Below are 71411 nucleotides of genomic sequence, written 5' to 3' on the forward strand. Positions count from 1 at the left end.
CAAGTTGCAGTTTGGTTGATTTAATGCATTGGTGACTTTGGGCCTCGCGTGAGTGGACCAGCGCATCTTTACTAGGCATAGAACTCTTGTCAAGTTGCATGACAGTTGTATTGGTTATTCAAAAACTGTTTCCCAGTAAGTTCCTTTTAAACAGTAAGGGATTCCTTTCCATTTCAACGGTTAGCAATTTCACTGGCCCTAAAAGCATTCTGGATGTGCATGGTTCATGGGGGCAATGGGGTGTGTTGGGGTTGTGTGTTGGGGTTGTGTGAGGGTTGTGTGAGGGTTGTGTGAGGGTTGTGTGAGGGTTGTGTGAGGGGTTGTGTGAGGGGTTGTGTGAGGGGTTGTGTGAAGGGTTGTGTGAAGGGTTGTGTGAGGGGTTGTGTGAGGGGTTGTGTGAGGAGTTGTGTGAGGGGTTGTGTTAAGGTTATGTGAGGGGTTGTGTTGGGGGCTGTATTGGGGGGCTGTGTTGGGGGGTTGTGTGAGGGGTTGTGTGAGGGGTTGGTCTCTTACTCTGGGTCATCCTGGAAGTCTTGTGGTTCAGCCAGTTCATCATACTCTGCGGCCGCATCCTTGCCTGCCAAAACCAGCTCCTTTGAAGGAACCATAACCTGCAGACATAAATACACAAACGTGACACAACAACTCCATAAATTCACATATACCGGTCCGGTACATACAGACAGAAATGTACCATTAGTCACTGAGCAATATGAAATTTCAGCAAACACACACACACACACACACACACACACACTTCTGAGGCTGCTCACTGAAAAAAAAGGATCAAAAACTCAACCAAGCAGAAACCCTTCTCACTCCAGCAGAGCTGCTTCCCTGGTTGTATTGATGGAAGCGTAAACACTCCATGAAATAAACTACAGACTTATGGGCCCAGGGCAAACCTCTGCATTAGCCTTCACACACCATTAATGTGCTCCATCAATAAGCTGTGTGTGGAGGTCCAGGACAGTTAGATAAGAATCCCTCCCCATGCTTGCCTCCACCCATGTGTGTGTGTGTGTGTGTATGTGCGTGTGTGAGAGAGAGTGTGTGTGTGTGTGTGTGTGTGTGTGTGTGTGTGTGTGTTAGTGAAAGATAGAGGGGTGTATACAGCAGGGGGTCAGGAGTGTTCGGAGGGCTGGTTTCAGCTAGTTAGCATCAGGCTAATATTGGGCTAGTACATTTATTTCCCACAGGCTGCTTTCAATAATGTGCCTGTGTGACCAATCAGGGTAGGGTTTTGGTTACTGTGGTCTCGGTCATGTGCTGTTTGCAAGTCATTCGATTGTCTCGATTGATCCAAGATCTTAGCTGACAGCAGTCAATTTCATACTTCCTGGGCTGAAGACGCTAGCATAACATTGGCCACTGAAGTAGCTAGCATAACATTGTAGCTAGCATAATATTGGCCACTGAAGAAGCTAGCATAACATTGGCCACTGAAGTAGCTAGCATAACATTGGCCACCGAAGTAGCTAGCATAACATTGGCCATTGAAGTAGCTAGCATAGCATTGGCCACTGAAGTGAACAGTAGTGGTAGTCCACTGCTCTCTCCAGTTCATGGAACACCTCCATGGTGTGCGGTACCTTGGCAGTGCTGTTGACGTCGTCGGGGTCGCTCTCCTCACAGGCGATCAGTGTGACGTGGGTGACGTGCTCCACTGGGTTGGTGAGGGTCAGCAACACCTGACTCTCCTGAGAATCAAGGGACACATATCAGACCATCAATATACAGGCATACCACGGCTATGCAGAAAGCTATATCATATTCATAATACCTACAATATAACATTTACAATGTCTGTTAAGTATCTAAATGTCTGTCCATCAATTCTACAGTACAGTCCAAAATTACATATAAACACAGCAGAGTTCTGATGGAAAAATATTGGTTGCCTACTTTTTACAATAGATTAAGTCTCTATTAAAACTAAACATACAAATAAAACAAATATCACAAGCAAAAATCTTATCAGCGTGAAAAACACTTAAAGATAGAATACAACCACACACATAAACAAACTAGGACTATAACTGAACCACAACTCTGGTGGAATAATGAACTGAAGAAATACATTTCAGCTGAAGCAATCTCATCTAATTTCTCAGTCGTATATGCCAAACACAGACAAGATCTTTTAATAGAAAAGTTGCTTGCCTTCATGTGTCGAAGGTTGGGGATGGACATTATTCTCACTTCAGGGATGTAACTCCTGCAAGGAAGTGATTGAAAAATGAAATATCCGATGAAGAGGATGGCCTGCGGGCTCCTCTGGCGAGATAAGGAGTAAATATTTGCGCGGAATAATGTGAGAATAATGCAATACTCACACAGCCACCAGCTGGATTTTGAACTTTATAGAAGTTGGATTAAACTCCGGCTTGCTCAGGTTGTGCTCACATTTCTGTAGGGGGAGAGAGAGAGAGAGAGAGAGAGAGAGAGAGAGAGAGAGAGACAGAGAGAGAGACAGACAGACAGATAGAGAGAGAGAGAGAAATAGATAAGTAGGTTTAGGTTTAATAGATAAGCTAGTCTGTGTGATATGATCTATTTACTAGGAGCCAAATGGCAGAGAAATTCTGCCAATGCAGTCACCGTGGAAACAGAGTGAGAGGTTTTGGTGAGTGGGCGCAGTCCAACATCACAGAGACAAACAAAAACACACACCTGCATTTTAAATCTATTATTAAATCGCAAAAGCAAAATCCACTATAAAAGGTGCTAGTTATTTGTGTGATGTTGCTGTTAGAAAGTTTTAGTCTAACCTAACCACTACTGTTGGGCATCATTTCTATTATGCAGTGGCACTGTCGTGACCTAGTCTGATGATGCTCCTGTATCAGAGCGACATGACTTGTGTATGCACCACATCTGCACTGTACAACGGTGAGGATCTTAACCACATGAATGGCCACCCTCCATCTGTTTCCATGGGAACAGAACAGTCCTTTTTCATCGTCACTAGTGTGCTTTCAGCGCACGTCAAGACTGCAGCTGACTTTGGCACACTTTTGATTAGAGAACTGAAAATTGGAACTCAGTGTAACAGCACTGCCTCTCAGTGTTATCACCTAGATTAGCTCTTGCCAGTGAGAGAGAGGTAGAGGAGGGGGTTACTGACCCTGCAGCGCAGTGAGCGTTTGATCAGGAGGTGCTTGTGTTTGGGGTGCAGCTGAGATGCCCCCGCCGGCTGGAAGTCTGGCTGGAGAAGCCTCTGCCGCAGGGTGGTCACTGCAACACACACACACACACACACACACACACACACACACACACACACACACACACACACACACACAATGAATAAGAAGCCTTTAGTTTGCAAGAGCATGCGAAAATGGGGAAGAGAATATTGAATCACACACCCTCACACACGAGCAGAACTGCCTCAGACAAACTAACAAACAGCTCTGCCTGTCGCTGCTGCACTAGGACCCTGGGTATACCTGCACTCACACACACACACACACACACACACACACACACACACACACACACACACAACACACCACACACACACGCACACACACACATGCACACACACACACAGAAACACACTCACAGACAGACACACAGACAGACAGACACACAGACACACACACACACACAAAACCACAAAATCACTGCTCTCGCTCACTCACACAAACATCTTCCCTGTCATACATATTTCATTCACACCTTCACCAGAATGCATATTACATGGCCCCAGGACACGCCAAGCCCGTGACTAAGACTGTTAGTGGGGTCGAGAGAAGGGGAAGAGGGCATGGGGGTAGACCTTCGTGAATCTTTGCAGGGGGCACGGTGAGGGCAGGTACCTTTACCCCATCACACATGCAACCCACTGAACACGCATGCAAACCCGTAAAAACCACAAACGCACATCAATGCAGCGAAGGGAAGCGCTCACCCTTTCAACCCCACTCTCTCTCTTAAACGAGTACTCCACTTCTGAGCCTGTGTCAGTTTGTCACACTACAGGGGGGACTGAACTGGCCTATTAGGCTGGATGGGGAGGAGGCACGCTTTGGGAAACAGGAGGAGACTGGGTGATAAACCTTTTGGGCTTAGTTTACAAGCCACCAGTTTAAGTGAGCATCTCTCAGGGTAGACATAACACAACAGAATCTCCCACCTCCTCTCCTCCCCTCTCTTGCCCTCTCTCCCCCCCCCCCCCCCTCCCCTCCCCTCTCTCCCCCACCCCCTCCTCTCGGCATGCACAGCCCTTCATCACCATCAAGAAGATGGCCACACCCTGGAAAGACGCTTATAAAACAGACTCATAGCCAAAGATGTCTGAGATTAAATATTTCTCTTGTTTGTAATTTAGGACTCAATGCACCACACACTATGGAAGGAACGGGTAAGGGAGGCAAAGCCTGGCCTGGCTCTCCTGTAAGTGTGATGTTGTGAGATGTTTCTCCTGTGGGAGCCTACAGCTTGATTACACTTTGAGTGTCCGCAAGTATGTGAGGGTTCGTTAGGGTGACGTTAATGACATCATCAGAGGATGCAGTTCTATGCAGACATCCTACTCGTACCCTCTCATTTCTTGTGACCACGCTACAGAGCACCAACTATGCCAAGAGCAAAAACTACGCCACAACTGTCCACAACTGTCCACAACTGTCCACAACTGTCCACAACTGTCCACAACTGTCCACAACTGTCCACAACTGTCCACAACTGTCCACAACTGTCCACAACTGTCCACAACTGTCCACGCGCGTCAGCCAGCCAGTGACTATAACCCAGGCCTTACCCTCTGGGAGGTTGACGGGTCGGGTGTAGTAGTCCTCAGGCAGTGGCTCCACCTCGTCCAAGGCCTGTGCAGGCTCAATGGTGATCTCTTTTTGATCCTCCCCTTCTTTAAGGCTGAAAGAGACAGGAGATAAGCACATATTTACAGCACTAAAATGAAAACAGATGTGCATCAAAAGGTTAAGAGGAAAACCATCACATGTACATCATGTGTGACATGGAGATATATATAAAAAATCTTGTGTGCCCACCGCTAGTCAAAGCACCACTGACAAGTGCATCATAAAGATTTGTTTGTACTGAGCTAAAAAACATGATTTGCCATTTGAAACTGGTAGATCGGAATAGCACGTTTGTGAGTACGCTGTGTTGAAAGAGACCAGTGTGGATACTCACGACAGACCGTAGATACTGTAGTATAGTACATGTTAGTGAGTGCACTGTGTTTAAAGAGACCAGTATGGATACTCACGACAGGCCGTAGAGACTGGTGATGGGAGCGCCTGACCGGTGCCTTTGAAGCCTGGTGCCCAAGCCATACTTCTCCTTTAGATGCATCAACACACACACAGTTGTTAGGCGCTTACATATGTACACACGTGCACGCAAACGCACACGAGTTGGTGTATGACAGTTCTGGCCATATTCCACATTTATCCTCTTAACAAATGTTTGTTTTATCGGTCAGGGTATTATAAAAACGTTTACCATGGCTTATTTCTGCGTAGTTGGCAGGTATACGTTAACGTCATTCAACCACAAGCAGTAAAAAGTATAAATTTACTACTACATGTGCAATATAAAATGTATGCACTGGCCAAAAAGAACAAATCAACCACTGTAACCATAGCAACATGCAAAAGGGTAACTTTTATAACTTTCATGCAAAGAAAACACATTGCGACCGAGACATTTATGTGCATAATTGACCAATTTAGCGAATAATTTCCACAGATCAATTTAACATGGATTATGCAAACTGGAAGACAGTGCAGAGCAAGGATGACACAAAAGGACAAAGGTGTCCAAGCAGTAGCTAGGGACCACGCCTCTTAACATATGGAGATAGTCAATACCTTTCCCTATTCTCCAAATACCATTGGAACTGTGCCCTGACTTGATTTGCCAACCCTGTCTTGATTATCGTTAGCCTCTTTCAACAGGACTGGCATGATTCCTTGATAATGCCTGAAGGTTATATTTGCCTTTGACCAAGTGGCTGTTTGATTTGGTTAAACAAATGAATGTTTATGCGACCATCAAATCTTTGTCAAATACCACAAATATCTCAAAGCTTCACAAAAACCAGCGAGTGAATAGCTGTACTATTCACTCGGTCACTGCATGTTTGACTGAACTTAAACAGAACTTCACACTGGTATCAGAAGGCACGGCTGACCAAGCAGTAAAGCAATGGAACAAAAAACCCAAATGAGGCCTCTTATGTAAAATTACATTTTCAAGGGACCATAGTATAAGCTGGATAATCTATTCAAAAGGTGTGCGTTTAACTATTTTCACAAACTCAATGGAGGCAGCCAATATTCACCCATGTGCATTCAAGTTCTTTCACACACAACTTGTCATGATTTATCTATTACATCTGCGCTTGGTATAAACATATAACTACAACATAACAATTTAAAAGGACCAACAGCGCTACAATGAATATATGTCCTACGTGTCATTAAACACATGGTAAAAGCTACATCTGAAAACTGATCTTATCCCTCAAAATGTTTTCCCAGTAATTTTCCTGAACGTCTGAAATACTACTCTGTCACTTTCACCTGATGCATTGTCAACCAGTTCTGCTTTCCTCAAGCCACACATAAAGGGGCTGATTGTGCAAATGGAATGCCTTTAGCCCTACAGACACTCATGTGATCAGCAGTGCCACTTTATGTCGAGTTAGATACAGTGGGAAACTTAAAGAAGTAGTAGAGGGGAAGGAAGAGAGGAAAAAAGACCCATATTCACTGAAAGAGACAGAACATTCTGCAGATTAATAATAATAGTTGTGAAAAAGAACCACTCACCACCACGTGAATAGTGTGTTGCTGGGATGCAAAAACCAAAATATCAGCGTGCACAGCACAAGCAAAGAAAAAAAGAGGGAGGGGGGGGGGGGGGGGAGAAAGAGACAGAGCCATGTGAAACCAAAGCAATCAAGCAGAGAAAAAAAAAACAACATCGAAATGGCTGTTTGAGTTGAGCTGTGTGGAGCTGAATTGAGTTGAGTTACAGCAACATAAGAGATGCAACAGTACTGAAGGCAAGAAGCTGCAAGGAGAGGTCAGCCTCAGAGGTCAGCCCACACTGTTGCCCGGTCAGTGCAGGGTTGGAAATCAGCCTTTTTTGTTTACACCGGAGAGCTTATTTACTATTAATGATACACACAAAAGTATAGATAAAATGTTAATTTCAGACCCAGCACTTCAAACTTTGTGGTAGTAAGTAGTAAACGTTAAGATTAACAGCAGATAAAACAAAGAAGCACATTTTTAGTGAAATCGTTTTCCAGGGTGAGATTACACATGCAATGTTTAGTTATTGTATGTCTGTGAGGTGATAGCCCAGGTGATCAGAGAAAATAAACCGGTGCTTTAATTTCCACTCAGTACATCCCATGCAGGTGAGAATCTTAAGTGTGCGGGGTCTCGTTTCTGGACAAACAGGGCAGTGTTACCGAGAAGGCCTGGGGCATGAAAGGCCGCCTCCTGGCCAGCTTCTTCCGGTCCCTCTCCAGTTTCTCTCTCTGGGCCAGCTGCTGATAGTACTCGATCAGCTTGTTGATCTGAAACACACACACACACAATCACATCCCAATCACACCACAATCACAAGCACTGTGTCATAACAGTAGGTAGAAAGAGGGCATTCATTTGTGCACGCGTTCTCATTTCCTGAAAAAGACATAGCTGCTTAGTCACGCTGCCTGTTACTGCTTCAATGTAATGTAAACTGTACATATACTTCTTATTTGTGTGTTCATGAAACCTACCCTCTGAGTATGTGGGTTCTCTGGTTCTTGCCATCCACCACTGGCTACAGGGAGACACAGAGAGAAAGAGATCACTAAAAGCCAAATATGAAACTTTTTCACATTCAATCAAATGTAAGGAAAGTGGGTCAGAGAGCCGGAGAGATAATTGATACAAACAGCCACAAACACCATGGCTGGTCCTATTAGAGGTGCTGGTACTATACTCACCAACGGATTTGTCAGCCATGCCCACATCTCGGGAGGTCCAGCGACAGAACCCACATGCCAGATAGTAGGCCTTCTTCATGGTAGTCTTAGTGGGGTCATCGGGAAGGGGGGCAGGTATGTTGGTGGCCCGAGTGGACAGAGTATGCATGCAACATGGGCAGTCAAAGCAGTTGGCACACCTGGGGCACAGAAAGAAACACTGTCAATAATACTGCGCTGTACCGTACCACTGTCTGATATTTCATTTGAGATTATTGCCATGATCCTTTTTATTTGAAGGGATACCTGTTCTTTTTAAGTTTTGCCTCTGCTGACGGCATATTTTCCAGGCAGCTAGGGCAGTAGTGTGAATCCACCTAGGAACAAGACCATGATGCTTAACATGCTCACATTACACAGTATTTACTAACAAACAAATGTACTGCTGTTGTTATATAGAAGTCTATCAGACAAACACTACTAAATGTAGGATTCCGACTGTAAGAGTAGTTGGTAGGTTGGAAAGGCTGTCTAATGTTTCTGAATGTTAGGCTACCCTTGATAAGTTGCTAGCCAGCAGTCTGGCTCCTGTGTTTTTATTCGGGTGTGGTGGCTAGCTAGCTAGCTAGTCATCGAGCTTACATACTACTCACATACTTCGTTATGCTTTTGCAACTTATATTGTGTAACGTCAAAATAAGAAACAGGTCTAAATATGAGATGTAATGGTATTAGAATGACGAAGATATGATACAGACAAAATACAATAACAGTAAAATAAGGCATCCTTATAGCCAATCTTTGTTGTTTTTTCCCCCAAGCACTAGCTAGCTACCTAGCTAAGTTAACTGAAAAATAAGCATGCTGGTCGTGACTAACACATGAAGCAACCAATAGAATAACTGTGCTGTGACGAAATAAATGAACAGACACATCGATAAGCCAATGGGTTCAAAGAACTGAAACTGCGAAGCGGAATCTGGGCGGGAGCAGATGTCAAACTACACTGGCTCGCTTGATCATACCGGAAAACTAAGAACAATTCTGATTGCATAAATATTTAAGCCAACTTACTTCATGTGACACACATTCCAGTGAACGCAATTCGCTGCAATAACGGCAGAAGTATAGTTGAGACAACGCGGATCGGATCTTTTTCTCTCCGCGAACTAGGTAGAGTACCCTGTCTGGCTGCAGAAGGGACGCCATCTCTAACAGACTACACCACGTAAAGCCCTACGTCACGTTATACCACAAGAACCTGCTCAGCAGTGCCCCTAGTGTTTTTCTATCTTGGTACTGCTCCAAGGGAATTTTGACATTATTAATTTTATGTTAACATATATCTATTTTCTTGTCAACAAGAAGTTATTAAAATAAAACGGCAAAGAGTAGTAACTACATACAAACTCTAAGCATTTTCAGTTAAACAACCATCGTCCCTGTGCCTAAGAACACCAAGGCCAGCAGCATGAATGACTATCGCCCGATAGCACTGACCTCTGTCATCATGAAGTGCTTCGAGCGGCTGGTCAAATCATTCATCTGCTCCTCACTGCCACCCACCCTGGACCCTATGCAGTTCGCGTATCGATCAAACAGGTCTACAGACGACGCCATCGCCCTGACAGTGCACACCGCCCTCTCCCACCTGGAAAAGGGGAACTCGTATGTGAGGATGCTGTTCATTGACTACAGTTCGGCATTCAACACCATCATCCCCTCCAGACTCGTCTCTAAGCTCGTGGACCTGGGACTAAACACCTCCCTCTGTAAATGGATCTACAGCTTCCTGACGGGGAGGCCACAGGTGGTGAGACTCGGTGATCGCACGTCAGCCACAATGATCACAAACACTGGCGCCCCCCAGGGCTGTGTGCTTAGCCCTCTCCTGTTCTCCTTGTTCACCCACGACTGTGCAGCAATGCACAGCTCCAACCTCATCGTGAAGTTTGCTGATGACACAACCATCGTAGGCCTCATCACTAACAATGATGAGTCAGCCTACAGAGAGGAGGTTGACACCCTAACAACTTGGTGTCAGGAAAATAACCTCTCTCTCAACATCAGTAAAACTAAGGAGATGATAGTGGACTTTAGGAGACGGCTGGGGGTGGAGCATACACCCCTTCACATCAACGGATCTGAAGTGGAAAAGGTCAGCTGCTTCAAGTTCCTAGGGGTCAACATCAGCAATGATCTCACCTGGTCTGCCCACACAGACAAGGTGGTCAAAGCTGCCCGGAAACGCCTCTTCTTCCTGAGGCGACTCAGGAAGTTTGGCATGAACCCAGACATCCTCACCAACTTCTATAGATGCACTATAGAAAGCATCTTGACTGGTAGCATCTCAGTGTGGTTTGGGAGCTGCACAGCCATGGACCGTAAGGCCCTACGCAGTGTGGTCAGATCCGCTGAGTCTATCATCGGCAGGAAACTCCCTTCCCTTCAGGACATCTACCTCACAAGATGCCTCAGAAGAGCTGGCAGGATCCTAAAAGACTGTCACCACCCATCCTTCAGACTGTTCACCCTGTTGCCTTCTGGTAGAAGGTTCCGAAGTATCCGGTCTCGCACCCGCAGACTGGAGAACAGTTTCTACCCTAAGGCCATCAGACTCCTTAATGAACAATAATGAACAATAATGCACTCTCATCACTTTACACTCGCCACTTTACTCCTTCACTGCTGTTTGCACTACATTTGCAATATTGCACCACCCACACACTTGAAGTGTCTTTGTCTCTGTGTCCAGGTTATTATGTTTAAATATGTTCAGTATAGCTAAAAATATCATGTAGGTATGTTTATCTGTTTAGTATCTGTTTAGTATGTGTATTTATGTTTAGTATGTGTATCTATATTGTATATTTATTGTTTATCTAGTAGGTCACTACTATGTCTTTTCATATTTTTTATCTAATATTCAGTACTTATTGTTAAGTTATGTTATATCATGTTGGAGTACTTATATGTTTATATGTTATGTCTTGTCATGTTATGGTAGTGTGGTATGGTGTCCTGTCCTAAGAATTTCAGTGCCCAGTCCAACTCTGTTGTTCTGTGTACCTGACAATATAAGACTTGACTTGACTTGACTTGACTTGACTTGACTTGACTTGACTTGACTTGACTTGACTTGACTTGACTTGACTTGACTTGACTTGACTTGACTTGACTTGACTTGACTTGACTTGACTTGACTTGACTTGACTTGACTTGACTTGACTTGACTTGACTTGACTTGACTTGACTTGACTTGACTTGACTTGACTTGACTTGACTTGACTTGACTTGACTTGACTTGACTTGACTTGACTTGACTTGACTTGACTTGACTTGACTTGACTTGACTTGACTTGACTTGACTTGACTTGACTTGACTTGACTTGACTTGACTTGACTTGACTTGACTTGACTTGACTTGACTTGACTTGACTTGACTTGACTTGACTTGACTTGACTTGACTTGACTTGACTTGACTTGACTTGACTTGACTTGACTTGACTTGACTTGACTTGACTTGACTTGACTTGACTTGACTTGACTTGACTTGACTTGACTTGACTTGACTTGACTTGACTTGACTTGACTTGACTTGACTTGACTTGACTTGACTTGACTTGACTTGACTTGACTTGACTTGACTTGACTTGACTTGACTTGACTTGACTTGACTTGACTTGACTTGACTTGACTTGACTTGACTTGACTTGACTTGACTTGACTTGACTTGACTTGACTTGACTTGACTTGACTTGACTTGACTTGACTTGACTTGACTTGACTTGACTTGACTTGACTTGACTTGACTTGACTTGACTTGACTTGACTTGACTTGACTTGACTTGACTTGACTTGACTTGACTTGACTTGACTTGACTTGACTTGACTTGACTTGACTTGACTTGACTTGACTTGACTTGACTTGACTTGACTTGACTTGACTTGACTTGACTTGACTTGACTTGACTTGACTTGACTTGACTTGACTTGACTTGACTTGACTTGACTTGACTTGACTTGACTTGACTTGACTTGACTTGACTTGACTTGACTTGACTTGACTTGACTTGACTTGACTTGACTTGACTTGACTTGACTTGACTTGACTTGACTTGACTTGACTTGACTTGACTTGACTTGACTTGACTTGACTTGACTTGACTTGACTTGACTTGACTTGACTTGACTTGACTTGACTTGACTTGACTTGACTTGACTTGACTTGACTTGACTTGACTTGACTTGACTTGACTTGACTTGACTTGACTTGACTTGACTTGACTTGACTTGACTTGACTTGACTTGACTTGACTTGACTTGACTTGACTTGACTTGACTTGACTTGACTTAAATCAGAAGGTTACTATGCTGTAATATACGGTTTTATTTTCTCGCAGTGACAAAACTCCACTGAGCCTTAATCAGGTCTCCGGTCTAATGAATTTTTGATAAATTTGGTACATGTTATGCTTGGACACAATGTTTAGAGTTGGAGAAAATATTTACATTCAGATAGATTGTTCGACAGGAATAGTTTAATCCACAGTGGAATCATGGCCTCAAGCTGGAGGGAAAGACATCATTTGACAGTTACAGAACAATAAGTGCAGGCCCATCACTATGGATTCTGTTAAGTAAAATTAAATTCAATAGAATGCTAGTTTAACTTCCAAAGACCTTCAATTGACCTCTTTAGTTTGCTGACAATGAATAATACCGTGTAGCAGTTGGCACTAAGATATCTTGAATAAGTTTCACTTTTACTCAGTATTATATTGAGGGTTGTCTCTATTTATATTGGTAGCAAATCTGCAAACAACGAGGATGTTGTCTTTGGCAGCCCTACTGTCAGTCATTGGTCATTGGTCAAATGTGCCATGGCAGTGAGCGAACAGTCCACCCACCCACTGTTGGTATACATGCCTGAGCCACTGATATCCTTAGCAGAGTTCACATGGGAGACCTTCAAAAATAAATATTTTCCTTTGTAGCCATCAGGCAAATGTTTATTGTGTGCCAAATACCAACCGCCCCTAAAAACATTTTTTATGTAATTTTCAGAAGTTTCATCAGCATTTCGGGAAGTCATACTTCTTTGAAACAAATACCAAATCATACCTCACAAATCCATTAGTATATTTGGAATATAAGATATGGATATACAGTACTGTGCAAAAGTTTTAGGCAGGTGTGAAAAAATGCTGTAAACTAAGAATGCTTTCAAAAATGGAAGTGTTAACAGTTTATTTTCATCAATTCTTCATAAATTAACAAAATGCAGTGAAGGAACAGAAGAAAATTCTAAATTAAATCAATATTTGGTGTAACCACCCTTTGCCTTCAAAATAGCATCAATTCTTCCAGATACACTTGCGCACAGTTTTTGAAGGAACTCGGCTGGTAAATTGTTCCAAACATCTTGGAGAACTAACCACAGATCTTCTGTGGATGTAGGCTTCCTAAAATTCTTCTGTCTCTTCATGTAAACCCAGACAGACTCAATGATGTAGAGATCAGGGCTCTGTGGGGGTCATACCATCACTTGCAAGACTTTCTGTTCTTCTTTAAGCTGAAGATAGTTGTTAATGACATTTGCTGTATGTTTGGGGTTATGTTCCTGCTGCAGAATACATTTGGTGCCAATCATACGCCTCCCTGATGGTATTGCATGATGGATTAGTATCTGCCTGTATTTCTCAGCATTGAGGACGACATTCATCCTGACCAAATCTCCAACTCCACTTGCAGAAATGCAGCCCCAAACTGGAAAGGAACCTCTACCATGCTTCACTGTTGCCTGCAGACTCTCATTATTGTACCTCTCTCCAGCCCTTCGGCGAACAAACTGCCTTCTTCTACAGCCAAATATTTCTAAATTTGACTCATCAGTCCAGAGCACCTTCTGCCATGTTTCTGCACCCCAGTTTCTATGTTTTCGTGCTTAGTTCAGTGACTTGGCCTTGTTTCCTTGTCGGGGTAGAGCTTTTTGGTTGCAACTCTTCCATGAAGACCACTTCTGGCCAGACTTCCCCAGACAGTAAATGTCTGTACCTGGGTACCACTGGTTTCTGCCAGTTCTGAGCTGATGCCACTGCTTGAAATCTTCCGATTTCGAAGGTAAATAAGCTTAATGTGTTTTTCATCAGCTGCATTAAGTTTCCTTGGCTGACCACTGCGTCTACGATCCTCAACGTCTTCTTCAAAAGAGCTTGAACTGCACATTTTGAAACCCCTGTCTGCTTTGAAATCATTGTCTGGGAGAGACCCTGCTGATGCAGTATAACTACGTTGTGTCTTGTTGCTGTGCTCAGTCTTACCATGTAAATGGATACAAAATAAACATTTATTGTTTACATTTTTCAAAGCATTCTTAGTTCAAAGCATTTTTTCACACCTGCCTAAAACTTTTGCACAGTACTGTACGTTTTCAGTGTTCATGTCTATGCATACATATGTAACTGTAACTGTATATAGCATTGTTATAAATTATATAATTAACTATTATAATATTTTGTAAGGCAGACTTTGTAAGACTGCCATTTCATTTTCTGTTCATCTGCAAATTGTATGTTTATCAGCTGTCAGTCCCTGTCAGTGCTCCGCCACCAGGAGACGTTCCAGAATTAAAGGAGTGAAACGTTGGTGAATGGTGGTTTCTGGCTGATGACCCTGCAGCTGACACATGGGCACCGGAGGAGGTGCGACAGGCAGCAATGCCCAGCAGGTGGTAACATCTTCCTGTACCTTTACTGAAACGGTGACAAAATCCTTGCATCAGATTTCAGTGTAGTATGATACTTATATAATTCTCAGGCAAATGAAGGTACTGTTCACTGGTTGATATTCTGTAAGTTGTTCTGTGTTACGCCCTAACTTTAGTGGCCCTTTGGGGCGAGCAAACACTCCACCACTGACCCAAAACAACTACTAAAAACACCTTTTTAAAAGTACCAAATCCTTGGGATTTATTAATGTAAAACAAATACAACAACTACAAGACAACCATATCAAATCATAGCTGTACAACGAAATCCCAGGCTGAGAGGCCGCAAGACCAACAGTGCCTAATCTAGGAGCCTCTCTCCTGCAGCAAGGAAACTGGAGTCTTTAGGTATCTCAACTGGCAATCAGGGGTAGCACAACCTGGGCGGAGCTACAGAAAAGGGAAGGGAAGTGATAAACAAAGAACACAACACATGTGGCTGTAACATTTTGTAATACCAGATATATGTCGAAAGAATGATAGACAAAACGAGATGTTGGTCCCTCATCAGTCATCGGGGCTTAATCTCTTGCTAAAATAGGAAGGTCTGTCTCCTTGTGCATGCAGCTTCAAATTACAGACTGCCTTTCCTGTTTCTCCTCTGCATGCACTCTGCAGCAGATTGATCCCCCATTCATCAGTTTACAATAATCCCAAAGACAACACTGCAAAATTCCTCAGTGTAGTGGGAATCAGCCGACTGTACTTATGTGCTGCTGCTAATAAACTATTCATCATGCGTTGGCCCCTCAGCAGCATCACATTAGAAAAGTACAGACCTTGAGATGGTTCTACCAAAAAATCTACAGGTGTAAAAAAAGTTCCAGAATCCCTTGTAGGCAATTTGGGTGAATAATGAAGTAACTGTTTGATGCCATTTACACTTTTACTGACTAGTTCATCCAAAGCTATTTACAGTACAGTACACTGTGCTCTCTCATGGCTGTGACATTGTCAACTGTCATTGTCAAGTTTTAGGGAACCAGGGGCTGTTCTATGAATTTTCTAAGGCCACCATATTTCAGGACTTTACACATGCCCTACTGTTCACATTCCTAACCCAAACGTTACTAAGTTGAACACTAGAATAATTGTGTATTCAAAACAACTCCTGACGCAATGTTTTCTGGCAGCACTGTGACATGAACTTAGGTGACTGCAGAGGCAAACAGTGTGCCCACTCCCTTTCTGATAGCTAAGTGTTGTTGCTGGTGAGTCATAGGAGGGTTGTTGACTTAAATAGCTCGCTCCTGTATACTAATGGCGTAGCACAGTTGCATTAACTACAGGGTCCATTACAAGGCTGGTCTCTTTTTTTTAAAGAATTCACTCTATCCTCACATTCTAGAAGGCAGGCATGGTAACATGTCACCCTTTTTGAAAAGTAGCTACTTGAAATATTCATGACCTCAAAAAATGTGTTCCTAATCATGATTCATGTTTATTCGCACAGTCCAGATGTTTTATTATGAAATAAATGGCCTGTGACACATCTGTGGCAAAATGGTAAATAAGTTGCGTAGCCAGTGCTAAATATGCTTTTCAGAACTTGATTTTGATTGGTCAGTGATACAAAAAAAAAAAGTGCGTCACCTTATCATTGCAGCGAGTGGAGTCACCATACAAAGAGAGGCAACCATATTCTAATGATATACTAACCACGTCTCTGGGGAAAGGGTTCACAATCCAGCCTCCTCTACCATGGGGAGCCGAGAGAAACAGTGGATTGTCCCGGTGGTTCTTTTAGGACTGCTTCAGTTGAGTATTGGAGATCCAAATAAGCAGGTAATGCCTTTCCCCCCTTTTAATTTAACAACTGTGTCAATTATAACGACATAATTACTAATTACTAACTACTTGAGTGATGTCCGAATATCAATTGATATGAGATAGAATAATACAGAAATCATAGATTGCTAAATCTAGATATACATTTGACTATGCGTTAACAGCTGTTTTGGTAAATTAAAATCAGCAGCAAGTGTAAGGATATCCCATTGTAATTCACGGAAAGATGAATATGAGATGATAACATAATACCCGATTACAATACCCGATTACATAATACCCACAATATCTGTTTCTGTATAAAGAAAATTGCGAGAATTAAACCTAAAAGCGACAGTAGCCCTCCCCCGTGCTGGACATGTTGCGCTTTTCTGGCAACGAGTGGACAACATGCTGGCAGGTGAAAGCTTAGCAACAGGTTACCACAGAAACTAAAAGGAAAAGGAAAATAGAGAGAACGATGGTTTTATAGGTAACTGCAGTTCTACTGAATGCTTAATAGTGACAAATAGCCTTGACAAATATTTAACATCCAGGCGTAGCCACAAGCGACAGTCAGTAGATATAGTTCGACAAGTAGGCTACTTTGTCATGCTGGCGTTAAACAGGCCTCATTATGTCGAATTGACTTATTGTGATCACATAACATATTATTCTAAATTGTGGCACAACGTTGATATCAAGTTGAGCTCAATATCTGTAAACCTGATACGACTGTGTTTTAAACACTTACGAGAGCGCTTGGCTTTGCAAATTGGACTAAAATGTGTGACGTACTTCATTTAACAGATTTGCTCTCCCACCTCGGGCACCATCTACGACTATGGAGCTAAAAATATAAATGGGTCTGAATACATCAATTTAGGCCAGTACGCTGGGAAGACGGTCCTCATTCTAAATGTTGCAGCTTATTGAGGACTAGTTTTCCAGTATCTGGGTAAGTCACAAACAAATGTTAATGTTAAGATATAGTCAGGCCAGAATGCTGACATGATGCTGACATTCCTCTGGTGTCTTTTCACAGAACTGAATGCACTACACGAGGAGTTGAAAGGTCATGGATTCACCATTCTTGGGTTTCCATGCAACCAGTTTGGCAAACAAGAGCCTGGAAGCAACGATGAAATTCTGCCCACTCTAAAGTGAGTAGGGTACCTATTGTTTGCTTTAATTACCGGGAACAGTAAAGTCAGCCTTAGTGCCATTAAGCTGCACAATGTGCCAGGGCGCATTAGCCATATCAGATTTCTATATGGAAGAATGGACCGATAGATGGTGCTGGAATCCATTCATCAATCATCATGGCTTAATCAGTAAAAGACCCACAATTTGCCTGTTTCCTGCAGATAGTGTATGCAGCTTCATCTCTCCCTCAACTCCCATTCATTTTGGAGGGAATTTAAGACAGACCACCATTTTACAATGACTTCACTGAATGTCTGTCAAACTTTGTAGGCCAAGGGAGAAGATTTCACTGCCTGTATAATACATGTTTCCAGATCCAGATGTAAATCCATGACAAGGTTACTCTAAACATAGTCAGCCTTGTGTTCTTTTAGGTACGTACGCCCGGGCAAAGGGTTTGTCCCCAACTTCCAGCTGTTTCAAAAAGCTGACGTGAATGGTCTGTATGAACAAGGCCTCTTCACATTCCTCAAAGTAAGTAACTTCATACAATCTTTTGTGAAACACTATCATGAAACAAAGTTTAAACAAAGCAATTCAAATTGCAGTAGTGTCCATTCTTTGCAGATTCACAATGCAATATGCCTATACCTTCCAAGATTTAATAGATTATTTTGAGGCCTGCTTTGCACTGTTGGTAATTTAAAATGTAAATCTCTCCTTATCTTTAGAAAACTTGTCCACCTGTTGGTGAGAGCTTTGGGAATCCCACGAACAGGCTGTTCTGGGATCCTTTCAAGGGGAACGACATCAAGTGGAACTTTGAGAAGTTCCTGGTTGGGCCAGATGGCAAGCCTGTGATGCGGTGGTTCCCAAGGGTGAACGTCTCTGACGTCCGAGCAGACATCCTGAAATATTTCCAGAAACTCTACTCCTAAATACAAAACATACTCCATCTACCCTCCAACAACAAGAACTGCCCTCCGATAACTATTTCAACATGTCAAATTACAATATGACTAAATGATTGCAGGCTCTTGAAAACAAAACAAAACAAAAAAACGTAGACAAATGTCAGAAATCAATGTCCTCTGTGTTTTTCTGTGATGCCATGTGTTTTTCCCTGACAGCAGTAGGCAGTGGCGTTGGTGAGGAGGTGGGAGAGTAGCCTGTTAGTGACGGTGAGGTCTGAAAGCAGAGATCCTGTGGGGCCTGACCTGAGGGCCGCAGGGCCAGAGTGCCTCTTAGTGCATTCAAGACACTCTGGAGCCCCTGTGGAGCCAGGCCTCTTTCCCCAGTACCCACCACCGTACTGCCTACTGAAACATGTCATGTCTTTGCCTTCAATTAAAATAATCTCTCTAAGCAAAACACCCACTTGAGGAAATGTGTTTAATTAAATGCACAGAATGAGTTGAGAAGACAGTCGAGAGCAACACAAGGTGTAGCAGTAGTAGTATTTTTTTTCTAGAAGTTGAAAATTCATAACCATCCTCTGTGACTTTAATCTGAGCTCAAAGCCCAACTACACCCTCTAATCATTTTGAAAAATGCTAAAAAGTGGACAAGGGGCTGAGAGAGGGAGCAACGTGGGGCTGAGAGTGTGGACGTAAACTCCTGAGAATGAAAATGAGACCTCACTTACAGGCTGGGAAATGGGAAGGTGGGGGTGCAGATAAATCGTAAATACCAGCAAACTCGTCAGCATTAGCTTTGCAAGGTTCAGTATGATTTTTAACGGTAGATCGCGTTTTGACCCATTTTCAACCCCGAAATGCTGCCAATATTAACACCAGCACTGATGTATTTCATCACAATACAGTCATGCCCTTTGGTTTACAGCAAAAAAAAAACATTTTAAAGGTTGCAGTTCCACTTTAAACAGCATTAACGTTCTCTTTAGATAATGTTTGAGGGTGGGAGGAACTATAGTCACAAAAAAGCATCAATAACATCAAGTATCAACTGAAGAAACACATTTAGAATATATTTATTATGCTAGTCAAATACAAAAGGGGTTTCACATACATAAGATGTGCTTTCGCCTACTAGGGAGAAAAGGTCACTCCAAAAAGCACAAAACTACAATCCAGTCAAAGTCACAGCTATACCAGTAAAGAAAGCAGACATTTCAAAGTGCATTTCAACTGACAACCCTTCCACTTGCAAATCACAAGGAATTTGATAAACTCAAACTGTTGAATTCAAACTCAGCTGTACTGTGCCTTTCCAAAATAACTACGTAGCCGTTTTCATGTTTATTTACAGGATACTTATTATACCATTCTGACAGCAAGTCTGATTGCACTGCAATTCCAGAGATCTCAGGGGGAAAGTAAATTATTTTTATATGCAGGAGCTGAACGATATTGTTACACTGATCTAGTTTACCTTTACTTTAAACACTCCAGGGCTTTGACAGTCTGTCCATGGAACACTTTTAGGAGGCATTGAATGAAGCCCCTAATCGGCTCTGGTTTTCAGGTGTTTTGATGTCAACAAACTCGTTCTTACGGGCGATGCTTACGTCATGTCAACAAAAGGCAACTTGCAAGTGGAGCTGGATGTACAATAATATAAATCACACTGCGTCTTTGTTACAGCAAGACACGCTGAGCAGAGGAAAACAAAATAGTTACAATGTACCCACCACCACCAAAAGTTGCTCTCGCTTCACCACAGGTTTTGCGGGTCTTGCAGAGCAACTACTGATATGCCTAATGGTACGACTAGCTGCTGCTGGTTAGTGGTTAGCTCGAGCTTCGACAGAGCCACAGAAAGCAGGTCCCATGTCAGGTCTCGATGTGACGGGACGCTCTGATAATGAATCGAAGATCTCACCTTTGTCTATGCGAGCAGGAATGGCCCTCAGATTAAAGCAGTAATTGTCTCCTGGCCGCCTCATCATCAGAGCTCCCTGTTAAAATCTCTTCATGGCTTCCAAATCAAAAGGGAAGAGGGAATGGGACCTGCTTTCGTGTAGAATATTGCGGATTCTAGCTCCTTGTGTACACACTGATATGCGCACACTTTAAAGCGATCTTTCAACAGCTACAATATACAGGAGGGGGAGACACTGACAAATACACAAAGAACATCATTACTTAGAACAATTAAACAATAGTCTATGTGAAACAGATTATAAATAATAATAATAATAATGATAAATCATTGGTAATTCACATCCGTATGATCAAATAAAAACAAAATCCTCTGAACATCAAAAGCACAACAAATTATACTAACTCAGTGGGTGAACATCTAAATTACAACCGGTAACTAACTGGCAATCTTCTAATGATAACATTCCAGAGGAATGCCATCAGTGCCGCTGGACATGCTATTAAGCATGGGGACTTTCCCTTCTCTCCATTTCTGACTACGCCAACATTCCAACAAAAAACAAAACAATATTCCTCAATTTACGTTCATGTCAATTATATGATGTATGTGTCATTTATGTTAAGCACTTATTGACTGGCTATGGTAATGATTTAGATTCTTTAAACCCTCGGTTCCTGCATAGAATTTTAGAACGCATATAATTTAAAAAACGGTAAAAGTAATACAAAGTTCAATAAATCAAAACGGAAAGAAAATCCAAAATAATATGTCTATATACTCTTGATAGGGGAAAAAAAAAACAGTGTCTCACAAATAGCCTTATAAAACTGAAGTATAAACAACATTACAATATAATATCGATCCAGTAGGAACCTATAGTTCTGAAAATCACACCATGCCAACAGAAATGAAACTGCATCATGCTACTAGCTCGATGCCGTCCCAGGGACAGGCAGGTCGGACCACTAGTGCTTCCCGGGGTCGTTGGCCTGGCGATCCCTTTTTCCGTAGCCTGATGCGCTGGCATCTGATGGCACAAGAGAAGGGTAGATGTCAATAACCACATCGAGTCCTCGTGTCACATTGTAGACATGTCTGTTTCTTTTTTTTCCTTCTTTTGCCTGTACCTGGATACATTTCTCTAATGTAAACCCTGTGTTAAAGCAAAGCAACCCTGTGTTGTGCTAGACTAAAGTGCCCTCAAGACTTGAACACTGCAGGAGCCTACCCCCTAGTGTGCTGTGACGCAACATACTTCCATTCCAGAGCCCTGGAATCGTGTCGTTTCGTTTTTTGAAAAAAAAAAATAGGAGAAATTATCATTTTAGTCATTCCCACAGAAATTATACATCCTTATAACCTTGTTAACACCAGGTATAACTCTATTCTGATATGCTGAGGTGTTAAAACATCAGTTACAGACAGATATCTCATTGTTTGTGTACAGCACAATCAGCTAAGGATCCTGTGCCATCTCTGAAGCTTGTGTTGCCTCTCTCTTTCGAATGGCCACTGTGATAACACTGTGCTTTGAACATGCTAAATGCTCTATGTAAATAGAGGTCATGGTGTCCACATAGGGGCCACTGGATCTGTTCTCCATCAGAGAGCACTTCACAGATCATAAGAGCGCCAGAGCGGGACAGCCCTTAAAGTGTTAGCCATGTGTGTGTCAGCCAGTGGTGTGAGTGTGTGTAATGTTAGCCTTATGTGTGTCAGCCAGTGGTGTGAGTGTGTGTAGTGTTAGTCTTGTGTGTGTCAGCCAGTGGTGTGAGTGTGTGTATTGTTAGTCTTGTGTTTTTCAGCCAGTGGTGTGTGTAGTGTTAGCCTTGTGTGTGTCAGCCAGTGGTGTGAGTGTGTGTAGTGTAAGTCTTGTGTGTGTCAGCCAGTGATGTGTGTAGTGTAGCGTAGCGTACCTGCGTTCTCTGGAGGGGGGCGTGCCGAGTCACCCTGCCCTCTGCTGCCTCGGGGCTGTGGGAAGGATGACTGCCATGGAAAGCCCTGAAAGACAGAGCAGAGGGAGCATCAGCAAAATAGAAATATATTAAAATTGTGTTGAATTTTCCTCTCCTAATCTTCCTTGTTCTGCAACTCATTTTGGATGAAAGCATCTACCGAATGAAGGAATGAAAATGGAAATGTTAGCAGCACCTCCCCAAAATGAGATACTACTCCTGCCACGCAGACCCTGCGATGTTTATGTGTAGCCATTAACACTGTCAGAGATGATACGACACAATGAGATACCAAAGCAGACATTCTACTACGGTGTGCTGAGGAGTGCATCTTTGTTTTATTTGTATTACTTTGATTATCTGTTTTTTGTAGTTGACAACCAAGTAACGAGCAAACACACATCTTTAATAAACCAGGACCTGTTATGAGTATATTATGTTGTGGTACTACTGATAATCAGTTACTTTACAGATGAGAGTGTGTTGGACAAAGAAATGTGCAGGCTGGGATGGTGATCGGTTGTGTGCGTGGTGTGTGTGTGTGTGTGTGTGTGTGTGTGTGTGTGTGTGTGTGTGTGTGTGTGTGTGTGTGTGTGTGTGTGTGGAAGGGCTCTTACTGGGTTGACGGGCTGGAAGTCTCGTCCGGGAGCCGTGCTGATGTTGGGCATGCGGGGAGGGAAGTGGATGGGCCAGCCCTCAAGGCCCTGGTGGCCTACCTGCACGAACGGGCCGCAGTACGGGGGGCTCAAGGGGCCGTTAGGTGCTGCTGTCGCCGCCGGCGCCGCTGGCCCAGTGGTGGGGTCGGAGGTGCGGCGCTCAGGCTGGCCGTCCTAGAAGGTTTCCGAGGATAACATACGGTCAGTAAACTCCCGAGGATAACATACGGTCAGTAAACTCCGAGGATAACATACGGTCAGTAAACTCCGGGGATAACATATGGTCAGTAAACTCCGGGGATAACATACGGTCAGTAAACTCCGGGGATAACATACGGTCAGTAAACTCCTGGGATAACATTCGGTCAGTAAACTGCACTGGCCGACATGAAATACCTCACGTGAGAACCAGGTGAACATGAGAAATGACCACACAGTTGAAATAAATAAAATTTAAACTACGTTTTAGAAATGCTAATACATATAGTGCAACAAAAACATAGAGTAAAACAATGAATAAACAAATTGTGGTTGTTGATAGTAAGGTAGAATGGTTACTTTATATGCCACAGGGTGGCGCTCTTCCACAAGGTTAGAGCTGAGTGTTACCTGCTTGTGATGCATCTGCAACCTCTCCAGCTTGCATCTTTCTGAGCGCTCTCTCTGACACTCATTCTGGGCTTGGTGGAGCTTTAAAACAGAGACACATATAAACTTATTCACACACTCTCATATTCTCATACGAAAAACCTGATACCGAAACTAGTTTATGATCGGTGTGACTGTTGGTAGAAACATGAGTAAACCACAGCTATTTTCAATATTTACTGTAAATACGGATCTATTTACATGGTGGAATTTTGTCGTCATTCTCTCACAACAGATATCGCTTGTGATGAAACTGCAGAAGTATAAGCCACCCTTAAGAGATGGGGAGGGGACTAGAGGGAGGGGATTTCTATGCCTCTAAAAAAAAAAAACCTAGCACCAACCTGATTGGTCAGATTAGTCATCTGACCCTGGAGTCTTTCTACTTGTCGACGAAGGTCTTCCTTCTCCTCGTTCATCCTTTCCCGGTCACTTCTCTCCTTCCTGAAGTCCTCTTCGAAGATTTTCACCTGCGACGAAGAGCAATGAACGTTCATCACAATGAGTGAACCAATAACATCACTCCCTACCAGCCAAAGCAAACACACATGCAATCCAACTCGTTACGGCCAGGCTGAAAAGCCAGGGCATACTCTTCTTTCCATAACAACCCTTAACCTCAAACTGAGGACACTGATTTTATCAAGGAGACAAAACCTTAAAAGCCATAGTCACGCTATGTCTGCATCATTTAAAGGGATAGTTCGGTTTTTAAGACATGAATCTGTATACCTTCCCCGTCACCAGTGTCATGCAATCATGCATCACTTACCCCCGACAGCGTCCTGTGAGCAGAGTTCTCGTCCAGTTTTGGTCAAACCGAAAGTAGTCCGGCAGGTTTCCAGACCCAGGAAAGTAAAAGGTTTCTCTTCCCAAAACATTATGTGTTCAAAAGAGTGATATATTTGCATCCCAAAACCGTTGTAGTGCAAAAAGTCACACCTCGTTATCACTTGGCCCTATTTTCAATACGCTCGATACTGCAGAGTCTACGGCAGATACTACTAGAGAGTCTACCTGTTTTATTTCGCGAAAGTTGATTCGAGAAAGTTTGATTCACCAAAGTTGCCTGAGAGAAACGTCCATCACAGGAAAACGATGAAAACTGAGACAACATTTGATAAAATTGACATAAAGCATCGTTTTTTTGTGATGGACGTTTCTGTCAGGCAACTTTGGTGAATCAAACTTTCAAGAATCAACTTTCAAGATTCAAACAGGTAGACTCTCTAGTAGTATCTGCCGTAGACTCTGCAGTATCCAGCGTATTGAAAATAGGGCCAAGTGATAACGAGGTGTGACTTTTTGCACTACAACGGTTTTGGGATGCAAATATATCACTCTTTTGAACACATAATGTTTTGGGAAGAGAAACTTTTTATTTTGCTGGGTCTAGCAAACCTGCCGGACTACTTTCGGTTTGACCAAAACTGGACGAGAACTCTGCTCACAGGACGCTGTCGGGGGTAAGTGATGCATGATTGCATGACACTGCTGACGGGGAAGCCATACATATTCATGTCTTAAAAACCGAACTATCCCTTTAAGCCGTCGGTCAACACATTCATTTCCAAGTTTACCTCAGTATGATAGCTCTCGGAATACCCCAAGTCAAAGGGAAAAATTCACCTGTGATGGATGCTCTTTTTCACCTTGCTGAACACTGCCTTTGCCACAGTGATGCACAATTAAATGTGTTGAAGATGTATCTTTTGATTAAAAGCCAAACCAAGACCATCTAGAACTTCACTATCAACAAAATATCAAATCTAACCCAGATCTGACCTTAGAGATAAATATTTGGATTACCTATCTTCAACAATGTTTCACAAAACCAGAATTACCCTAAAACAGAACAGAACAAAGTTCAATATCCCCCTGATCCTACGGTAATGGGCTTGTGGTTAGGGGATCTTACAAAAAATGGTTTTACTCAAACACTCCACAGATCCTGGGCAACCACATTAAACTGTGCTAGGCTGATTTACTGAATGATAGCAGGAGATTAGGGGAGGGGTTTACCTGCTCTTTTAACACGGCTATTTGTGTGAGGGCCTCCTGGTAGCGCAGGTTCATGGCCCCGTCGCCCAGGTTCATGCCCGGCTGCTGAGCCGTGGAGGGAGAGTGTAGGTTCAGAGCCTCTTCCAGGGCCTGCTTAGAGAGACACACACACACGCACACCCACACACACACACACGATATACTAGAAGTTAGATCTTGCAGTTGCCAAAGCCATTTATTTTAACTCTGAAGTGTTAGCGACTGGTATAATAAGCTACACTTTAGGAGAGAGATTGATTCCTTCCCAGTCCCTGTGTGTGTGTTACATTTTAGTGAGCGCTGCCTGAAAAGGACTGAAAGTCATTGTGCCTTATAGTTTATAGCTCACACAGTCTACAATGGCCATGAGACACTTTTACGGAGTAACACTTTCATTGCAATTTTTTTCCCACAAACCAATACGTGGCTGACTCTCCAAAGATGACGACAGTGGTGGAGATGCTACAGAAGCTAAATGCAGGAGTTGAGCCTGGAGCTGTTTATATTAACAGCAGAGACTGCACTAAAGAGGCACAGACACACAGAGAGACGACTTACAAGAAAAACAATACAGCTAGTGAGAGGCAGTGATACCTCTGAACACCTCTGTAGAAAACTATGGCTTTCTATGATGCATCAGGGTGCGTGTGTGTGTGTGTTTGTGTAGTTGTGTGAGTGGGAGAGAGACATTAAAGCAGATTAACATTTGTTATGAAGATCTCTCTGAAGAGATGAAGTATAAATGAGTAAGTCGATGTGTGCGTGTGTGTGTGTGTGTATGGGCACGATTACACCGAGGCGCGTTGCTAAAGGCGCAGACGCTTTAAAAATGCCTTGGCAAAGCATTGTGTGTATTCATGTATGCGCGTTTGTGTGTGTATTTATGTGTACGTGCGTGCGTGCGTGCGTGCGTGCGTGTGTGTGTGTGTGTGTTCTTGTGCGTGTGTGTGCGCATGTGGCTGCGCTAACCCGGTTCAGGCGCTGGATCTCTTTCTCCTGGTACTCCCTCTGCTTGGTGAGTGGCAGCAGCTGGTCCTGCAGGTAGCGAACCTTCTGCTTCAGCTCACACGTCTCTGAGGTCAGACACTCCTTCTCACCCTACACACACACACACACACACACACACACACACACACACACACACACACACACACACACACACACACACACACACACACACACACAATTCTCTTCAGAAAGCGCTACATAAAAATATAATGTTACTATGCTTTTCAGTTGTGTAGGTCTTACATACACCATTCCATTACTATCTTAAGTACTCTCAGAAAGTATAAAAATTGCTTTTTCATGTGTTGTTAAATACATAAGTGCTGTTTGTACCGATTATGTGTGTATGATACTTTCCCCCGTGTCTAAATGGTTAATATATTTCCCCCCAACAAATGTCAGATGTGATTCAGATACAACACAGCAGGTAAAGGCACAGTCTGCCATTGTAAACCCAAACACTATTTTGTCAAATTCAGCCAATCGCGCCTCGTTGTTCTCTAGCTGTCCACTCAGTGTTTGCGCTCGGACCGAGCCATAAACAATCCCAGCCAATCAGCACGGTGCTTCAGGTGCACGGTACTGAAAGGTGTAATTTGAAGGCTATTTTGCTTGAAAATCAACAACCTTTTGCGAAACTGAATTAAGGACTGCATTTTTGACAATAGCCATCGTTTGTTTCTATGCGTCACAGAAGACTATATTTAAACACTTCAAGGAAACACACAAGAATAAAGCCTATGCTATATACTACACACCAGTAGTCAGTGTATGCAAACTTCACCTCACAGTGAAACCTCACATCATAAAATCCCCAGCCACTCAAAAAGGCACATGAACTTGTAGGAAATGAGACTACAAAAGTTCTGTCTCGTTGAGGTTCTGGGACAATCACCACCACAACTGCTGTTGTTGTTGTTCTTCTGATTTTGAATCAGTTTTTACTACAGGTGAGACTCACGAGGGAAAGGGAAAAACTGATTCCATGACCAGAAGGAAGTGATACTAGGAAGCGTAACATGTGAAAAACAGGTAAGGAGAAGTGTACTATCTAGTATGCTAAACAGCACACTAAGTATCAGACCACCATGTGAGATCTACTAAAACATGGGTTTCTTCAATTCTTTCAACGATCAGATCTCAAGCCTTTTTGTAATCACATCCTTTCTAAAGTGATGGGGCATATACATAAATACATTCATGCATACACATAATTCATACTTTTGGTGATTTTGTTATGGTTTGGGTAAGACCCGGTGACGAACAATGTTTTCCCCTTCTGGGAACACACTCGATGCCAAGTGTAGAGCTCATGCCAGCTACTGTGCCTTGTCTTCCCCACAGCAGAGTGCCGTGGCAGAGAGAGCTGTCAGCACCAGCCGGGGTAATACAGGCAGATAGCCAGCAGCCCCAGGGTAATTCCTGTGGCCCGCACTACATATTCGGCTTTCATTGTAAGAAACGCTACCGAGCTTGAACTGCTTGCATCAAAAAACGTGGCACTTCCCAGGCGCCCAAATCTAATGGCAATGGGGTTCTGTTTACACGAGACGTGCGAGTGCCAGAGCACCTGATTCTCTCCTGGACCGCCCGAAAGCCAGTGGGTAAATAACAACTCAATCATTCTTAATGAGTGTAAATACCCCTCCGCTGGGACCAGTGGCTGGGGGGGGGGGGGGGGGGGGGGGGGGGGGGGGGGTTGGTGGGGATGGGGTAGCAGAGAGTCGAGGCAAGCATGCTGGGTGGGATGTTCACCTGCACGTTCTCGATCTTGGACTTGGCCAGCAGCAACTTCTTGTCGTAGTCGCGCTGCCTCTGCTCACGCTCGGCCTCCAGCTCCAGCACGGCCTTCTGGGAGTCGGCGAGCCTCTGGCGCAGGTCTGTGATCTGGAGAGGAGGAGAGCGGGCCAAAGGGTGAACAAACACATATATTGACTATGTCTATTATCTGATGACGGATCATCAACGGATTAGTTCTACACACAATACATTTGGATTCGGACTTTGGTTTGGATTTGAATGACACATGTTACATAGTTATAGCTGAGGCTATTGCACCAGATGCGGTTAAAAGAACAAAGTTGCTGTTTGACAAAAATCACACAAATCGTGCAATTTGCCATTGATCATGTGTTATTGCCAAACTTATGTGGAAGGTGACAACACAACTGTGTTTCTGTTTAACCAGCTTGTGGTAAACCTGCCTCATGACCAACCTACAGTTGCCTAATGAAAACTTTTATTCACCGTTGAATTTCAGATTCACCCTGTACAGTACTGTGTTCAGGACACTAATCTGATGCACTTTCAGCTTCCTGTTGCCTCAACGCTGTTCTATTCATCTGGTTACAATGGAACCAGTTCCATCGTTTGGCCCACACCTTGTCTGATAGTCCCAGTGTGCCACACGGGACTAGTGAGTACTTCAGTGACTTATGTACCGAACCTCAGAATTACTGTATGGAGAGAGATACTATCTGCTTTCAGACAGACTGTGCTCATTTTTAATACTACCCCTAGAAGCAAAAACATAAGAAATGTTTTCATATGAGTCAGGCAGCTGTCTGGAAACGAACACGCATGTAAACAGGTTCAAAGGCCGGATTTAGTTTTTGTTCCAGTTGGTGTGTTTGTGCGGCGCAGGGCCGCGTGACGTCAACGCGACAACATACAGACACACATACACACACCAAAAAAAAAAAAAAACACCTTTCAACCCTTCAATGGGTAACAGGCCCAATTCGTACATCCAACCACTGCCGTTCTTGTTGCCGTCACCACAGCAGTGAGCAGCCATCTTTATGGGGCCGTGCAGCTCAGCTCCCCTGACGCTTGCACCACCCCCGACCACAGCAGGAAGCTGGCGGGTACCAGAGAGGTGAGGGAAATTCTGTTTGAGGTGTGACAGAAGGGATGTGGAGATGCTTTATCTTTCCTTCACACCAAAGCAGAAAGAGATGGGGCAGAGAGAGAGAAAGAGACTCAGAAAGAGAGGGAGAGAGTAAGAGAGGAGGAGAGAGAGAGAAACTTAGAGAAAGGGGAGACAGATAAAGAGAAGGAGAGAGACATTTCTCCATAGTACTGGACCAGAGCCTTCTCCAGTCCTAAAGAGTGCATCCAGGGCCATGCTCTTGGCTCCATCCCCTCTGCCCAGCCCAGCCCAGCCCAGCCCAGGCTCTCATAGAGCTGGGGTGAGATCAGCAGGAGCAGACTGCATGGCTCTTAAATCTTCTCATACTGTGAAAACGCCCTCCCCCCAAATTTGAGTAAAGTCTAAACTGTTTTTGCAGAAAGCCATATGCGAAAAAGGAAAACATAAAACTCTTGATCGCCAGAGAGAAACACATTTACAGATCAGGTGCAATAATCCTCCGGCGCGCAAACACACACACACACACACACACACACACACACACACACACACACACACACACACACACACACACACACACACACACACACACACACAGAGAGATATGACATATTACCTTCTGTTCAAACTGGGTCTTCATGGCTGTCCACTGCACATCCCACTGTTTGTTCACCTCCAGAACCTGATATTAGACAAAAAACGGATGATAATTAATGTATATATGTTGCGTGTGTGGGTACGTGCATGTATATGTTATGTGTGTGTACGTGGATGTGTGTGTGTGTGTACGTGCGTGGGTGTGTGTGTACGTGTGTGTGTGTGTGTGTGTGTGTAAGTGCGTGGGTGTGTGTGTGTGTGTGTGTGTACGTGTGTGTGTGTGTGTGTGTGTACGTGCGTGTGTGTGTGTGTACGTGCGTGGGTGTGTGTGTACGTGCGTGGGTGTGTGTGTGTGTGTACGTGCGTGTGTGTGTGTGTACGTGCGTGGGTGTGTGTGTGTGTGTGTGTGTGTGTACATGCGTGGGTGGGTGTGTGTGTGTGTACGTGCGTGGGTGGGTGTGTGTGTGTGTGTGTGTGTACGTGCGTGGGTGTGTGTATGTGTGTGTGTGTGTGTGTACGTGCGTGGGTGTGTGTGTGTGTGTGTGTGTGTGTGTGAAGAGTAGAAGACAATGGTAGCACACAAGTGAATATCAGTCGGAAGAGGGAATGGGCTTACATCCTTTCTCTGTTTCTCCAGGAGCCTGATCCTCTTCTCGTACACCTCTGGGTCACAGGTCTTGGCTGGGGTTTTCTCAACCACTTTCCCAGTCTGCAAGGAGAGGAAGAACATTTCCTCTTAGTGAAGACCAATCTGACTAACATTATCGTATTAGGAAATGGATGATACTGCTTTACCACATCCATTTGGGGTGTAGTTTCTTTATTTATTTTTACGATCATTAAGTAGTGTTATTACAGCATCTGTTACACAGCAGCTGAAAGGAAACTCAAATCAAAACTACATTTGTCAGCAATGACTGTGAAACTTACTACAGTTCATTTAAAATAAAGGGAAATGAGTTCAGGTCGGGAGTTTAATAATCAAGGTTTTCCCAGCAGTCAATGGTCAATCTTCCTCAACATGTGGAAATGACGAACAAAGGAGTCCCTGTTCACATTTTTTCCTCTTACAACGATCCCATGAACACAAAGGCAGACTGGAGTAGCTGTTCAGATAGCCACCACCTCCATTACAGGACAGGTTCTCGCAGGGATCATTAAATCAATACCAAAAACTGAACTAACAAATCACAATCCTCACAGGTACGACTCTTAAGATCATGATTGATTTAACCACCTGGGCTCTCCATAGAGAGACTCTCATATATCAGAGTAAGACTTGTAGGACGGTAATAACTCACTTTGTTCAGTCATAACTCTGGACCGCCTCTCCTTTGACATGACTGGCCAAGCATTTTATGACCGCCCTAAGCACTACATAGATTTGTCTTACATAGATAATCTCGGTCCTGATCACCAGGGTACAGAGTTTTGTTTACCTGCTGCGTCATGGCAACCTCCACCTTGGTCTTGACCAGCTCCTCTTTGACGGCTTCTTCCTTGGCTTCGGTCACTTTGGTCTCCGGCTTCTGCACCACCTCTCCACCTCCGGCGATCTGCTCCTTCAGCTTCTGATTCTCCTGCCTGTTGAGGATGTATCGCCAGACCAAAAGTGAAAGTGTGAGTCAAGAGGTGCCTAACTAATACCAAGAATCCAAGAGTTCACAAGGTCAGGTAGTTCAAAGGAAGAGTCTGGACTGAGGGAGGGTCCTTCCCATGGAAAGACCCTAGAATACCAAAAGTAAAAATAAGTCTAGCAAAACCAAAAAGGTTTGTGGAAAGGTTACATTTTGCTTATGTTGAAATGATACTCTGGCGGAGCAGGTAAGCACAAGTATTCTTCTTGGCAGGGTAAATGGTAAAAAGTCAACTTTAAAATGAAACTAAATGTATGTTATGTAAATCATAATAAAAAAAAAGTATGTTGCGAACACAAATGCCATACCGGAGTTGCTCTAAATCACGGTTCCTATACTGCAGATCGTCCTCCATTTTCTTTCGAAGCTCATTATTTTCTTGCCGGAGTTGTTCACAGAGAGTCTACAAAAAGACAGGAAAAATAAACAGATGAGAACTGAAGTGTAAACCGACCCAGGGAGCATGAAGAGACCGCATAAGAAGTGTGTGTGTGTGTGTGTGTGTGTGTGTGTGTGTGTGTGTGTGTGCGTGTGTGTGTGTGGGGGTGCGTGGGTGTGTGGGTGTGTTTTGGGAAGGACCTTACCTGAAGCAGTGAGGTCCTCTGCTCATTCTTCTGCACCTTGGAGGAGAGATGGTGGAACTCCACGGCCATGCGGCCAAGGTGGGCGAGCAGCTGGTTGGGGTTGGACTCCTCGGCGAACACGCTGAAGGAGCTCTCCAGACGCTGCAGCTGACTCGCCAGCTCCATGTTCTCCTGGGGCAGGTGAGGCACTGGCGCAGAGGCAGCAGCAGCAGCGGGAGTCTGAGAGGGAAACACCAGGAAACCGCAGAAGTGGGCAAGTCAGTCAGCCTCAGCCACCCAAGCCTGAGTCATCGCATCCACCTGACTAAGGCTAGTGGTATGGGTTTCCTATGAGGCCGACTATTACACAAAAAGGAATTTCAGATATTGCTAATTGCCCTCAGTGTGAGTGTGTGTGAGTGTGAGTGTGAGTGTGAGTGTGAGTGTGAGCGTGTGAGTGTGAGTGTAAGTCAGAGAGTTTCTGCCTGGTGTCCATTCCTATTATGACTCACACGTGCCATGTGTTTCTATTCATGCCAATCCTGTAGATTCCCTATCGAGTCATACTGGGCAGGCACAAAAGAAAAGTGTCTTGTCACTAACTCAAAAACGAGCCGCCCTGATAAGAAAGATAAAGGATATAGCCAGACGTAACACCACAAGCTCCATAATCAGTCTTCATAAATCCCCTTAATTAAAACAGTTTGAGGAAAAGGTGCAAAGGTCATTGCCCGTGTGCCGGTAAAACATCTAAGAGACAACTTGACCTATTTAACTCGGTTGCTACTCAACAAGGGTCCCCGGCAACCATGGAGCAGAGAAAGCAAAACCTGGGGATGAAATGAAACTTAAGCACTCCTACGCCCACTGCACACCACTCCAAACTCTAAAACTGGACCACTGTTAACTATCATTTTCCAGTCAAGGACACTGAAAAGGGAACCATTACACTTTGAGTTTGAAGAGTGAAAAATGTGTTATTACTTTGTATTTATAATGCTTAAAATCCGAATGCACCTGAATTCCAGAACGTCTCTCAGGTCAACTACAGAAGGCTAACAATTGGCTGACAAATTGTGGGATTCAGCCATTTAGGAAATTTAAAAAGTTTCTGGAATTACAACATTTCCACACATCCCCGAAACCATAAAACACTAGAACGTACCGCTTGAGTTTCTGTGGTGACAGCTCCACGGTCTTCCATATTCACAACCTCAAACTCTGATGACACTTCCTGTAACCAAAATCACACATGTCTGTGAAATGACTGGAGTTTCCTAATTAGATACAAACCCTTATAGGGAGAGAAGACACAAGATTAGCTGATGCACTGCACAAGAAAAGCACAATATTGAGCAACTAGCCAATGTAAGTGTGCCCAATGTAAGTGTGCTCTTTGACAATCAGCATGCATTCATCATTGCGCTGTGATAAAATCTGAGAGAACATATAGTCACGCACATTAAGGTCGGGCTGGACAGCCTTTGCTGTAGTCACGCATTCCCGCGTTTCTGCACTTTCAGCACTCAGATGCGCATGGTGCTTGGCATGGCCTGAGGGACATTTTAGAGAGAGAGAGAGAGAGAGAGAGAGACACCATGAGAACAACACCGCAGCGCACCACAAACCAAAACAATCCAAGCGCATCCCTCTTCAATAGATATCAACATGTTTACCACTCTGAAATCAGGTTGTCAGGAAATGCAGGCATATATTTAAAAACTAACCATTTCAATCTTAAAATGAGCTCAACTCTAACCCTAGATCCACAAATGGATCACACAATTTATATACATCACAATTCTATTTTTATATACATATCTGTCACAATTCAGGACATTTTCAAAATGTAGCTACTGTGAGCTCAAGTAATCTCAAGAGTATGCCATGTAATGTCAACAGTCCCTCCACACAGGACAAGAACAAATGAGAAGATATGATACAAGCCCATCAGCTCACCCTGTGTCTCTGGCTGCACAGGGGCGCCCATGCACAAGCTGGAGGCGAAACTGGAGGTGGAGGACTTGAGAGCCTCGTTGTCCCTGACCAGCTCCTCCACCCTCTTCCTCAGCTTGGACGCCTCCATCTGAGACTCCTCCAGAAGATCTCCTGAGGGACAGATTGTGGAGAGAGACAGAGAGCGAGGGATAGAGAGAGACAAGAGATGAAGAAATAAAACAAAAAAACACATTATGAAATCACTGTCTGAATCTGGCACGCAGCTCCTGTCCGCCCAATACATTCTTCTATGCAATGTCTTTGTGTTCAGATCACATCACATCACAGCATTAGAAGGGAACCGGTCGGGACAAATTTTTTTTTAAATGACTGAGTAAGTTCAAAAAAGGTCACCTCTCAATTCGTGTTTCCAAATTTAGGTGACATGTCTTTGTGCTTTTATTTTACAGTGTCAAAAAGTGCTTTTCAAATGAATTCACAAATCATCAGATAGAGAACTAAATGGATAATTATACACCACCACACACACACACACAGACACACACACAGACACACACACACACAGAGATACACACACAGACACCTTATACTTTTTAGGTTGCAGACCACTGCTGTTCAGTGTTGCATGTATAACATGTATTACATTAGCAAATGCCTTTATTTAAAGTGAGTTACAAAACAGGGGCGCCATTTAGGGTGACTAAATATTACTAGGGTCCCTTTGCCTTCTGAAAGAAGACATAGCACTGTTTTCTTCACTTCTCTTATTTTAATACTGCAATGACTCTTAAAGACTTGACCGGATCAAATGACATCTATGCAAAAAAGGACCTCTGTCTCATAAGGTGAGATGTCCATGTACTGGCATTGTCAACACCTTTCTTCGCCTGGCGAACCGCAAACACCAAATGAATCCGACGCTCCAATTTACAGCATATTCCACACATTTGAAAATAACTGGTACTTGAGACAGGAAAGGAGTGTGAAAGGCTTAATATTGGCTGATGGGAACAGTAATGGCTCAGGGCTGGCTGCTTACCTAGACTCTTCAGGCCCTTCATTCGCTCCCTCAGCACACTGTTCTCCTCCAGAAGCTTCCTGTAGCTACTGTTGCCGCTGGACTCCTCTCGGACCTTGCACTCGCTCCCACCGGGGTCGTAAATTCGGTATGGGCCCTTTCCTTCCATCACTGCCACCTCAACACTGTGCACTCATGATTTCTGAGGCAGAGAGAGATAGAGGGAGAAAGAAAGAGAGAGAGAGAGAGCGAGCGAGAGAGAGACAGGCAGGCAGAAAGAAACAAAGATAGACATACAGTTGAGAGATAGCCCAACATTCATATTTTTTGTTTCCCCCACACTTTAAGACCTGATAAATTCCATTGTTCAGCAAACCTGCCAGGAACTCCTGTAGGCACAGAATAGATCTCAGTCTGTGTACCTCACAAGTGCATTGAACATTTACAATTCAAAGGCTTGACATTTGAATGGCTCCCGTGCAGGGGATTTTTTTAGTTGCTATTTAAAACCAGGTGATTTGAATGGACACGAGAGCTACAGAAAAAAACAGGCACAGTAGCTAAAGGCCCCCCTGGAATAACCAAGGATTATACCCACAATAAAGATGATGTTGTTGAAACGCTTAGGCTAGACTCCTCTATGGTTTTAATGTTTCTTATTATAGCCGTGTCTTGGTATATACTGGCGAGGCAGTCCATTCTGAGCATCCCTGTACGTGCTAAACAACACAGCTACTATATAAATACTGAATGTTCAGATTTCAGATGTTTGTTTATCAGCCACATAATATAGGCCTATATCAAAGTAATGTCCAAAGGCTTTGAATAATTCCGTTGTCTTTTCTCTTCATAGTTTTGTCTGCAAGCTTCATATGCTCTCCACGCACAGAAAAACTGGGATGCTCAACCACAATTTAGCAAAAAATATGGATAGATCCTACAATGAAATGACTACTGGCCACAGGCCAGGTAGAGCAGTTACTAACCAGCTAGCGACTACACAAGATCACATTGCCAATAAAGCCATGACAAGACATCGTGGTTTCTTTTCGTGAAAGGTCGACTGATATAAGTTTTCCAGAGAACCACCGTATGTCAAACTGATAGCTATATTATCCTAGCAGGCTTGGTTCCCTAAACAGCTAAGAAGAATAGCAAGCGTATTGACTAACACTATAACGCTAAACGTTACAAATCATTGCCCGAAGGTAATGTCGATGTAATATGGTGACTAATCGCTCGCAATTGGTACCCAGTGACTTGACAATACGAGCTAGCTAGCCACCATAGCAAGCTTTGATAGCTATATGCAAAAAGGTACATAACAAACAAGAAATCATCTGGTTGGCAAGCTACTTTTCAAATAGGTATGGTTGGACGACAGGTCGCAACATTGAGGTTAATCTTCCACATAACGTTACAGCTGATGGGGCCCATCAAGCAAGACATCGTAGTATCCCTAATCATGATTTTTGGGTTTTACACACAAAGCAGTAACTGTTAGCTAAATTTGGCTAAGTTAGCTATTGCCAAATGGCTAACGATATTTTCTTGAGAAGATATCAGACATACAGCACAATCGGCTAGCAACTGGCTAACAACAGGTGATGTACAACCTGATCGTTAATGTTAAATACCTCGTTCAGTTGTTGACTAAACGGTTAAAGATACTTCCTACGACAAAAAAAGTCATACAGTACAAGCCATCCCTATGCGAACATAAACAAACAATGGCCTCTATAACAAATAGGCACAGGTTACAATTCAAAAGACACCGGAGACTAGCTACCTTCAGACGGAGACGTATGTTCGTTTATCCAAAAATTTGCGGAAGTGGTCCATGTCGTAACCTGGGAAATTCCATTTAACACTTGATGTAAACAGCCGTGGTTGACAGCCCAGTGAGCCAATGCCGAGCTTCATATTGCTTGCTTATTTTAATTTTTAAAGACAAAGTTCAGAATTATCGGCTTAAATGACAAAAGTGTTAAAGTTAGTGTTGATATGTTTTAGAGGAGTTATTATTCGACTGGAATGTGAAATTACTGATGACTAATTACTGTGAATTTTCAAATGGTAAATGTTTTCTTTTTAAAATCTTTATCCTTATGAAATACATTTCCGAACCAATATATGAGTTGGTCCAGGCCACTTCCATAAAGAGGGCTTAACAATGTTTACTGTGATTACGTTTTATTTGTACTTAAGTCTGGTAAAGGAATTGTTTGTGCGTGTTAACCACAAATGTATTGATCGAACTCATTTTAACTTCCTAAAATGTTTTAATGATGAATTGCTATAGACCATGTAGGCTTACCAAAACTAAACGTCATTTCAGATGCTGTTGAATATCCAAAAATTGTTTAATGCCTGACAAAGTAACCTAACTTACTGTCTGGGTAGCCTAACTTGCACATGCTACTGTCAAGACAGGACTTTATTGTAGGCCTATTTTATTTTCCAGGTTTATTTTGTTTGACAAATCTTTAACAAACATATATTGCCCTGCAGATTGCAAACAGAAATAAAATACATATCAAGCCTTATAATCTCCAGAATTAGGCTACTGGTGGTGAGTGTTTAAAGTTCACTGGCTGCTGCACAGACTTAGCAGAAGTCCTAACAAAGATGTTGTTGCTTATTCTTGTTTAACTGTATTAGTATTAGTATTAGTATTGGATACTTAAAATTATAGCACAAAGAATTCCTATGATATAAAATGTCAAGCAACAAATACCGTATAAACTGAAATGTATAATTTATAATGTCACCAAAGCACTACTCCCATCAATATGTGAACATTCACATCTGTATTATCATATAACTATAGTTGAGCACAATGTATTCGTGTCTCCAGCAAGATTGCCTCTGTTCTTATAACTGAACCCCACACCGGTTCACACGACTCATACAAAATAATAATATATACTAAGTGAGTGTAACATTATTTTTTTTTATTATAAAGGATATATGTGATCATTATGATAACCAAATCCATATCATTCACATACTTAGTAAACAAAAACGACCCCTGATTGCCGTACATGTTGTACAATCTGTCTCAAAAAGGAGGGAAGATACAAAATTCTACAAAACACAGGGGACATTTTCAGCAACCACAAAATAAATAGCATTAATATTATTATGAATTAAAACAGCATTAATATAAACTGAATCACGATTTTTATTGTATGAAAATACAAAACAAACACTCACCTACACACTTTAGCTTGTGTCCGAGAGGCGTTTTTTAAGGAAACTGGTGGCTGGGGGGGAAGCGAATTCACTGTGTATTTAGACAGCCAGGGGGAATTCCCACATAGTGAAAGGCCCTGATATTTTCAGCTCGAAAAGGGGGACCTGGTGTCTGTCCAAGAAGTTCAGTTGCTCTAGTTAAGTGTTACCAGAAAACAGCAACAGTTTGTACCATTATGTGTGCTGTTCGTCCCCTACAATAAAAAACATACTATTTAAATTCTACTCTCTGGCTTCCAAGGCGTATTGAAAATATTCTGGGGTTTATAACTGAGCAGAGAGAGGTTAAAGTGGTCTGAAATGAACAAGTGTACCAGTGCATCTTTTCCCTAAAATACTTTCTCATTGCTTATTCGAAACACTAAATAGTGAGGCATTTGGAACAACCACGACTGGGCAAAGTGTCAAATTAAAGAAAGAAAGCTTGACATTGCCGCTTCCCTTCAGAGAAAAATCCCTGTCAGAACATTACACACCTGCATCCTTATATTTTCCAGCCCGAGGCAACAGAGTTTGGACAGCACACTGTTTTCTTTTGATGCCAATTTCTATGTTGATTTGTTTAACTATTACACAAATGTACATGCATTGCCCAATGAGCTTGCATGGAATACGCGACTGAACAGTTAGGCTTACTTTCCTATTGTAGACAGTTAGAATAGACACAATGTCTTAACAGTCAAAACCGTGAAAAGATTCTGTGTGGTGATTCCATCAGTGTTTTCAGTACTGATCATGGCGAGAAACAGCAAACACATCTGCATGAGTAGATGACATTATCAACCATACTTTTATTCAAACTAACGTCAACAAATGTGCTACTCTGCTGTTCCTTTCTGCACTGTGACTGCAAATCCGCTGCACACATTACTGATGTTGCGACGGATTTTGGCAGGGGATTTCCTAGCCTCACTGTTTTTTTTTTTTTTCCTTCCTTTCCTCTTTTAACTCAAAGATGGCCTGACAACAGCTGCTCTCACACAGGCATATGTGGCCAGACAGAGAGTGAAGTAGGGTGGTGAGGACTGCCTTTGTCGGGGCTGTTCTTGTCAAGCACTCAAAATATTATAGTGACATATGACACCACTGTCAGTGCCACCACAGAAAGTCAGGAATCAGGAACCATCAGGGGGTGTGATTGGGGGTAATCATAAACATTCCCAAGAAGTGGTGTGTGTGTGTGTGTGTGTGTGTAGGGGGGGGGGGGGGGGGGGGGGGGCAGGAAGGGCACATGGGTGTGGGATAGAGAGGGAAGCACATGAGTGAGGGACAAAAGGCAGACTGTGAATGTCCATCTTCAAATCAACAAAAACATCCTCAGTTATCGGAAACAAAACTTTGGCGTCATGTATCTTGTGGTGGCTTGTGGAGACAGGATTGGACATATTCTTTAGTCGTAAACTAAGATTGATTGACAGACAAGCAGATCCAGTACAAGTTGTTCTTCGGTTGATTAAAGTTCAAAGTACTGAAATGATATAACATTTAAAAACCAGTACAACTCAATTGAGAATAGTAAACCATGAAATGTAAAAGGCATTAAACTACATTTGCAGTTTATGCAGTCATACATTACAATGGGGAATTTTCACAGTCTAACAAGCTAATCATTAAAGAGGGCAACACAATTCATCATGGTGATTCACATCTAGAATGGAGGTGAATGGAGAACTACGCTCTCTCAGATTGTACTCTGTTATAAGGCACCAAATCTATTTCTATTGTTTACAGTACACCAGCAGAACAAAGAGCGACTAGTAATGCAGACATTGGCAAACCCAGGGACAAAACAAGTTGTGATGTATGACAAATCGCTTCTCAAAACAAAGGAAAGGAAAATCTATAGCAGAAGGGAAGATAACTTCTCAAAATCACACAAAGGATACATTTGAACAGGTTTTCCTTTTATTTGAAGGGATAGCACTGTTATTTGATGGCTACAGACGGCTAATGCAACAACAGCTACACAACAGCTGTACTAGAACACTCTCAGTAAATCTTCTAGGTTGCTAGGTTTCACAGCTTTCCACAACTGTAATGCCATAAACTTCAAATACATACATACTCCTTAAAAAAAGAACATAAAACAATTACACAATCCCTTTCCAACACAGGGACGGTCAGACACAGTGAGTGATAAAGTATTGCTGGGAAAAGTGCAAGGGTGAAAGGTCACAAGCTTTGGCATTGAGTGGCAGCGGCAAGGGGGGGGGTCATATAGTGGGCCTTCACTTTCCTCCACCCCGGAGCAGTGGACGGTGCCCAGTTCACAGGATGCTTATGGGGTCTGTGTCTGTGTCTGTGGCGGTTGCTGTGGCAACTTGCGTCCAGAGCGTTAGTCCTCTCCACCACAAAGCATGAGCAGGGTTTTGCGGTAGTCACCAGAAGTATCACCCTAAAAAAAAAAGAGGAAGTGGCAATTTTGAATCCAATACAGGGATACATCAATCATATTATTGAAACTACCAAGAGCATCGTTTGCTGACACATGGCGATCGTGACGAAGGTCGCAAAACAAACTGAGTGAAAGTGGAACACCAGACGGGAGGCTAGGCTGGCTGTGACCTCATGGGGCTGTTTGGCCTTTAATTGCGCAATCCTGTGACGGTACCGGGGGCTAAGGCATGGACCACGTTTCATTCAGAAGGAGCTCTCTGAAGCAATCTGACCTTTTGGCAACAAACCACACACGACGCAAACTCAAACGTGGCGTGTAGTCAAGGAAACAGAAGACACAACGGCCAGCCAACACACAATATCATGGCAGTCATGCATCAGCCAGAATTCACACCATCTAAGCTGTTTTATCTCCAGCCTTATCAGCAGCGATCCGCAGTAAGAGTGGTCATTTAGATTTGTTATTCCACTACTTTGATGAGGAAGTGCCATTAGTAAAGATACACTGACTTTACTTAAGCCATAATTAGATCAAGAACCTTTAACCCACAACCATGGTGTCAAATAATGCTTATTCTTAGTGATCGTAGAAAAACTGCCTGAATTAAACCTTTGTCTGAATCTCACAAAAATTATATGATATGATGAATGATGTTCAATACCTATTAGTGTCACTGAATTACCGCTCAAATAATAAAAAAAAAACTATAATATATACTCATCTCTGTACATTTGATATTACTTTTAACATGTAGCACTTAAAATATATATGTTGGTGCATTTTACAAGGAATATTTATACTTTTCTAAATTCTAAAAGCTTTTCATTATGAGCTTCTCAAGCGATGTTACCACAAAGAGTATAGGTTTTTGAGCGCTTCCTGTCACATAAACCCTCATCCGGTCATGCGCAGGCTTCAGAGAGGAAGTCATGCATGCAGGGGAAATTCCTAAACAGCTGTGCTGAATAGGTCCCCATAGGAGTGTGTAGCATGATCTCTTCCTCTCCAAACAAGCAAAAGGGGATGTGCGACATTCAGGGCAATATCTGGTGCAGTAAATATCAGTCCATATCTCATGGTGCAATACATTATCGGTACCGTATCACAGGCGGTGTGACAGAAGACAAGAAGGCCATAACTTACGACAAACGCTTCTACCTGGATGAATTCGTGGAGCGACGCGTCATGCGTCTCTTTGAACTCCTTGCGGATGTTGAAGAGGTCGATCTCACACCTGGACACCATGATGCGAATGAGTGCCCTGTCATCGGTGCCCAAGCCCTTAGGAAGGGAGGAGAGATACAAGCGACACGAGAAAAAAAAACACAAAACATGACACAAAGTCAATATCAAATACTTAAACAGATACAAAGTCAATATCAAATACTTAAGCAGATACAAAGTCAACATCAAATACTTGAACAGATACACAGATAATATAACATCAAATATTCTAATATGTCACATAGTCAACACAAACAGCCATCGCACACATCCACCCATCTGCCATAGTAATTCAAGACAAGACAAGAGACAGATAGAATGCCTCTACCTTCATGGCTTTGTACAAACGGTCTGCAAAGTAGGAGGGCTGGTTCTTAACACTCCTCACTGGATTGAACACAAAAGAGAGTCAATCATAGAGACAGAGGCATTTCATATTGAGCACTTTCTGCTATCTATGCCATTCATTTCAGTCCTTCTTGTCAGTAGTAAAACGTGTAAAGCTTACCAATGGCAAACATGACGTTTTTGACATCTCCTGACATCTCTTTCTTAATGATCTGCTCAATGTCTTTGTTGGAGCATCGGACAAACTCCTGGAACACTGTGGGCCAAAACAACCAGGAGCTCAGCGTTGAGGTCTACACAGCGGTCGATAACGCTACAAGCTATGTTCAGGATTTCATATCGTCTTGAAAGAGACAGATGTTGTGCCTAACTTACCTCTCCTCAGGTGACCGAAGCTCCTGGTGCACAGAATAGTCATGAACTTCACCTCCATCTCGCTAGAGTCATCGTTGCACGCGTCTGCCAGTGCCTGTGAAGACAAACAACAAACCATCTGCATGTTAAAAAATCCTCAACAGGTCCATCCGGTCTTCCAACTGTCCAACCGATTGTAAACATTCATATAATAATGCAATTATTTTAGTGGAAATAAAAGAAAACTTGAATCATTGTATATTTCACACTTACTTTCGCATCTTCCTCTACCCTGTCCATATCTGCTGGCCCTTCCTCTCGCGCCCCCTGGGAAAATAAAATGGCATGGTTCACCATAGAGAAGCCAACACAACAGACATCTTGACATCTGCAGAAGCAGTACTCATGATCAATGGCTAATCAATGATATGAATGATTCATACTTGATAACCTCTAGTATCTGTGTTCTGTTTAATGTATATTTCCATCTGTTTAATGTATATTTCCATCTGTTGTCATGTGTAGAGAAAGGGTCTACACATACCTGCACTAGTGCAACGAGGATCCTGCAGAAGAGACCGGAGGTATCTGATGTGATGGCATCCTCTAGACTCTTCTTATAGGCTGAAATACATTGATTGTCAGTGTTGATGCTTTTCATTGAGATCAGTCTTATGAAGTAAACATTGACACTTTATACAGCAAAGTAATGCTGGGACATTAAGGGACTGAAATGGTATCTTAATCTCTAGGTATGTGTTATGCATATGTATGCTTTGGTGAACATCTGGCACAAAGGCCTTAGATTTGAAATCTCCTCGAAGGGAAAAGAACGTCAGACATCCTGTTTTTACGTGTAATAAATACTGATGCAAGATAAAAATGTAATATGTCTAGAGTCGCTTTACATTTAATTCAAACTTCAAAGAAATATTTCAACACATGAATGCAAATTAGTTCAGGTAATGGTTTCATTAACTTAAAGCAAAACAAAACAAAGACCAAAACCAAAGGAACCGGTCTTAACCATCAAAACCCGCCGCCGTCCGTCTCCTCATGTGGGACGTGTTTCTGTCCCTTCCTGTTGCTCACCTTCCTGGTAGGCTGCACACATGGCGTGGATTTCCTCATTACTCCGCGTCACCAGGATCTCGATTAGAGCGTGTTCATCAGTCCCCGCCCCCTTGGGCACGTAGAGAAAAGACGTTTAAGCAGGCAACTTTATTTTTATTTCTGCGTTTATTTGAAAAGGGACAGTGTACATTGATAAACATTTCCCAGAAAATGTAAATGCACCGGAATTAGCTAGGTTAGCTAGTTTTCATCCCTTGTCCCTGGGCAGGGCATGACAGATTGTACATGAGTTTATGTCCAGTCTAGGTCAACTAGGTCAATCTTTAGTTTATAATGAAAGAATAGTACCCAATATGGACCTGTTTCTGTACTGTACTGTAAAAATGTAAATTTATAATATTCCCTGTATTTTCGAGTATAATGTCATATGATGGGCCTTTAATTGTTGTCCTATTGAAAAAAGGTATTGTGTTATACTAACGTGCTTCTACTATTTTGACGACCCCATTTCAATTGGTGAGGCTAAGCCCAATTTAGAGAATTTAGTGTTCGGTTCAATACAGTTTAACAGCATCACAACTACACCCTCTAAAATAATAACATAACATAAACTGAACATTATAACAATCATGAGCGGGGATTTGAAGGAACTGAGTGAATATACTGTATCTATTTGTAGAAATGTGTTTGGACTGGTAATAACGTTTTCCATAGGAAACCCATTAAAAGCCCATCATATGACATTTTGCCTGAAAATAGAGAGAATATTCTATGGCCACATTGTTTTCAGTATTGGGTCATGGGTTGTTGGGTCATGTCGTTTAACTGCAGATCAAGTCAAGTATGACCACAAAACCATGAGACTACAATTGGTCATGTCTCCAGTCTTCCTGTTGAGCTTTCTGAAGAATTTCCAACACCATGAATGTTAGCTGACGTGCAGTACCTGCGCTGTATGTAAGATGACGTGCGTTATATGCACTGTTTTTCTTCAGAACCAACACTATACATATAAGATGACGTGGTTTATATGCGCTGTTTTCTTCAGAACCAACACTATACATGTAAGCTGACGGGTAGTATATGCGCTGATTTCTTAGAACATACAAGTGGGGGAATGAGTCAGTTTAGGCATGATAAACACAGCATACAGATATGTATCTCCCACTCTGTCTCTCTCTCTCTCACACACACACACACACACACACACACACACACACACACACACACACACACACACACACACACATATGCCAGCTTACTTCCATGGCTTTCTTCATCATCTTAGCATCAAACTCAGGTGGAGTCATCATCAAAGCCAAGACCAGTCTGCACAGGTTCTTAGAAAGCTCAGATTTGAGGTCGGCCATGAGGTCCTGAGAGAAAGGAAGGTTATAATACTGTGTATTAGATTAGATTCAACTGTTATTGTGCAATGTAATTATATTGCAATTATAATACATTCTGAAAGAAAACCCTTATATAGTCTCTTTATACAGTCTGAAGGAGCTCGGTACTTGATAACAAAGTGAAAAGTTAATCATTGCTTTTTTTTTTTTTTTTTGCTTCTTAGTGGTTGTAATCAGCTCAAGCGCTGCCAGTTCAGGTGATTTCCAGGGTGGATGTGTGTGTGTGATTATAATGATGGCTGCTTCCTTGTGCACCCTTTTTACAGCTCGAATGGAAAGCACCAATGTGAAGCGTGCCATGACTGCCATGAGCATCTTACCCTTCCCAGGAGGGACTTAAAGACCTGTCTGATCTCCTGCCTCTGCTCATTGCTCCTCTGTGCCACGATGTCGATGATGATGTCTTCATCTGTGCCTGATGACGGTGGAGAAACACAGATGCTGGGCCATGCAGTCTCAGTGACCACTACCTCAAATGACTATTAGACAATGCTGTTACACTCGTAAAATGGCCGCCTGCTGTCAAGGATGTGGCTTATGGGAGTTAACTTCCATAGTTGGAAACACATTTAAAAATGGCCTGTTATTGCCTGATCTTTACACTGTATGTTGTCTGATCATTATCCTGTCTTTCTCCACTTTCCTGTCCAAATAAAGGCATTTAGTCCCCCTCCCGTAGGTTAAAATATGTTTCTATTAATTAATTCATTTATTTTTAAAAGGCATTTAGCTTACCAAAGCCCTTCATTGCTTTTCGTAGGTCCTGGGCATCACTGGATGGGTCGAAGTCTGAAGCGGGGCAGAGCGTTCCTCTTGGCTGCGCACAAGAGAAGATAATGGGGTGAGTTTGGACGAGCAAGAGAGGATAACGGGTTGAGTTTGGAAGAGCATGAAACAAAGCCACACATGCACACCAAGGCATCATGATGAGCCACTGCATCTTTCAACAACCTGAGGCACAAAGTTTTAGTGGGCTGCATCGTCCCTATACAATCCTAGGCTTGGCACAAGTACATAATACAAGACCTGTATCTATACAGAGATGATGCAGTTCATATTGGTATCTAATAATCTCAATATTAATGACTTGTTATTTATATTATATCAGAATTATTTGTCTATCTATCTAGTTATGAATCTGAATATCTATATATCATCTAAACCACATGTACTTTCAAAATACATTTTAATGATCAACTATACAGTATCAGTAAATACAAATATTTTTGGTAATGTGCTACTTCAAATATTTATTTTGTAATTTTGTATAGGGGTGTTGTAATGTATCCAACGATATGACTTATAGTGATCTTATAGTGTTAATTTAGATAGGATGAACCCTCTCAAGCAGGCACATGTATCTGTGTACGCGGAGACAGACACACACACGCTCACACTCAACAATAACTTCACTTCCGTAATGAAATTTCCGAATGCAAGGTTCAAAAGGGCAGAAGTATTAGCTTAACAGACCAAAGCACAATGGCCTGCTTTGTACATATGTGAATCGGAATGTCTGTCTCTCACATATGGGTCTGTATGTACGGTCAGAAGTCTCATTGTTCTTCATTTCAAAGTCTCACACCAGAAATCAGTGGTACCCTGTGGAGGATTGGGTGCACACACATAACCAGTTATTGTCAAAGGACATGTCTGCACCTCCTGGGAAGAGCTAACTCAGTTAGACAGATACGCAGCCGGCCAAAAATGCCATCTGCTTGAAACACCGGGCTTTTTGAGGCCAGGGACCAGGTGACAGATTGCGGAGGGAAAATGGCCCTGTTCCAAGGTCTCATTTTTAAACTGCGCAGACGGCACAGAAACCACTTTAGAAATAACCTTACATCTAATCAGTCACCAGTTTATGCTGAACATGGAAGATGACACAGTGGTGGACTAAACATATTCAAAAGTGGAGAGCGAAGACGCAGAACAACAAGAAGAGGCATGTTTGATTGATACCTAGGACGCATCTGTTGACAAAACAAAAGTAGATGACAAATGGACTGCATTTATATGAGTTTTCCACCATAAGACTACCCAGAATGCATTGCACGTCATGCTTTGGTTCTAGCTATGGCTGATGCTAGCATTCATAGGCCTGCTTGTTGTTGCTAGAGAGAGGTTTGGGTGTGAGTAAAAACAGCCAGAAGGAAGAGCCAGGCCTACAATGGATGACCTAATTAGTGTTTACTGTAATTTGGCTTTTATTTTTAACTTTGTGTTATTATTTTTTAAATATAACTTACATGTTGACTTTCTTTGATTGTGTGCTAAGGCCACACAGGCGGGTGGGGTGGCATGCTGCTGAACAGTGAGTGTGTAAACAGAGCAGAGGGCTGCTTGGGAGAGGTCACTTGAGGTCACCTGAGGTGAGGCACTCATGCCATGCTAGCCTGGAGGAGGACTTTACAGAAAAAAGTAGCTGTGTGTGCAAACAGAAAAAAAGTGTGTCTGAGGTTATTTGTCTGTATATGGCCACAAAGGGCATGTGTGTCTGTATAAGTGCTTCTGTGCGTGTTTGTGCGTGTGTGTGTGTGTGTGTGTGTGTGTGTGTGTGTGTTTGTGTGTGTGTGTATGTGTGTGTGTGTGTGTCTGTACACATGTATGTGTATGTGTATTGAAAGAGTTGTAAATCAGAATCATTATTCATATATATCTTATAGTTAGAATCAGATTCACACAGAAAAGTATCTTAACGATATCTCAGTTCCTTGCATGTCTGTACTCTGTGGTCTGTCTTAAGGCTGAGAAGTCTATGAAAGGTTTTTCCCCCTAGACTTTCTGCCTGTCTGCAAGGTCAGAGTTGTTCTGTTATTCTTTGCATGCTCTGTCACAATCAGGACAGCCTTCATTAACTTAGCATGTTGCCTCTTTGGTTGGAAAGTGGTCGCATATCATATCTATGTATGATAGTGTCTATTGATTATGACCCTCTCCTGTCAACCTGATAGGATCCTTCAACTCAGACTATTTAGAGATGTTGGTGAATCTTATCTTTTTGTGAAGCTAACCTCTCCATCTGTGAACAGCCAAATGAATAAAGCCTTGTTTACTGATTGGTCACCGTTGTCTGACTGAGTCTCTAAGTCTGTGGTAGAAGAATTACCATCAGTATGTGTGCATATGTGTGTGTGTGTGTGTTTCTGCCAGTCTGTGTTCCTGTGTGTATACATGTGTATTTGTGTGTGTGTGTATACGTGATTCTGCCAGTCTGTGTTTCTGTGTGTATACATGTGTTTGTGTGTGTGTGTGTGTGTGTGTGTGTGTGTATGTGTTTCTGCAAGTCTGTGTTTTTGTGTGTATATATGTGTGTGTGTGTGTGTGTGTGTGTGTGTGTGTGTGTGTGAGTGAGTGAGTGAGTGTGTGTGTGTGTGTGTGTGTGTGTGTGTGTGTGTGTATGTGTCTGTTTTTGTCTATGTACCGTAATTTTGGTCATGGCACTGATTTCCCACATCTTGTAGGCGATCTGGGCAGCTTCTGGGAAGAACTCTCCAGCCAGGCTGTAGACAAAAGAGAAAAGTGAAACAGAGAGATGGAGTCACATTGCAGCATAAATCATCTTGTCATTAAGGCTACACTATCTAGGGCCTATGCAGTCAGACGATCCCATACACTACAACACAAGACATAAGGTGTTTTGCAATGACACCTGCTATAAAAGCACTTTCGTATTTCATTTTCATTTTTCGACTGTTTTTCAAGAGCAGGTTTCTGAACACCTATACGCCAGTGCCTCACTTCAGTAAAATGGAACAAAAAACACTTTTTGATTTCTCTGTGTTTTTCCCCTAGCTTCGGTCTTAGTTCATTTTTTGTCAAGGACCCATGGTCATATCCGAGATAGGATCAGGAGGCCCAGAGAGTCCGCAAAGCTGGTGGGATATTTCCCTGGAACTGGCCCAAACACTTTTTAGTGCGTGCAATTTTCCAACAAAAGGCCTTCCAACCTTTAATTGAGAAATAATTAATCTTTAGTTACTGAACTTTACTAATAGCATCATGATATTTTGTGCCACCGTATTATCTACAAAGTAAACAAAAAAAACAATAGAAGGTTACATATTGTCATATTTTTTGTTTACGATATATTAAAGTATTCGTTGCTTCATGTGACTGTAATTTCTACATTTCAAGTAGCATGTCATTTCGAGGGTCTGTGAGGATTAAAATGAAGTACTGTAAAACTGAGTAAGCAAACTACTTTACCACCTCAACAAAGTCAGCCATCAGACAGTCAAGGTTGGAAATATACATATGATAAAGTAAATGTCACCACCTACTGCCTGGCATGAGTCACTACAACTTGCACGCTTTCACACAGAACTTTTTTTTCTCTGCAAAGTCAACACAAAAAGATTCTTTTCACAAAAGAGAGACTCACTCATCATCTCCTCCACACAGCTTCAGAAGGGTTCGCTTATATTCCCCAGAGGTGTCATCCTATGGGGTGTACAGATTTCATGTAAATTACACATGCAGTTTTATTCAAAGCAGCCAATTGCTTTGAAGATGTTGCAGTTTCTATGCCAATCACAACTGTATAAAAGAACATGATAGAGACAATAACTAGAGCCAACTACACATTCTAATGCGTTGAAACAAGTTCTGATCATGCAGTGGTTTATTATATGAAATCTGTGAAATGCATCCGGGAAAAAATCCAACCTGGATCATGTTGTAAAGGGACTTCTCATAGCGCAGACGGAAGCATTCCCTGATGTCCAGCATGTCGATTTCGGCACGGGACACCATGATCCGGATCAGTGTGTCATCAGCTGTGCCCAAACCCTGGAGGGATACACAGATAACACCACGCAAGTCTATCATTACTGTGTGCAGGTGTGAAAATACTAACAGCTATGGTGACAAACATACCTGTTTATATACATACATACATTCAAACATACTTACTGTACATACAGTACAAACAAACATACAAGTTAACATGTATACATACACACATACAAACATACATACATACATACAGTACATACATACAAACAGTACATACATACACACATACATACATACATACATACATACATACATACATACATACATACATACATACATACATACATACACACATACATACATACATACATACATACATACACACATACATACATACCTACATACATAAGTACATACATAAGTACATATATACAAACATACAGTACATACAGTGCATACATACATACCATACATACAGCACATACATACATTCAGTACATACAGTCCATACACACACACACACACACACACACACACACACACACACACACACACACACACACACACACACACATACGAGGCATGACAACTCACCTTCATGGATTTGTAGAGACGCCTGGCAAAGAACATGGGCACACTCCTGATACACTGAACTGCATAAGAGAGGAGGGTCAAGAAGACGTTCACAGATCTGATAAAGTAGTGAGAATACATGACATTTTTTTGGGTAACTAAGACATACCGACAGCCAGCATTAGTCTCTCAAAATCCCCAGAGAGTTCACTCCTGAGGCTTTCCTCAATAGACTTCTCTGCAATCTTCTGGTACTCATCAAACACTGCACACAGACACAAAACAAACACAAAACACCTTAGTAGAAAATGCAGAAATGTAATGTTTTAATCATGATTATTATTTTATTTGTGTATAATATTAGTTAAGACTGAGCCCAAAACACTGGCTCTAGAGAGGGCCATTTGCCTTTTTATGGCACATGATGGCCACTGCAGGGTTCTCCTACACTCCTAAAAAGGGAGGGGTATTCAGTTGGTTGCAATTCAGCAATCTTACCACTAGATGCCACTACATCCTACACAATTCAGCTTCAACACTAAACATCTAATACTAACACTAGACATCATGTATTAAAACAGAGGCTTAAATCATAAACATGTATCACATAATGCAGGGTCAGGGTCAATTGGCCTGAGAGGGAGATATCACAGTTATGTGCAAATGGGTCTCACACATACACACAGACAGAGAGAGAGAGAGAGAGAGAGAGAGAGAGAGAGAGAGAGAGAGAGAGAGAGAGAGAGAGAGAGAGAGAGAGAGAAAGAAAGAAAGAGCCATCTTACCCAGCCTGAGATGGTTGACGCTCCGGTTTCCCAGCAGCATGATGAACTTGGCCTCGTCTGTGCCCCACTGCTCCTCGCCTGCACTGTACAGGTGCTATAACCACCAGGGGGCGACACTCAGCTCAGACTAAGACACCACAGTCCTCAAACAGCTCACTGACCAGAGGCCCAGATGTCTATGTTTCCTTTGGCCAAAGGGCCCAACTGGATTCATGAGCTGAGCTCTTATCTTAGGCAAATATGTTGTAGAGGACTTACACTGTCTCTGGAAAAACTACCAAAATCCTGCCAAAAGTTTGCTGCATAACACTTTTTAAGGTATTGTCAATCAAGTGGCTTTTTTTTTACCATTACAGCGATAAAATATATAAAGACGTGCTGTTATAGTTCATTGTTGTGATGTTCTCCCACTGGAGCCTGACAGATGTTCTTATAGGGAGTCTGGTTCACACACCTGTGCATCCTCCTCCACTAGGTCCTCATACACGACTTCGTCATCCTCTCTGGTCCCCTGGCGAAGCGAAGCAAACCAAACATCACATTCAGCTTCTCATTCGAACACAGCGACATGCTGTTGTATACAACGTGCTAGAGTATACAACTTGTGTTTACAGGGTCCTTTGTCAGACACTGGCCACCAACTAAATTCTGACCAATGAAGTAGTGGAGTGTTATGCTCCGTAGGCCAATGAGGAGTCGACACGTCACAAACACAGACACATTTCTATGATGTACTATAGCTAGTTGTACACCCACACTGTCATTCAGAGCCAACTGTGAAACACGGAGCAAAACACAAACACTTGAGTCCTGTTGGACTCCGATCCATACAGTATGTTACAGTCACATTTAAGATTGACAGCCCAGCCGCTCCAGTGAAATTACTCAAGCAAGCATAAGGAAATTAATTTCAAATCCCATTCATCAAAAGGATAGAGTGAAATAAACTAGCGATGGTCATTATTCACTAAGACTCTCATGCAGCTTAATGGGTTTTCATGTACAGTAGATCAAAACACTCAAAACAGAATCTAGGTTTCAAGACAGCCATGATATGTATCTCCTCTGTGACGTTTAGCATTAGCTGGAGTAATCTTTTATACAGTTGAACACAAAACATGCAACAATTTTTAATGTTAGAACCTCATTTGTCTGAATGAGGGTGCTATCTTGTGTCACGCTCACCTGGAGTAAAACAACCAGCATTTTCTTAAAGTGTCCTGAAGTGTCGCCAACAACACTCTCCTCAAGGTCTTTGCCATAGGCTGCAATCACATAAAGACATCAACATTCAATAAAACTCCATTACCCATGGTACCTTGCGTAAAGGTACTTAAATGTTTTCATGGGGACAATTCTCACCATCTTTATAGGCCTCCGTCAGAGCATGTACCTGCTCATTGGTTCTGGAGGCCATGATCTCAATCAAGCATTTCTCATTAGTCCCAGCTCCCTGAAAGAAAACACAGACAAGATCAAACTCTTCTACACTCATCTTAAAGAGGGCCTATTATGCTTTTCCAGTGTTTCCCTTTCCTTTTAGTGTGTTATGTATGTTACACAGCCCAAAGTAACACCCCAGAGGGAGTAACTCTTTCCTACAGGGACCACTTTTCTCAGCTGTCCAAATTTTCTCCGACGCCTTGTTGGATTTCTAGCCCTTTTTCTTTGTTACAAGATGATCCAATCTCATAACACAATATCTATTGCCCGCCTAGCTGCCTAATCAGACCACACTGGGCTCATCGGAACAGAGGGCTTAAAAACACAGGACCTCTTACAGAGTGTTTCAGACCGAGGGTGAATAGAGATGGACTTTATGAGGAAAATTATATGTTTTGGAACACTGAAGCATGTAATTCTATTTGAGTAGACCAGAGGTGTCAAACTCATTTTCACCCTGGGCCACATCAGCATTATGGTTGCCCTCAGGGCGGGTTGAAACTTTAAGACTGTATAAATGTTACCACTCCCTAAAATATTGCTAAATAACTGTCTCTGCAGTTAGTTATTGTTTATTCAAGTGTAAAAATATTGTACATGCATTTATATAAATATTAAAATATATGTAAGCACATTTCTCTGTAATTACAACATAAATTCTTTTGATTTAGGGTTAAGACACCTGCATTTCTCTATCAAAGATCAAACTTTTAAAGTGAAGAACAAAGACAAATATGAAACAGAATTTTACAAATATTACATTAACTTTGTTCAAAGCTTTTTTGTTAAAACTATAGTACAATAAAAAAAAAATTGTGACCTGCTAAGAACATGTGTGACAAATGTGTCATTTTACAAAAACAAATGGCTACAGACAGCCTTGCAGAGGACATACTATCAACTAATGAGAGGTTTTGATTAAAGAAAACATTTGGCTGTATGAACACATACAACTGTAAACACACTGAATACATTGTCTGTGCCTCAACAGCTAATGAAAAAGCCACATGACTGCTTGCCTCTTCGGCTAGTTGTGTTGTTAAATTGCCTGCTAGTTCCTTAACTAGGTCTGTAATAGTGAGGAAAATAATGTTTTGGAACACTGAGGCATGTACATCTATTCTAGTAGACCCCAAAAATAAAATGATGAACATTGAAAATGAGCATAATAGGTCCTTTTTCATATCACAGTGAATATCTCTGTGTTTATTCTAAAAAGCCCACTCACTGCTTAAGTAGGTAGACTAAAATGCAGACTGACTATATCTGTATACTAAATTACACACAGAACCACAGGTCAGCCACTACAGATTATATAAACACCCATGCACTTAACTTTCCATGCCCCCACACTTACCTCCTGAACCCAGCATTGAAAGCATAGACGCACAAAAACAACAAGTTAAGAGGATAAACATTGACTGCAAACATGTATGAAAGTACGAGCGGCAAAGCAAGACGACAACTGAGACAAGTAGGCAAAGACATAACAAACATCTGGACATGCATGAGAAGCACACATAGCTACTTTTGACTATATTTGGATAAAGTAAACTTCAACACAACCATTTGTCTTAGAGGTTATATTAATGCTGGCAGACCCACATGATATGTGGTGTGTGAGTAAAAGCTGTATGTATTAGCAAAGGTAAGACCAAATGCTCTAGCATAGAGGTTCATAAAGCTGTTTGCAGCTGAATCAGCCTGATTATACTTTGTACCTTAACGGCGTCTTTCATCTCTTTGGCATCGTGATATGCTGGAGGTCTCATCAATGCGATGATCAGGCGTTCGAACTTGCCAGTCAGCTCATATTTCAGATCATCTATCAGGTCCTGAAAGAGAGAGATTGTTGTACGCATGCATAGCTCACAGTCCTTGGTATTCGCCATGCCATGGTATGCTGACTCAGTTGTGGTGTGGGCCTGAAAATGTTGCTCCATTCTATTGTCCAGCCTGAGAAATTCTGAGGCATATTTCCTGATGCAACAGGTCAGTATTCTGGAAAACAATCCTCAAACATTTGTCCTCTCAAAGCGTTTTGTGTTCAACTACATTTACCTTTCCGTAGAGAGATTTGTAGGATGCTCGAATCTCTTGTCTTTGGGCATTGCTTCTGGAAGTGATCAGATCCAAAATGGACTCTTTGTCGCTGCCTGTGGAATATGGAACATTCACGTCAGAGCACTGAGCCACACACGTCAGTTCCTGCCTGGCTACAGTCAAATGTATCCAAGCACTTTTGTGCACAAGTAAAACACAAGGGAGCATTATAAATAGGCCTTTCAACAAACACATTAGCTGAAGTCCGGTGATGTCACCTCAAAGGTGTTCTGTTTAGAGATCCCTTTCATGCATAATAAGAAGGGAAGGAGAAAATTGTACTTCAGAAGGATAAGAAAAAACAAATGATATTGGCAGAATGATATCGGCACCATGTTTACTCACCAAAGCCTTTCATGGCATTGAACAAGGCCTCTGCATCGGCGTTGCCATCAAAGTCAGGGTGACAGGTAATTGTGCCTCTGTATTCCTGTGGAGGGAAGACAGCGCTGGTTCACCTGCATTATCTGTCACAGCCGACTATATACTCTCAAATGACAACGGGATGACTACGTGGAATGGGTGTAGTTATCTAGTCTCATGAAACCAAAATGCCTCATTGTACCTTTATTTAAAGGTAATACGCTTTACTCTCAAGAACAACCATTCTAAATGTCTGGCTTGCTAAACAGGCACCAAATACGGGAATTGTAAGGTTGAAATGCTGACCTCTCAAATACGTGCCTTCTCCATAGCCTGTGTGTTATACCATAGACTGTAATTTATGTATCATTATAATGAGTCACCGAAGCCCACTTCTGCAAAAGACAATGCCTGCACTCTCTAATAATGATTTACACTAGATTTCATTGTGGATAGTCTGCTCACACAGGCTTGATATTCTGATATATAATGTCTTCTGTCCTGGTTACATTTAATTGAGGGGTTGACTTTTTTTTGTCAGACAAGGAGACCTAACAAAGTCTAAATCACACAACAATATAGATATCCCCAGCATACTAGACAGTTGCTCTGACAGCCATGTTCGAGGAAGAGAGAGAGAGAGAGAGAGAGAGAGAGAGAGAGAGGGGTGGCTGAGTCTGGGAGGGGGCTGTGAGAGAAGTCTGGAAGGCCTGGAGGAGAACTGACAGGCAGACAGCTGACACCTGTCATATTCGGCTGCAGCTGCCCTGGTGCTGTGAGCGCGTGTGTGTGTGAGAAAGAGAGAAAGGTAGAAGGAGAGCGGAAAGAACAGTCGGCCTTTCCCCAGCATGTTGCGTAACCAGTACATGTGTGTGTTGCAGGGCCTTATGGATGAGTGAAGTGCATGAACATACGTTATGTGGTTGTGTGTTTGGTGGGTGCTGGGGTGAAATGGTGTCACCTTACTGACATAACTCTCCCTGTTCGTTCTGTAAAGCTGAAGCAGCGGGGGGTTCTGTGACCGGCTCACCTCACCACACACAGGCTGCCATCTGCCTCTACATCTTTGACTCTCCCAACAGGTTCTCCTCCCTTAGTTTTCCCCTCATTACTACATACAGACACACAGCTTTAGTGTCCCCCTCAGTACTACACACAGACACACAGCCTTAGTTTCCCCCTCATTACTACACACAGACACACAGCCAAAGTCCTCCTCTCCAGGCCTCACTGCACATACTCACTGAGGCACGCATCCCTCAGTAAGACAGCTGTACTGCTGAACAACGCCCCCGACAACAGGCTCTTAGCAACAGCCATAACATAAGTAAACATTTGTCGTGACCACTGTACTTACAGATGTATATGTAGGGCTTAGTATAACACAGTGAAACAGTTCAAATGGAGGGAATGATTAGTCACGCTTGTATTTTATCTTTTTTAAACATGAACATTATCATAACGTTATTTCTCATTTTTAAGTTTCTCTGTTTCATTTTGTTTACCCTGACACTCATTTCTCCAATGAGCAACTCACTCTCATCTTACTACCAATCTATAAAACAGAAAAAATGAAGAGCTGCTTCAACCGTGTGCTAAGATGTACTCAACTTTTTCACTTCAAATTAATTTCTTATGACTTATTTTTGTATTTGTTTCACATTTAACTTCTGTTGGTTTACATTCATACCCCCATTAGGATGAGGCCCTATTCTTGGGTCATGACACTAAAGCATCTCTGATATCCTACACTTCCTGCTGGACAATGAGTGGACAATAGCCTCCCCCATGGGTCTGTGTCTCACAGTAGCATCTCGACTCACTCGTGATTGTGTCCACACTCCACTCAATGACTAATTAATGCCATCTCATAAAGCATGATACAGCTCCCTCTTCCTGGCCATTGTTGTGTCACTTTAAACGCTGTGGATCTGATGGAAATGTAAGTCCTCACCTTGCCCATGGTTGGTTGACGTGGAGTTGTTGATGGGGAATGATGCACTTCTCTTGAACCTAGAAAGAGAGTGTAGAATTGCCTGAAATCAGATGTATTTCTATATAATGATCAACGGTTCATCAATTTCAGCTATACACAACAAAAGATGTTACATTTCTTGTGCTATTGGTTGGGGACACACGCAAGTACTCATACCCAAGAACGTAGCCTAAGTATTATTACAACAGGGTGTACTACAATCAGCATACCCATACCTAACAATACAATTCACCTTCCTTCCTCAGTGTTTCGTTGAATTAGGCCCACGACACCGCCATTAGGCTCAACTGTGGTGTCTGGCATCTCAGACCCCCTCCCTTTCACACTCACAATGATTAGGACATTCTCAAAAAGAATTCACATGCGTATCTCAGTGTCTGAACTATGCACTGCTTAATTATCTAAACATCACTTTCATTATATCATGACATGCCATAGGATATCCAGGGTAAGGGGTGGGAGGGTGGGGGAACCCCCCTGGGATTACAAACCCAGATGAGGGTAAGGGAATAAATAGGATACCAACCCTGGCCATAACCACTGGGTTGCTTTTTCAGCAGCCTCATGCAAGTCCATTAAAGCTCCTTTAAGTGACCATCCTCGAAAAACACAAAATCCAACAGAAGAGCTAAGGCATACAACGCCTCTAACACCTATCTCCATTGGTCTTGTATGTGCTTGCCCATCTTGTTCGGTTGCTTCTGATACCCCATGCTTCCCAACTGCCCCCTACCCAAACCCTGCTCTTCAGCTCTGTACCTGCCCAATGGTATCCCGCTATATCGCACTGTAATGCACATTGTACACGTTGAACTACTTCTCATGGATTCCACCTCCCCCTTGTTTTCACCGTTGGAGCAGTGTTCCTGACTTTTGGATCCTTAGAACGTGACAAAGTCATCTCCAGGCTGGTCTTAGCACATTTGAACTCCCACACCAGGCTGGTCATTAGCAACTCCAAAATACCTTTTCTACACAATGCTAGAGTACTAGTGCTACAGACAACGTGGAACCCCACAGCATTTACTTGCAACTTCATACACAGTCAAATGCCACCTTATGTGTGGCAAAAGCCCACATTGCAAGCACAACAATTACATTTCTATAGATAGCCTTAACAATAAATGATCTAAGCTCTTCAACCAGTCCTCAGTCACTCAACGTGGTATTGTACCACCTGCCTAAACTCTTAAGGGGTTTCTCAACAATAGAAGGAAACACCTCATTATAAAAAACTCTCCTCCAACAATTTCCCCTTACTGATACACTTCTCTACATTTGCTAGGTTTCACTTTAACTTTAGTTTCTGTCTCAATGTGCACAAACTTTAAGTAGATAGCGAAGATAGTATGGGTTATGTGAGCTGGGTGATCTACTGTCCATCCAACCATTTGTTTGACATCATCCATAACTGCACCTAAACAAATGCTCCACTAAAACACTAGAGAGCATTGCAATAAAGGGAGAGGCATAACTAACCCACCCGATCCATTCCCAAGTAAGTATATTTCGGTATCGTGTCCACACCCACATGAAGCAGGCCTGTGTATGATAGCGAACAGCTTTTCCTTCTCAGCCCCTCTCTCAACCCACACTAAGTCATCCAAAATGACACGTTAGTGGAAAGCAAGTTTGGCAAAGAGCCTCGCAGGCGAAGCAACGGCCACGTTTTCCAAAAAGGGAACATTTTGGGAACTCCCACCCAGGTCTCACAATACTGTCTTTCACACCGGCATCTCCAGCATGGCTCAAATCAGGTTCATTTAATAAGGAATGAAATTAAGTTTTGCAAAAGCTCAGTCCTTGTGCTGTCCACATTTACAGGGTGTGTAATGGTTCAGCCACGCTGCAACCATACAGAGAAGTGCAGCTCAGTTGTATGAACTGTATGAAAAGCAATGAACGGCCTCTGTGGAGTTCCTTCAGTCACCTGGTCTACTTTCTGGTCTAAAAATCACGTGGCCTGTGCAACAAACTCTTACTTTAGGTTGATACACAGGTATAAAAAAGTCAGGGTTTTGAAACCAATATGAGTAAGTGAAAGTAATATTATAACAAAGACAAAACACACTGCAGCAGATCTCATCACACTGAGAAATTAACATTGAAACTGAAATTTACTGGAGAAGGATTCTGATATCCACTGATGATATAAATAATGACAAGACCTAAATCATGCCCTAGAGTTTGAGAAAAGCATATATTCAGTCTATGCCTCATTTAATACAACAGGGCCTGTAAAGAGAGTATGCCTGAGATGTGGGGTGAAGGAGTCCTCTGCCACACCCAGTGCTGATCTCAGGAGATCTCTCTGTCCTTAAATATTAAATCAGCATTAAAAAGCGGCTGTCCTGCCACTAACACCAAAAAGATGTCACTGCCATTCAGCATAGACATCGTTTCATTTTCCATTAACTCAAAAGTAGGTTAAAAGTTGCTTCCAAAATTATAACTTTTTACATGCTTAGCATTTCCAACGCTAGGCCACATTTTGACATCTGCCACATTTGATCACCTCTGCATACACTATATTGAAACCCCGACTTAAAGCAAAGACATTAGATACATGTAATGTACAGCATATGTTAAAAAAATCTCACAATTTGTGCCTACCTTTGTAACTTTATGCGTCTCAGTCGACTCAGCTTATAACGGTCTGGTCTGCCCTCACTCCGTGCAGCTGAGAATATCCAAATTGTCATCGGCTGTTCGCCGGTAGGTGTCTGACGTAATACATGCAGTGGACGTTGCGTCGAGGAAGAGGGGTTACCAGTTTCCCGGCAGTCATATGGTTTTCCTACAGGAATATACCATCTGAACTTGTGGAGGAATGTTGATAGAAAACCATGTGATGATTTGTCACCTTCTTTACCGACCTTGTGCTGATCCCCGCTGGAGATTCAGCTCTCGACTTAGATCTGCGTTGCTCGTAGCTCTGCAGACTGCAGTACAGTGTGCCATGAGGACTTTGCTGACTATGCTTATGGTCAAAAGGCTGCTAAATTACTGCAGGCGTATTGCAGTGCATTGTTTACTACTGCTGGAAATATTTTTTTATTATACTCTTGTAAATGATAGCCTAAGTGTACAGACTAAATTATATGTGCAATGCCCATTCTATTTATGTACGTTATGTATGTATTTATATATTATTATAATTGACTGTATCAGTATAAGGTGCGTTTAGCATTATTTACTGTTTCAAGTAAGTCACAGCCACATGTTTAAGTTAGACATATACAAAATCAACATTATATGAGGTTCCCCTAACAAAGAACTTTCCCCGAGAAAACCCACTAATGTAGCCCTAGTACCAATCAATTCTGTCAGATCCATTACACCAAGCAACAATTAGTACAAAAAATATGATTGAGTTCAAATTCTCCATAAGGAACTTTCAAAAAAGTTCCTATATATTATTATATGATTCCATAATAAAAAAAATCCAGTTATCTTATTCACTAGGCCAATGCCTAAATAGATCCAGTCAAATACTGGTTGGTATGTAATGAGTATTAAAATGAAAGTGTGAATAAGTGTCTACAGAAGTTTTGTCTTGCTGTACTTCATTGAAACAATCCCATGGTCTTGGTTTTACCTCAAACTTTGACTTCAATATGCTTTTTGAAGTCGACAGGCATGTAGGCTATACATATGCATATACATGCATGTAGGTTGCATATTGTTATGACTATAACCACACTATGAACCTTGGAGGTCTCTGTGTTTAGAGTGGAAGGCCTTTCTGAAGGTAAAAGCCCCGATGAGTAAAGTGGGGTATTACTCAGAGCACGCTGAGAGGCTGAGTCTGAGAGGCTGTGGGCGTCTGAGTGAGGGGGTGAGCAGTGAGGGTCGCATGCTTAGCGTAATGCTACTATTTCTGTCTCAGCGAGCAGCAGTTCCAGTAAGGTGGTGAGGAATGTTGAACTGGAGCTGTGTGTGTGTGTGTGCATGTGTATCAGAGAAAGAGATATGCAAGAGAGAAAGAGAGGGGACAAGAGAGCAGCCAACGGATAGTTCAAATATGACTGTATTCCAAGGCCAGGAACCTCAACTTCCAGATATGGTAGTTTGTACTTTATTTGTGGTTCGCCCACTCACTTGGTCCACCTAACATTACAGCCATTACTGTTCACCACAGTACACAAATATGAGTATGAGTCAGTATGATTTATGATGATACAAGTAGGCTACGGGTTCACAAGTTAAGTTCAAATTTAAAGTAAATAGCCTAAGCCCAAGTAAAAAAAATAGGAATGAGGAAAAATTCAGCCTGACCTAACAATAACAATAAAAAAAATAATACAACCATACTGTCCACACTGTTCAAACATTCATTGTCATTTGGCATTTGCCCCCCGAGTAACTCTGATGTCATGTCTCAGGACTTCATGTATGGGACAGAGAAAAGGTTGTTCTTCATCGCCCTCTACTGTTTCAAGATAGCATGACATGCTTACATAAATGCAAAAAATAGTCTTTGCTTTGTTTCTTGTCTTATTTTACATTCAAAAGTCATGACCACGCAATCAGCATGACAGATAAACAGTTATAGTTTGACTCCTCTTAGACCTCTAGTGACAGGCAGCGAGTTGTCGTATTTTACGGTTGATATGAGCGAGGCATTTTTGACATTCAGCATGAGATTTGCTTCCACAGATCTCACCCTGTGCAGAGCTTTTCAATAATGACCACATTATGGGCCCAACTGAAAAGTGGAGTGAGAAAGGCTACTTTGTCACTAATTCCTTTGAGTGGGAGGGTCAAACAGGCCACTCTTGTATATAATGTCGTAAAAATCACTTTGCTTCATCAGAGTAAACAGGAGTGGATATATTTACCAGACCTAAAGCTAACGACACTGTTGCAATAAGTTATTTTTGGAATGCACAACAAGGTAAGAACAAGAAATATTATTCTTTAAATATACCATGTTGCTAGGTTTGATACTTTTTAAGGGGTGCAAAAATGCAAAATGCAAAAATGTGTGAAATAACTGAAATTGTTAGTGTCATCTTTATGACGTATGTCACGTCTTTTGCCATCAAGATATCAATGTTGTTGCTGAAGACATCTGACACATGCTAGAGCAAGCGGATACATTTCCCAACTTCCCATTGCTCCCTGAATTTCGTCATGGGTGTAAATACTTTAGCAAATAGATCACTAGATTCTACTACAAATATTTTTCAAGACACACACAACACGTCTTCCTTAAGTTCTGGAGAAGTACCTCACTGTAGCGAGCCTCCTTGAAAACTGCCCTGTGCCCACGCAGGTAGGAGGAGGGAGGGCCTGAGGCATTGGTGCCAGGTGTAGAGAGAGCGTGGCAGGAGGCTGGATGCCGGGGAGGATTAGGGGAGCTGGAGAGGAACAGAAATCCCTTGATGGGAGACCGGACTGGAGGGAGGCACCTCTAAAGGCAGAGTGAGAGCGCTGGCCTACCAAGACCTAGCCCTACAAGCAGCTTTGTCTCTGTGCTCTCTCTCTCTCTCTCTCTCTCTCTCTCTCTCTCTCTCTCTCTCTCTCCCTACTTCTCTCTCTCTTCTTTCTTCATATTTCTATTTCACTTTCCTCTTGGTCTTTTTCCCTATTTCACTCTCTTTCCATCTGTCCCTCTCTCTCTCTCTGTCTGTCTCTTTCTCTGTATCTCTTCTTGTCTTGAAGAGGTCTGATTACTGGACCATCCTCCGGCCTCTGACCAGACTGATTGAGTTGAGGGGAGGATAAGTGAGTGGGAGGTTTGGTGAATCCCATCCATGCAGTTTAAAAAAAAGAAGGTCGAAAGCAAGGCCATGGACAGACAAACCGCCTTCAGAGTCATGATGCACACACAGCTGTGTTGCAAAAGCCTGTTCATACCCTGGTCATGGACAGTGAATGTTTGTCTAGGATTTTTCTGACTCCATATTTTAGCAAAGATGGAAATATTCTTGAGATGTAATTTCAAAGGCCCAAAGGGCCCTCAAACAACATGCTTCATTGAAAGGTACATCGGTTTGGTTACTACACCATATTATAATGTGAAAGCACAGAGAAAATGTGAAATGCCATATTTAATACTAATCTACTACATGTTCAAGCTAAATATTGGCACACATGTACTACTTTGTACCATAGTTTTGGTATCGTGGCATAATTTCATGTACCCTTGAATTGCAGTTGCTGAGTGGTAGTGAATCTACAAAGTCACACATCACATGTGCTTGAAAAGGTTCCCAGCGGTGCTGTGTATCTCTAGTATGACCTTATCTTGAGAGAGATTATCAGAGTTGAACATGGCCCCTGCTTTACTTAAGGATTACGCTACCAATCTCAGCAAATGGCGCTCGAAGAGGACTTAAATGATTTTCACTATTGGGCATCTGTACGCATTGTATCAAAAGCACCTCATAAATGTCCCAGAATAAAAAAGACATTTATTTTATCATCCATTTCTTTGTGCCTGTGTACGATATTACACCTCCCTTTATGTAGCTGTACTTCATAAGGAACAAGGAGGCTTGAAAAAAACTAAAGACCCTTTGGAATGTCGCTGAGTATACGGTCTGACCACACATAAGAACATGCAGTGCCTGATATAGAGTGAGTATGTTTGAATGACTTTGATCTCTCCTACAATAACCCGTTACACAAAAAGTCTTACAGTGAAATTTCATGACAGAAGGTATTGCAAAATATGGTATACTTTCTGTTATGTTGAGGGAGCAGGTGTAAAAGGAAGAAACTGCTTTTCCTCAGCACAAATTATATCAGTAAAGTTGATAAAAGTGTTTGCACATGAACTGGACATTTAAAAAAAGAAATTTGTGATTAGAGGAATAATGACCACTGCCAATTTTCTCTTCAAAGACAGCCCTCTGTTGCCGAGCGAAAACTAGAAAAGGTAAGTGCTGCAGCTTCTAAAGTATTTTTTTGTGAATTTGAAGTAATTTTAGTAATACACAACAGCTTCCTTTGACAAATTGTCCATACCAAGATGTTTGTATGTAAATGAACTGTTTACTGTTGCTTAGTCCTATTAAATTTGAACTGAATATGTAGAAAATAATTTATCCAGTGATATGATGAATTTTATTATTCAAGACACCAGATAAGTCATATATAATCCAAATGTCTTTCCCTCGATGAACTGTATGTATAGCCAAATCTATAATTTAATGTCATTCCACTTGCTTTTTCTGTGTTTTATACTTTATACGTTAATGCTTCTTTACTGTACTTCTGATCTCACCACCAATTTCCAACATAGACTTTAAACACTACATTTTCCGTCTAGCTGCAGTAACGGTAGGATAGCAGGAACAGCAGTAATATTCTGAATAGGAAAGTTTCCCCACCTAAGCTGTATGATTTTTGTTTTCAAGTGATAATTTATGTAATTAATTAATTAATGAAATGCATTCAGAGTTAACATGACTGAACCTCAACTTTCTCTCCCTCTCTCTCTTTCTTTTCTCTCACTATCTTTCTGTCTGTCCCCTCGCTGTGTGTCTATCTCACTTTAACTCTTTAACTCTCTATCTTTCACTCCCTCTAACTGTCCCTCATCTCCCTCTCGCCCTCTCGCTCTCTTTCATTGTCTTTCTCTCCATATCCCTCTTTCTCCCTCCCTCTCTCTTTCTCCCTCTTCTTTCCACGCTCCTTCTCTCTCTCTCACTCAGCATGGCTTGTCAGAGGGTTCGCTCCTTCCTCCTGGGCCTGTCCCGCAGGAAGCCGCTGGAGCCCGAGGGCGAGGTGTCCACCTTCCACCGCTGCCTGACCACCCTGGACCTGGTGGCGCTGGGCGTGGGCAGCACGCTGGGCGCCGGCGTCTACGTGCTCTCTGGCGAGGTGGCGCGCACCCAGTCCGGACCCAGCATCATCATCTCTTTCTTCATCGCCGCCCTGGCGTCCATCTTCGCCGGCCTGTGCTACTCCGAGTTCGGCTCCCGGGTGCCCAAGACGGGCTCAGCGTACCTGTACAGCTATGTGACAGTGGGGGAGGTGTGGGCCTTCATCACCGGCTGGAACCTGCTGCTGTCCTACGTCATAGGCAAGAATCTACATTTATCATAGCAGTAAACCTATAATAAAAAAATACAACTCATACAAAATACAACACATAGCTACAAAAGGAATTTGGCATATAGAATAAATATAATTTAACTATTATGAGGTCACTATCAAGGTTTTGTGGTTAACAAGATATTTTTACAATCAACAAGCACAGGATATGTATGATGCGTTTGTTTTGATTCAATTAAAATCAACGTAATTTGTAAACCTAACAAGTACCCTTTTACATTACTATGTGAATCACATGTTTTTTTTGGAGAAGGTTGGAGAGTTTAAGTGTCTCAACATCCTGTGATTGTTTATCAAGGCACATCAAGCGTTGCCAGAGCCTGGAGCGGCACCTTGGATGACATGATTGGGAATGTAATGGCCGACTACTTAAGCAAGCACGCCGCCATGGGCTTGCCTGGCCTGGCTGCCTACCCTGACGTGTTTGCAGCCGGGCTCATCATGCTTCTAGCAGGTCATGCATTTTGTTCATTAGGTGTTTGTTTGTTAAAGCTAAGTAACATGAGCTAAGTAAAGTAAGATAAGCTAGGTAAAGTAAAGTAAGTAAAGTGAGTAAGTAAAGTAAAGTAAGCTTAGTACAGTAAAGTAAGCTTAGTAAAGTAACATAAGCTAAGTAAAGTAAAGTAAAGTAAAGTATAGTATAATAAAGTAAAGTAAAGTAAAGTCAAGTCAAGTCAAGTCAAGTCAAGTCAAGTCAAGTCAAGTCAAGTCAAGTCTAGTCTAGTCTAGTTAAGTAAATAAGTAAAGTAAAGTAAAGTAAAGTAAAGTAAAGTAAAGTAAAGTAAAGTAAAGTAAAGTAAAGTAAAGTAAAGTCAAGTCAAGTCAAGTCAAGTCAAGTATAGAAAAGTAAATAAGTAAAGTAAAGTAAAGTAAAGTAAGTAAATAAAGTATAGTAAAATAAAGTAAGTTAGTAAGTAAGTGAAGTAAAGTAAAGTAAAGTAAAGTAAAGTAAAGTAAAGTAAAGTAAAGTAAAGTAAAGTAAAGTAAAGTAAAGTAATGTAAAGTAAAGTAAAGTAAAGTAAAGTAAAGTAAAGTAAAGTAAAGTAAAGTAAAGTAAAGTAAGCCAAGTAAAGTAAATAAGCAAAGTCAAGTAAGCTTAATAAAGTAACATAACCCAGCAATCACTACATACTACAATACTACACTACACATGAATTATTTTTTGAAAGATTGAAGATTTTTTCAGATTCCATGATATGTCAAATGTAAAATCACTAATCTGACAACCCTGTTTGTACATTTTCATAAAACCTTTGTTCTTTAATCTCAGGTCTCCTTGCTTATGGTGTGAAGGAATCAACAACAGTTAATAAGATATTCACCAGTGTGAATATACTAGTGCTGGTCTTTGTAATAATATCTGGCTTCATCAAAGGAAATGTTGATAACTGGTATATCACAGAGGAGGCTTTACAGAACGCTACAGCCCAGCTTGAGTAAGCTTATGGATTCATGTTTATGACAGTTGATATTGTTTCCTGTATTGCCATACATATCGTTTCCATTGCCATTATTCATTCCAACCCGTCTACAGAAATTTGACATCCTCAGTCAACGTGACAAGTGTATTTGGAGTTGGTGGATTCTTCCCCTACGGTTTTGAGGGAACACTGGCTGGAGCTGCAACCTGTTTCTATGCATTTGTGGGATTTGACTGCATTGCGACCACAGGTAATGTTGTTTAAAACTCCCTTTCAGAGGTAGTCTTTACTGGACTTTTAATAAATAGCGACGGATGCAGTGTGGTAAAACCTGTCAGTAATACGTCCTAATTATGGCTATCACAAGGATTCATCATAAATTAATTTATATATAATATTTGCTTTTATGGTCTGCCAATTTAAACAAAGCATAGTTCTTTCATGAATATTGAAATGACAGTGCTATGCAGAGTATATGTACATGCGTGAATGACATAATGTCACACAGACATGTTAAAAACAGCCACCTCCAATCATGTTTCTTGATCAAGGATTGATCTTCTGTTCCCTCAGTCCTATGCCCTTATCTCAGCAAAAAAACATACAATGGTTCCTGGCACTCTGACTCAGACTTTCCTAGAACTGTTAATAAGATATTCATAAATTAAGCAGGTCATTGGTTGACAAAACTGTAATAGGTTAAAAAGAGTCCCTGTTGGCGTACCTGAGTTGTTCCTCTGCACCCACAGGTGAGGAGGTGAAGAACCCGCAGCGGTCCATCCCCCTGGGCATCGTGGGCTCTCTACTCATCTGTTTTCTGGCCTACTGCGGTGTGTCAGCCGCCATCACCCTCATGATGCCCTACTACCTGCTCAACATCCACAGCCCCCTGCCCGTGGCCTTCACCTACATCGGCTGGGGCGCAGCCAGATACGTGGTGGCCGTGGGCTCCCTGTGTGCCCTGTCAACCAGGTAAAACTATGACAGGTGATATGCAAACTATTGCAGATTGGTCATGATTTGCTGTAATTTGATTTTATCAATACTACCTATGTAAATTGAAGTTGTGTGAGTGTGTGTGTATGTTTGTATATGTGTATCTATTTATCTAGCTAGTCTGTCTGTCTGTCTGTCTGTCTGCCTACCTATTTATCTGTCAGTCATAATATGCTTTGTGCAACATAATAAATGATGCCTTCTGGCAGGTTCCAGAATAACATTTTATGACAGAGGGTCAAATGAACGAAGCCAGTGTTCAGTGTTATATTGCATCTCTCAGATATTACCTCATTCTGACCTTCAGTCTCCTAGGCTCCATGTTCCCAATGCCTCGCGTTCTCTTTGCAATGGCGCGAGATGGCCTGATGTTCAAATCCCTGAGCAAGGTCAACCCTCGTCAGAGTCCCGCCGTGGCTACCATCGCCTCTGGCTCTGTAGCAGGTATAACACAAAACAGAAATAAACTGAACAAAATGGAGTAACTCCGTTAAGTTCCATATCCCTCGTTACACTGTAATGATACCATTATGCTAATTAGTGTGGAACAATACTTTGATTAGTGTGAAGGTCAATGTATGTACATAATGCTAACCTTAACCTTAATCCTGACTTAAATAAAATATATAAAAACCTTAATCATGATAAAATATATAACATATCAGTGTGCTTCTTTGTTATTTAATGTATTACACTGTATTCCTTATTAAGTAAAAAGGACTATGTAACATATCTCAAAATGTCTTTCCCACACTGTGCTGACGCAAAAGCCCACAAGACTCATTTCCCAGTGGTGAAATCACTGAAAACTGTTTTTATGCTACAGTGCACATTTCCATCTCCACATCTCACCTCCTTCTCCCTCTAACCCACTCTCCACAGGCCTCCTGTGCCCACCACCCTGTCACAAGCTTGATGTTTTGTGTGTTCTATCGAAAGAGCTCAGCAAAAACGGCATGTTTCTGTTTTGTTTTTTTTCTCAGCAATAATGGCCCTTCTATTTGACCTGAAAGCCTTGGTTGATATGATGTCTATCGGGACCCTGTTCGCCTACACACTCGTGGCCATTTGCATTCTCATACTCCGGTTTGTACCTCAGCTGACTCAACCGCATCAGTGTGTATATAGAGTATAAATAGACATAGGCTTTGACTCTTGCATCTGATACATTAAAATTCAACAGGTTTTTCCCCTATCTTTTTCTTACTCACTCCCTCTCTCCAGGTACCAAGAGAGTACATCTGAAGAGAATAATTTTCACATGTCCCCGACCTCCACGTTTTCTTTTCTCAAACCTCCATCCTACCCAACGAAGGAAACTTCAAAAACAGTCACAACATGCACCATATTTGCTGGTATGAATCCAGCACCAATCATTGCATAACACCTGTGCTTAACCAGCTGGAACACCTAGTATTTATCTGTCTCATTAAATGAATAATAGATTATAACATAAACTATTATAATATAAAATAACATTTTAAACAGCATTGCAGTTTATTATGTCCAGTAATATGTTATAAAACAGAACATTGTAGTTTATTTTGTCATGTAGTAAGTTGTAAAACAGAGCATTGTAGTTCATTTTGCAGTATGTTGATAACCTATACAATATAAAAGGTATGTTGATATATTAGTGGAATATATTACTAGATTTAGGGGAGTGTATTTCAATAAACTTTTGACACTACTCTTCCCTGTCCTGAGACAATTGACCAACTGAATGATTCACAGTTCTTGAATGTAGGACCAAACGGAGACACGTCCTCACACTGGCCCACATCTGTTTGTGCTGTTTTGATGTGTCCTCGCCCACCCTGTTGCAGCTGTCGTGGTCGTCATCCTGAGTGTCTTCATGACGAAGGCCATCCAGGCGCTGCTGCTGCTGGAGGTCTGGAGCCTGCTGTGCCTGTCCGTCATCCTGGCCGTGCTCGTCCTGACCACCCTCATCATCTGGAGGCAGCCGCAGAACCCAGCCCGGGCTCCGTTCATGGTGAGGGCCAGACCAGACGCTTTTCTCCAGGGGTCTCCGTGTAATAAGCATTTTGGTCTGGGATGGAGTGAAGGGAAATTATGTACTTGCTGAAATGATTCTGAAGGCTCTTGACAGCTAACCAAGAAAGCAGGAATGAAAAAAAAAGCTTGCGCTGCTCAGTAAAAGCGATTTTTTTGTGTTGTACAGTGCATACTCCCAGACATTCAGCTGAGGCTTCCTCAGATTGATTAGGTTTGTGTCTCTGGACAGGTCCCCTGTCTACCCCTGCTTCCCGTGGTGAGCGTGTTCATCAACGTCTACCTGATGGTCCAGCTGGGGGGAGACACGTGGATCCGTTATGCTGTGTGGATGGCTGTGGGTGAGTCAGCAGATCAAGCCAAACAACAGAATAGCTGTGGTCATCCCTATTTACTTGTTACTTAATTAGATTCACTGTCCATGGTGGTTTAGATGAAGACCATTCTTGTCTTAAACACATGTCCACTCACACACACACACACACACACAGACACACACGTACATGCACACAAAATCCGGTACATACATGTACAGCACCCCATACCAGTCAAAGCTCATCCCAAAGCACATAAAGATACTGAACACACACAAGTACATACAGTAGATATAGGCCTATGTGTGTGTGTGTGTGTGTTTGTGTGTGTGTGTGTGTGTGTGTGTGTGTGTGTTTTGTGTGTGTGTGTGTGTGTTTAAAAAGTGTTATTATGGATGAAAAAATATGATTATGTATTATATTGCCTCCCGTCTCTGTGTGTGCAGGGATGCTCATATACTTTGGGTACGGGGTCCGCCACAGTGTCCAGAAACAGAGGCTGCTCAATAACCTGGTCCCCATAGAGACCATTGAGGACAAACCTGGGAAAGGCGGAGCCAAAGAAGAGTGTTCATAAACCTCAGGAACCAAAGTTTGTTTGTATGTCAAGAGCTCAGCCTTAGTGCCACGGATGGATGCCAATGTTGTTTAATAACACTGGGCAGGAGGAATGTTAGTGAATGTTTTTATGTCTCTGAAATGCTACCATTGAAGAAGGCTTACTGTTGTGTGAATGGATTTTTTTTGTACAATTCTTTTTATATATTTAAGTATACCTTTAATTTAGTGTCAATTTAAATCAAACGAAAATGAGAATAAATGTAGAGAGACATGTCCTTATGGGGAGCTGAGCAGGAGAGTTTGGCACATGTTTACATTTTGTAGTGATGGTCAGATAAATTGCTTCTGGGCCAAATATTAATAACTAATTGACTGCTCCGTAGCTGCATTAGCTGTATAGCAGAATTGTCTAACATTGTGCATACTGTTGCCATTTTACGGACTTTATATAACTATTAATAATGACATTGCTGCTCAAATGAACTGTAAATAAAGAAACAACCCCTACACTAATCTCAAACATGTTCTGGCTTAACT

The 71411-nt window shown here is 42.2% G+C and overlaps 5 protein-coding genes across 7 annotated transcripts in view; 2 read left to right on the forward strand and 3 right to left on the reverse strand.

The window, feature by feature from the left end:
• Positions 1–9169, reverse strand: part of dctn4 (dynactin 4) — a gene marked incomplete at its 5' end in the record, with an annotated part of 14076 nt that extends 4907 nt beyond the window's left edge. Inside the window, 12 exons of the mRNA XM_080841240.1 lie at positions 514–611; positions 1593–1700; positions 2164–2218; positions 2337–2410; positions 3128–3237; positions 4769–4881; positions 5240–5313; positions 7457–7564; positions 7772–7815; positions 7982–8160; positions 8267–8337; positions 9035–9169. Coding sequence (XP_080697366.1) covers positions 514–611; positions 1593–1700; positions 2164–2218; positions 2337–2410; positions 3128–3237; positions 4769–4881; positions 5240–5313; positions 7457–7564; positions 7772–7815; positions 7982–8160; positions 8267–8337; positions 9035–9169 — 1169 coding nt within the window. The remainder of the gene's footprint in view (positions 1–513; positions 612–1592; positions 1701–2163; positions 2219–2336; positions 2411–3127; positions 3238–4768; positions 4882–5239; positions 5314–7456; positions 7565–7771; positions 7816–7981; positions 8161–8266; positions 8338–9034) is intronic.
• Positions 9170–16373: 7204 nt separating this feature from the next.
• Positions 16374–19014, forward strand: gpx3 (glutathione peroxidase 3). Its single transcript, XM_080840183.1, has 5 exons — positions 16374–16515; positions 17308–17455; positions 17543–17660; positions 18078–18177; positions 18375–19014. The coding sequence occupies exons 1-5, from the start codon at positions 16432–16434 to the stop codon at positions 18579–18581; spliced, it is 657 nt and encodes a 218-aa protein (XP_080696309.1). The 5' UTR covers positions 16374–16431; the 3' UTR covers positions 18582–19014.
• A 603-nt stretch (positions 19015–19617) lies between these two features.
• On the reverse strand, positions 19618–39877 carry tnip1 (TNFAIP3 interacting protein 1). 2 transcript variants are annotated; one of them, XM_080840338.1, is made up of 18 exons: positions 38657–39877; positions 35462–35642; positions 34423–34572; positions 33925–34016; positions 33629–33697; positions 32485–32703; positions 32209–32303; positions 31703–31847; positions 30880–30972; positions 30283–30348; positions 28550–28681; positions 26756–26884; positions 25769–25897; positions 24091–24216; positions 23708–23788; positions 23060–23272; positions 22404–22488; positions 19618–21514 (listed from the first exon to the last, which is right to left on the reverse strand). In XM_080840338.1, the coding sequence occupies exons 2-18, from the start codon at positions 35607–35609 to the stop codon at positions 21453–21455; spliced, it is 2034 nt and encodes a 677-aa protein (XP_080696464.1). In that variant the 5' UTR covers positions 35610–35642; positions 38657–39877; the 3' UTR covers positions 19618–21452. The 2 variants fall into 2 exon arrangements, with proteins under 2 accessions (XP_080696464.1, XP_080696463.1); XM_080840337.1 differs by lacking the exon at positions 38657–39877 and adding an exon at positions 37230–37302.
• Positions 39878–40582: 705 nt separating this feature from the next.
• anxa6 (annexin A6) lies at positions 40583–60228 on the reverse strand. 2 transcript variants are annotated; one of them, XM_080841346.1, is made up of 25 exons: positions 60116–60228; positions 57461–57519; positions 55489–55573; positions 55102–55196; positions 54762–54875; positions 52960–53050; positions 52783–52862; positions 52052–52108; positions 51598–51691; positions 50982–51077; positions 50834–50892; positions 50171–50293; positions 49887–49945; positions 48927–49005; positions 46238–46319; positions 45823–45917; positions 45356–45469; positions 44112–44202; positions 43564–43643; positions 43293–43346; positions 43041–43134; positions 42826–42921; positions 42646–42704; positions 42252–42374; positions 40583–41090 (listed from the first exon to the last, which is right to left on the reverse strand). In XM_080841346.1, exons 2-25 carry the CDS (start codon positions 57467–57469, stop codon positions 41031–41033), a joined length of 1989 nt encoding a protein of 662 aa, XP_080697472.1. In that variant the 5' UTR covers positions 57470–57519; positions 60116–60228; the 3' UTR covers positions 40583–41030. The 2 variants fall into 2 exon arrangements, with proteins under 2 accessions (XP_080697472.1, XP_080697471.1); XM_080841345.1 differs by having other exon boundaries at positions 42237–42374.
• Positions 60229–62317: 2089 nt separating this feature from the next.
• The window catches only part of LOC308366658 (cationic amino acid transporter 2), a 9333-nt gene continuing 239 nt past the window's right edge, over positions 62318–71411 (forward strand). The window contains exons 1-14 of the mRNA XM_080840386.1: positions 62318–62399; positions 63980–64087; positions 64355–64388; positions 65167–65537; positions 65868–66023; positions 66840–67005; positions 67104–67240; positions 67740–67962; positions 68294–68430; positions 68970–69072; positions 69211–69341; positions 69813–69979; positions 70232–70340; positions 70760–71411. The exon at positions 70760–71411 is cut by the window's right edge and continues 239 nt beyond it. Of these exons, the coding sequence (XP_080696512.1) occupies positions 65168–65537; positions 65868–66023; positions 66840–67005; positions 67104–67240; positions 67740–67962; positions 68294–68430; positions 68970–69072; positions 69211–69341; positions 69813–69979; positions 70232–70340; positions 70760–70890 (1830 nt within the window). The 5' untranslated portion in view covers positions 62318–62399; positions 63980–64087; positions 64355–64388; position 65167 and the 3' untranslated portion in view covers positions 70891–71411. The remainder of the gene's footprint in view (positions 62400–63979; positions 64088–64354; positions 64389–65166; positions 65538–65867; positions 66024–66839; positions 67006–67103; positions 67241–67739; positions 67963–68293; positions 68431–68969; positions 69073–69210; positions 69342–69812; positions 69980–70231; positions 70341–70759) is intronic.

This window comes from Sprattus sprattus, assembly GCF_963457725.1.
Source record: "Sprattus sprattus genome assembly, chromosome: 6".
In the NCBI taxonomy this organism is placed as follows: Eukaryota; Metazoa; Chordata; class Actinopteri; order Clupeiformes; family Clupeidae; genus Sprattus; species Sprattus sprattus.

Bases quoted from the DNA above. Each gene is read 5' to 3' on its own strand.
- tnip1 (XM_080840338.1), bottom strand. From the start codon at position 35,609: ATGGAAGGAAAGGGCCCATACCGAATTTACGACCCCGGTGGGAGCGAG. The intron at 34,573-35,461 runs GTAAGCAGCCAG...TCTGTCCCTCAG, and splicing joins GAAGGGCCTGAAGAGTCTAG to GAGATCTTCTGGAGGAGTCT. The intron at 22,489-23,059 runs GTAAGAGCCCTT...TCTGTCTTTCAG, and splicing joins ACTTCCAGCCCGTCAACCCA to GGCTTTCCATGGCAGTCATC.
- anxa6 (XM_080841345.1), bottom strand. The intron at 44,203-45,355 runs GTAAGCTGGCAT...TACGTGCCCAAG, and splicing joins TGATGAAGAAAGCCATGGAA to GGGGCGGGGACTGATGAACA. The intron at 43,644-44,111 runs GTGAGCAACAGG...AATGTATTTCAG, and splicing joins GTGTGCAGCCTACCAGGAAG to CCTATAAGAAGAGTCTAGAG.